We start from the raw sequence: 72089 nt of genomic DNA on the forward strand, positions 1-72089 counted from the left end.
GTAGTCGTCCTCAACCTGAAGACGAGACAAAGTGATTTCATTCAGTTACTTTTGTTGACTTCTGGTTCTGTCATTTCAGTAAAGTGAACTCATTCCTGTGTTTTACATTCATGTCAGTTTATATGTTTATATAATATAATATAATCAGTAAACAGAGCTTTTCACAAATAAGTCAAATGAGAGTGATTAGAAACTCTGCTCCTCACTTTGGTTTTACACTTACAGGTAATGACAAACATACACACAAATAGGAACATACTATATACACACACACATGCACACACACGCACACTTGCATATGTCATAATTACACAATTTCACAAGTTCTCACTCGTATACTGACGCACTCATGCTGACACTTTCTGACTCACTCTCACACTTTCTCTTTTTCCTTGATCTCTCTTTAAAGTGTCGCACGCACACGCACGCACGCACGCACGCACGCACGCACGCACGCACGCACGCACGCACACACACACACACACACACACACAGTGTACATTGTGAGGACATTCATTATCATTCATCACTCCTTATCCTTTACCCAAACCATAGCCATCCCATGTATCATCAGTTTTTTGTTGTTCTTGTATTTTTTTTATTTTTTTTTTTACAAATTAACATCGAGCTCTTTTCTTTAAATGCAGAATTCTCTATAAAATAAAACATTTTTTATGATGTGGGAGAGAATTGCAGTGTAAGAAAACTTTTCCAGGTCTGTCTTTCTTCAAACTGTAAAGATCATCATACAATAATCAAACACTAAAGAGACAGAACTCCAGCAGTGCTTGAAAAATGTCTTGGTTATTGTTTTATTATATCCATCCTGCAAACCTCAAACTTATATCAGCTGTTTCACATCATATACATGTTTGATATAAATGAACTGCACTTTATATATTTATTCAAAAACAGTCAATCATTGACTTTAAAAGGTCAAATCAGCAACTCCCACAACATACCGTGTTCTTTCTCTTTTGTTCTTTCTTTCTTTCTTTCTTTCTTTCTTTCTTTGACAGCTGACAGACTTCTTCTCAACTTGTGTGAGTTACAGTAAAGTGTGTCCATGTGCAGCACATATCAAAAGGTTTCATTCTTGTTTGTTACTGTAATGACAGTAGAACCCAGAAGTGAGAGAAAATGTCTGAAGATGATCTGCTTCATAATTTAAGGAAATCAACAAAAAAAAGCATAAAGACCAAACCACACAGCACACATACATGTGTTGGCTGCTTAGTCACGTTAAAACAGTTCACAATTTGATTTCAATATATAAATTATTCATACAAATGATACCATTTGAATTCAATTATACAAATTGCATTGTACAAATTAAAAGCAGTGTTACTTTTGTGTGATATTCAACAACAGGAATGCAGAAATGCATGAAGCAAAGTGAAAAGAGAAATAAAGGTTCTATAAAACAGATTCAGAATGAGTCAAATGAAATAAATAAAACAGAAGATTTAAGGAAGAAGAAGTAAATAGAATGAGACAGATCAGTGCAAGACATGAATAAAGATTTCTAAGTTTAACTTAGTAGATTCACCAATCACACACACACACACACACACACACACACACACACACACACACACACACACACACACACACACACACACACACACACACACACACACACACACACATGAGAAAAAAAACAGAAGATGCAGCCAAACAAATAGAATGAACAAAATCAAAAGAACATAAAAACAGCTCTGTCTTTATCTGTGCTCATTTACATTCTTGACATTTTGTAGTTAATGTGCATTCATTCTTTATCTTGTCTCGGTTGTTTAGGTTTACCTGCTGTCAGGCTAAAGTCAGTAACACACATCAGTCAGTCCACATCACAACACTCAGACCAAACATCTGACACAACTATCTCTGAAGTCTGTGAAGCACATTCTCACTTCCACTGGTCTGATCTCCTTTCTTTTTCTTTTGGAGAAAGAGTTGAGAAAAAATCACAACTTTTCAGTAATATTACATATAAGAAAACTGTTTAAAGCTGTTCAGTGTCTTGGACAAGGTTTAGATTCTCTAGATAACAATAAGGAAGTCACACAAGTATAGACACAACTATAGAAAGTTGAAAATGTACTTAAAAAAAAATCTCTGCAAACATTCAACACACTGAAGTTGCATGTATCTAAATAGAATCCCCCTCAATCTGTTTATATGTAGTTTATGAAACTTGGATGAGGAGCAGTCGGAGTAAAAAAAACTTCAGAAGCTGTAGGTTTGTGTGACCTGCTCTGTTTCCTCAGCCAACACTAAACAGCTACTGGAGTTAATACATGAGAAACACCACAGCTGGAGTGTGTTCACATGACTATAATGATGTTAATTTAAACCTGTATCATAGCGTGTGTGTGTGTGTGTGTGTGTGTGTGTGTGTGTGTGTGTGTGTGTGTGTGTGTGTGTGTGTGTGTGTGTGTGTGTGTGTGTGTGTGTGTGTGTGTGTGTGTGTGTGTGTGTGTGTGTGTGTGTGTGTGTGTGTGTGTGTGTGTGTATGTTTTACCAAGATTAAATCCACTGAAAGTTTCTCTGGAAAAGAAAATTATCAGCAGTTTTATTTACAATATTTAATGAAATTTATGATCAGAATTGTATTTTCATTAGAAATAATTTGAAGAAAGGAATTTACAAAAAAAGAAGAAGAAGAAGAGTCACATCTCTCTGGAGCTTTGATGACTTTTCATATTTGTGAGCACATGGTGCCCAGAGCTGTTAACTCCTGTTACATATGTGTGTCACACTGATGATGAACAGCATAGGTTTAAGATTATTTTATTTCTATTTATTTTTTTTTATTGTGAAGTTGAACAAGACAAGTGACACTATAGTGGACAAAATTACTACCAAGCAAATGACAACTCAACAAGCAAAAAGAGAAAAGAGACAAAAGTGTGTGTGTGTGTGTGTGTGTGTGTGTGTGTGTGTGTGTGTGTGTGTGTGTGTGTGTGTGTGTGTGTGTGTGTGTGTTGAGGAGTGATGAACAGTAGTGGTAATAGTAATCATACACAATTAATAAAATGCCTATAATCTGGTATATAATATAGCGACAACAGTAACAATGATGAAATAATAGTAATAGTAATAATAATAGTAATAGTTCTAAAGGTGATACTTATAGTAATAGTTATGAGGATAGACATGAGAAGAGTAATTCCACATTTATATAAGCATCACAGAACCAATAACAACATTAACAATAGTAAACTGTTGAAAGTATGAGGTAGAAGGAGTGTGGAAGAGTAGGGCTGTAGGAAGATTAGTTTATTTCTAATACACCTACACACACACACATACACACACACATACATACATATGTCAGCATTAAAACAACACAAACACTGGAGCTTAATTCAGTGTGGTGTGTGACGCTGCTGAAATGAAAGATTTGTTTTAGCTCATTTTTCATAAGTTACTTTAACAGCATGAAGGACATGTAACGCTGCTCCTTCTGCAACATCTGTCTGATTCACACACCTGGCTCCGTTTCTGAACATGTAAACTGTCAGTTCATCAGAAACACTCTCAGGTCATGTAGTAGTAGTAGTATACTGTGTAGTTCACTCAAGTAAAAGCAGAAAACCAGTCCAAGTCCAGATTTACAAACAAACACCCCAAAACCTGAGAGAGAGAAAAGCTTTACATCTGCACATGTGGATACATCTGTTCTTTGTCTGGAGGGACATGATGATAATAACTGTAGGCTAATAGTAATCATAATAACATCCATGTCTTTATGTGGACAATTAAAGTCCATCACACAGATCAATGAGGAAAGAATCCACACACACACACCCTTACACACTCTAACAAAACCTTTGATTTACTGTAATATCAACACAAATTAAAAGACGCAACATAATATATGAATTGTTTGACTAATAATTCCTCATCTAGAGTCTGATCCAGGGTATTTGATTATAGGGGTTGTAGTATAACAGTAAAAATAATATACAGGTAGGCTACTACTAACTTGATATTTAGGTTTCTTGACTGGAGTCAAATCATAATTTCATCATGACATGATGCATGATGGGAAAGTTGAATTCTTATAGCAGGAAGTTTTTAAAATCCTATTTCATTTTTCTTTGTGTGTTTGTTTTTTAAGGCTGATATCAGCGTTATCATGCCACCTTTATCCACATGCAGCATTTAAATATGATCACTGTAAACACAAAACCTCAAACTACAAAAGCTTTTGCATATGAAATGTTTCAGTCTTGGAGATCATGTACATGTGAACATTTTACAAGTGTAAACCCTGTAGGTTTTATACTAACTTATAGGACTGGTAACATTTTTACAGGATTAATTTAAGGGAGGAAATATTAACATTAACATCTTCTATTAATATATTTTAAAGATCGTATTCCACAGCTGTTCTGAGAAAGAGGCAGTTTGACACATCCAGTAACTGACCCTGTTCAACTCTGATGCATGAAAAAAAAAAAAAAAACTCAACTGTGCTTCACTCAAAAAAAAAAAGGAAAATAAATCAGCTTGGACCTGCAACTGTTCATCCTCCATCAGCTTCAGGTGCTGCAGGTGTTAGATGTGAATTTCAACTCTCTGCAGGCTGATCCAGCCCCCAGATGTTTACTGTAGCTGCTTATCCTTGAGGAAGCACGTCAGCCATTTTGTTCAGACCCCACATTGGGTTGGAAGGAATAACTGAATGACAAATACACTATCTTAGTGCGTGTTAGTGTTGTTGTTAACCAGCAGCAACACGTGTTAGTGTGTATGTGCGTCGGCTGGGGGAACCCTGGTCACTAACAGCAGCAGCAGCATGGGTCTGATGAGCAGCAGCATCACTGAAGCTTCCTCATGTCTGACAAGAAAATGGCTGACTGTACAGCTGAAGGCTCAGAGCTGCAGAGAGGCAGAGCAGCTCCTCACAGCTGTTTGATCACACTGTTTCTGCTAAAAGAGGCTAAAGAGGTTCAAAATGTCAGGAATTACAGCTGATGATGTCTCAGACATTCAGTTCCTGATGTAGAAAGTGGACTTAGACTCAGGAAAACTCATCTGGACACACATCCTCCTTCTTTCTTCTGTAAAAAATCAGAATCATAGATATTTTCTCTCTTGGTAATTCAATATCTATATATGACATGTCATTATACAGACATATTAAAATAGTGCCTACATCAGCCGGGTCATATGTTCAGAGCATTATCAATGAAATTAAAAAAATAATAATAATAAGAAATAAGTCTTAGAAAAAAACAAGAAATCATAACAAAACAAAAATAAAAATGAAGAATAAATTAAAAATAATAAACACATCCACAAAATCAGTGATAAACACAGGTATACACAGACTGACACACACACACACACACACACACACACATGCACACACATACACACTCACACGTCTTGCCTAGATAAATCCAGATATTTAAAAACCATGGTTTACATTTAAAACATATAAAAATATGACTTTGATATAATAAATGTGAAACTAGAGTGTTAAAGATTCAAATATCAGAATCAGATTCATTAAGTGCACATGAGCATGGAATTTGTTGCAGTTTATGATTGGATCTTTGAAGAAGCCTGTAGAAAAATGTAATAATATACTCAATCAATCTATATTACACAAAGTGAATATATAAGAATAAATAATATAGGCTATATATACAAGTCAGAGACAGTGTATGATGCTTCATATGTTCATATTGTGCACTGATACAAGTTCAGTTGCCAAATAAGTTGAGTGTAAATACAAAGTGCAGGTATCAACTGTAGTTGGTTAATTAATTTCTTTATTAATTCACTGCAATGTTGTCATGTGTGAACCTTCTCATGTGTTTGAGAGTAATATATAAACACAAGAAGACAGTGTGTGTGTGTGTGTGTGTGTGTGTGTGTGTGTGTGTGTGTGTGTGTGTGTGTGTGTGTGTGTGTGTGTGTATTCTTTCACATGTGACATTCCCTCTGTTCATTTCTGACTGTGTGTATTGTAGTCGTGCTGTGTTGTAGGCTACTGTATATTCACTGCAAAAACTCAAAATCTTTCCAAGAATATGTGTCTCATTTCTAGTCAAAACTAATGTTTTCCACTTAAAATAAGACTCATCACCTAGAAATTAACTTGTTTTTCAATCATTTTTACTTGTTTCAAACTAATTTTCACTTAAAATAAGTAGAAAAATCTGCCAGTGAAAGCAAGTTTTTTGTGCTTGTAATAAGAAAGAAAAACGTGCTCCACTATCAGATTTCTCTACTTATTTCAAGTGAAAATATGCTTGAAATAAGTAAAAAAGTGTCTAAAAACAAGCTGCTTTTTATGTGATAAGTCTTATTTTAAGTATATTGAGATTTGTTTTGACTAGAAATTACATTTTGACTAGAAATAAGACAAATATTCTTGGTAAGATATTTGAGTTTTTGCAGTGTTGTCCAAATGTTCTCATTCATTTCCACAGGTGTGAGTGTGTGTGTGTGTGTGTGTGTCACGCAGCGTGACGTGACAGCAGATGTAGAATCAGTGTTGCTAAAAAAGGGAGAACTGTGAGCAGTCTGTCCTCTGGGCCGGAGGGGACGGAGAAAAAGCAGGACACGCAGGGTTTGTGTGGAGCCGTCCCCTCGTTACCTGCACTCACACAGACTGGATGAGAGTTAATTACAGCCCCAGCTCCATATGTGAGTGTTAAATACTTGGTTCAGGTTATAAAAGGCAAACACAGTCATTGTCTGACAGCAGTGCAGCTTTCCCCGTCCCTTTCTTTACATTGTATTTCATGTATTTTTGTAAAATTGTGTAAAAAGTGTGTTCACTTCTTTCTCTTTTGTGGTTGCAGGACAAAATGTTGATGTCATTGGAAATAAAATGAAACTAATACAACCTGATGAAGCAGAAGAAGGAACAGTGAAAACAATGCAGGCTGTTGGCCCCCCAGCAGAGAGGGAGGAGGCAGCAGCAGAGCTCCAATCAGACGGCTGCACCACCACAAACCCTGGAAGTCAAGCCGGTTTGAGTATAGGACACACCCGAACCCTGTTCACCCAGACCCAGGGACAGTCTTGGAAGGTTAGTAGGTGTAATGTTTGTTTAAGTATGAATTGATGAACTCTCGTCATCATCTCACATGAAAACAAAAGGTAAACATCCCTAAAATCATTCAACTCCTCACACCTGTCTCACTGCAGAATCAATAGACACAGGTGTTCACTCACAAACCTCAAAGGCAAAATTAGAGTCAAATAAACAGACCAAAATCTAAGTTTAATCTTTGCTTAATATGTCAAAATGAATGAATCCACAATATTTAATTTGTGAGCAGCGAATCTGTGGAGAAACCACTGACGAGAGAAGAAAGGAGGACAGGAGGATCTAAGAAAAGAGAAAGGCTGATCATGTTTCAACAAGTGCAGAACAGGAGCTAATGAATTGCGTCAGTTGTCCTGAGATCAACCAATCAGCTTGTGTCGGTGTGAGCAGCCGAAAAACTTTGGCTCAGGTTGATCTTTAAACACACCTGATCTCAGCAGGTGTAGAACCTTTTACGACTTGCACATTTGAATTGTCATTGTTACAACTGCAGCTGGATGTAATACACAGTCACAAATGTATTTAGAGGTAAAACTATACAGGTTGATTTGTTCCCATGTTGGTTGTATGAAGCTCTGGAGGAAGAGTTTAAGGTCCAGAGTCTGTCCTCACCTCGGCTGGATCAGGTGATTTTATACTGTGGTCGTAGCTCAGGCTACAACTACGGCCTTGCAGGCCATATGTGGCCCGTTGGGCTTTTTAATCCTAAATTGTCTAAATTATAGCAAAGACGGCAAACTTTGATGCACTGGCAAAAACAGTGACCAACAACACTGCTCCCCCTGAAACTGAATGGAATTTGAATGTATGTTTTCTTTTACTTTGAGGTAATGGCTTTTACATACAATTTATATTAGTTCAGACACTCTCCATCCATCTGATACTGGCCAGACGTCAAATTTTAAAATGTATTGTGGCCCCTGAGAGAAAATGTTTGCCCACCCCTGTTGTAGATGATAGAATTTGATATATATTATTGATATACAGTATATAGTTCAGTGCTTCTTAAACCAGGGTGCAGATGATCATTGGGGACTTCAGGAGGTTCCTCCTGGCATACGGGATAAATTTTGCTTTGAAAATATTAAATCTGAGTCGTTGTTGGTTTGAAACTTTAAAAAATTTGATTAAAGCTGCTGATTGTTTTCACAGTTGTCAGTTTATTAGGTATAGCCAGCTGACACTGCTAGCGCTACTAGTTTCATAGTTCTGCAATGAACTGCTGCTCATAGACGTTCAAGTTTCCAGGTTATGTGATCATGCTGGAGGATGTAGTCTGTGGCCCTGTGCTGAATCATATGCAGAGGTGTTTGTGGTGTTTAGTTAATAAAGCACCTGTCATCATAATGCAAAACAAACAGCACAATGATCGCACAGTCTCAACAAAAACCGACATAATAACCACAATTAGGCAGGACTGTTATATGGGTGACTCAGTTTTAGCCAGGTATACCTAATAAACTGAATATTGAATACCTTGAAATATCATTAATAATCAAATATGTAGAACCCCCCCACATCCTCCCCCATTAGATGTAGAGCTCAAATGTAAAACATCTGACATGCACAGGCCCACATCAGATGAGCAGCAAAAATATATAAAATCCTAATGCGTATGGTATAGCCTATGTATCAGCTCCATCCAGGTGAGAACCCCTAGAGCAGAGGTGTCAAACTCATTTTTAGTTCAGGGGCCAAATTAAGTGCAATGTGATCTCAAGTGGGCCAGACTGTTAAAATAATAGCATAATAGCCTATAAATAATAAGAACGCTAAACTTTTCTTTTTGTTTCAGTGCAAAGAAGTGCATTATTAAGATGTTTACATTTAAGAACTATCCTATTACAAAATATATTATGACCAAGCTGAAATTTCTTGAGATGTCATTTATTTTACATCTGGTAAATTCATCCCGCGGGCCAGATTGGACCCTCTGGCCGGCCGGTTTTGGCCCACGGGCCACATGTTTGACACCCCTGCCCTAGAGAGTGTGTGCGTATGTGTGTGTTTATTTGTTAGTGTTTTAGAAGCCTGAGTTGGTAAGTAAAGTAAAGTAAGTAAGTGTAAGTAAGTAAGTAAGTAAGTAAAAATTTATTTATATTTATATCTCACAGAGAAAACTCACAAAGTGCTTCACAGATACATAAAAAATACAAACATCATACCATTATTATACAAAGTAAATAACAACAAAAGCAGCAGCACAGTTGAAAGAGAAGTACAGCAACACAATACAAATACCCCCAGGCTTATTGAAATGCCTGCCTGAACAGATACGTCTCTTAGAAGCGGCTCTTACAGTAACTCAAAAGGGAGAGACTTCCACCATTTTGGAGCAAGTTGGTGACTTGGAAGTGAGGCGTCGTCACAGTAACTAGTGTGTGAGGTGATTTAAAAGCTGCTGTACATGAAATATCAAACACTTCATTTATTGGGTTATATGCAGTTTGTTACACGTTTGATGGAGTGTTGAACATATATATTCTTTCATTTGTAATTTACCAACTTTAAGTGTGAGGGGCAGTTCACGTGTGTGTGTGTGTGTGTGTGTGTGTGTGTGTGTGTGTGTGTGTGTGTGTGTGTGTGTGTGTGTGTGTGTGTGTGTGTGTGTGTGTGTGTGTGTGTGTGTGTGTGTGTGTGTGAGAGAGAGAGAGAGAGAGAGAGAGAGAGTGTGTGTGTGTGTGTGTGTGTGTGTGTGTGTATATTTGAGCGGTGACAGTGAAGAGAACAGGTGATATTATATGTGTTAATAGCACGTGTGTGTGTGTGTGTGTATGGTATTGTATTAAGGGTCTGTATCATGTTGGTACATTTTAAGACACACAGGGTAAATACTGAGGCTGACACATTAACAGGCCCACACACACACACACACACACACACACACTCACACACGTTCTGAGTGAGTTACATTTGGATTAATTGTATTTTGAATTGATTTGAAATTAAATGTTACAGTAACATAGACCAGCGGTTCCCAACCGTTTCTGGCTCGTGACCCCATTTTGACATCACAAATTTCTGGCGACCCCGTCAATCAAGATGCGCCAACTCAGATATTTTTATATGCTGCATTTTATTTGATTCGATTCAATTTGTATTAGAGAAAGTGAAAGTATAGAATACAGTTGTTTAAGATTGTGTGGTGTTTTTAATCATAATTTAAAAAAGAATAATAATTCTATAAAAAATAAATATAATATATTTTTTTTATCAATTACTAGACATTTCAGGTGACCCCATTTGAATATCAGGCGACCCAACATGGGGTCCCGACCCCAAGGTTAAAAAACACTGACTTAGAGGAAAACATCCACGTCTGCCTAGAGTCGTGTGTGTGTGTGTGTGTGTGTGTGTGTGTGTGTGTGTGTGTGTGTGTGTGTGTGTGTGTGTGTGTGCGCGCGCACGTCTTCATCACGCTCAATAGATGTAACCAAGAGACACAATTGTTCAAAAATACAATTGTACTGAAAACATACAAAACAGACATTCAGAGTTGAATCCTGATCATCTTTCTTCATGTTACAGAACGTATGAAGCAGTAATTTGAACATTATTTGAAAGTGTGTGTGCTGTTAATTACAGCAACCTCACTCTCAAATGTAAAACGTCTTCTTCTCCTGTTTGACCCTGATGATGATGATGATGATGATGAAGACTTCAGCATGCTGAGCTAAATGTCCAGTTGTGTTCCTGTCAGCGTGGCCCAAACCAATAAAGCTGTTTGACTGAAATTTACTGGAGATTGTTTTTGATTCATTTACAGTTTAATATTCTGGGATGCCTCCAGGTATTTATATTAAAGCTATGTTGCAGGAAGGGCAGTGTTACATGTATTGCTGAGTGTGTGAGAGAGTGTGTGAGGGGGTGTACATGTACTGTGTGTAGTCATGCGTCAACATTTATGTCATCTTCATTTCTTTTCATTTTTAGACTGTGATGTGAGACTTTAAATGTGGAAATATTTCAGTCTTCTTTTCTTCATTTTTTTGCGTGCTCCTAGTGTGTGTGTGTGTGTGTGTGTGCGCACATGTGGGTTTCCTCTTCTCTTTCCTAATCAGCTTGTGACGTAGTGTGTGTTTCTTCATTTGTTCCCACGCAGGGCGAACAGATGATGAGGAAGATGTGACAGCAGCTGTAGACGTTCACCACTGTCTGCTCAGCTGGATAGAAAACACATACAGGTGATTATATCTTATATGTTTCATTTGATACAAAAACTAACCCCAGTACACAACTTCTACTGTGCCCGAGTCACTGATTCTACTTACACACCTAAACCAGTAATCAAACAAACTGTAAAATCTAATATAATGAGAGACCAGATAAAATTCATCAGGTCATTATTTTTTAAAGATTATTATACATATAAGATATTATACTATTATTTTAAAAATGTATACACACAGTACAAATAACGTCAGGTAATTTCTACATTTGTTAAAATGTAATTTGAAGCTACATGTGTGTGAAAATAAAAAGCTGACATTTTAAGAACATGTGTTTGCTGGAATCACGGCTGAAAAAAAAAACCTGCTGATTTATTTCTGTTATTTTTTTTGTATATTTGTTATTCATTTCTAAAAAGGTACAAAAATGAAAATGAAAGGTTCACATATGTTAAGACCAAACTCTTAAGTAAAGAATATAATATATACATAAAGCATAACTGTAAAGGTCTGCTGTCTTTACTGTGAGGGTGCTCTGCTCTTCACATGTGTTGGTTGTCAGGTAGTTGTAATGTCACTGGGCTCACTTAGAGCTGTCATTTTGTGGGTGTAGGGGAGGAAGGTGTGACTTTATTGGGGGGTCTGAACATTTTTTTCACTCCTGAACATCACGACTGTCACGGCAGTGTGTGTTTGCAGCGTTGAAGTTTATCCTAGTGTAAAGATGTTATCATTAAAGCTGATAGGAGCACGTTACCGGTGGATATGATCAGGTCGGAGTGGTCAGTGCGCGCCAGGTGTGTGTGTGGTGTGTGTAGTAGGACGGGGGCTCTCTGTCACACGTGTGTCCCGATACTCGTACAGATGTGGAAACAGCTGTGGAGGCCACAAGTCGATCATTTACAGTATGATAGGTTGTTTGAAGGGTTAGGGGTGGGGTGGGGGGCTCTGTCTGTGCGTCGCTGTCCACGTGTGTGGTGCTGAAACACAGGGTTCAGCACCACGGAGCTGGACAGCGACACACAAATGACACAGAATTGAAAGGAGAAGAAAACAGTTGTGTGTGATCGGAGCTGTGGCAGACTCTCTGTGTTCACTACTAAATTACCCACACATGTTCATCTGATTTGAACGTCCGCTCTGTTCACAGAACGGCTGAAATCACTGAAGACAGTCGGCATGATTATTTTTATTATTACATACGAGCTGAAAAAAATGACATCCACACAGCAGACACACACACACACACACACACACACACACACCATGTTCTCCTGTTGAAGTCTGGTTGTTACTGCTCAGCTTTAAAAACTAAAGTTTCATCAGGATTTATATCAATAAAACCCCAAATACAATGTGGGACAGAGAGGAGGACACCTGTAACACAGTGGGCGGGAGGAGTTGTTACGTTGCAGAGTCAAAGTGGACGGTCGGATCAGTGTGTGTGTGTGTGTGTGTGTGTGTGTGCGTGTGTGTGTGTGTGTGTGTGTGTGTGTGTTGAGAGAGGGGGGCAGAAACTTAAATGTGATATAAGCTGTGTGTTGTGTGCTTATAGGGCTATCGAAACCAGGAGGGGTAATTCTTACTTACCATGCTTACAAAAGCCAAAACAGTAGAAGGTGTAGTGTTGTGCTGTTGTGACAGAAGGTGGTAAATATAATATATAAAGACATAAAGCTACGTGTGAATGACAGAACTATTGAGAACTTTTAAAACATTTAAATTAAAATATCCCACACACATAAATCAAAATCGTGTGTGATATATTTTTGTGTTTTCTCTGCAGATCATACAAACACCTAGAGATTTTTTCTCTCTCTTTTTTTTCTTATGCACAACTAAATCCGCATTTTCTCTCTTGTTTCCAGCTGTTGGGCTGCAGGGACTCCGGTACCGATACGTGAACGAGGACTCACACAAACGTGCCAAAGTGTGTGTCTCTGTGTCTGTCATATGTAGGCTACAATTATTTTTCATTTTAATATTATTAATTCAAAGATACTTTAAGGCCCCCTTTTTGTCATTGTGCTGGCTGTGTTACTACATTTAAATGCTATGTATTTTGCTCTTTTAATGTTAAAATTACTGGGAAAATATCCACGTGGATCCTGTAAATTGATAAATGTTTATTTATTTGCAGATGAATGTGTAATATAGTCTGTGCAATTATGCCTCAATTCAGTCTGAGGATTGTTGTGTGATTCTGGATGTGACATTTTCTTAAATATACTGTATAGGCCTTTATGTTTGTTTGTTTGTTTGTTTAGTTTTTTTTTTTTTTTAGGTTTTTTTTGTATACCTATGTGACTGAGAAACATTTGGTCAGTGATACATTTCATTCCATCCAGTTTGAAACTGTTCCCGAGTCTGCTGCTCCTGCTGCCTTCCTCGCGGTGCCACGCTGACTCGGATCCCTCCACTTGTGTCAAAGAATGCGAGCGGCTGCGTGACGACTGTCAACGTGCACACACTGTTTCCTACTCCTGCTAATCTGCAGAGTACATGACAGGCTTTACTTTGTGCCACACAGCCTCGGTTTGTCAGGATTTCATGTTTAGTTAGGTGTGTGTGTTTGTGTATGTGTGACAGAGAGTGAGGAAAGGGAGAGGGGAGAGAGGGAGAGAGCGCATGGTGGTGGTTGGGAACTGATGCCAGCAGCCTTTCTGGGTCGCAGTGAGAGCTCACACTGCTCGGGAGGATCGTGACAGTTGTGTTGTGTTGCAGCATGGAGCCAGGACTGTTTTATCCATGTGGGGATTGTATGGGAAAAGGACACAATGAAATAAAACGACAAAAAACAACACATGTCTGTGTCAGTGTTTATGTAACACACATCACATCTCATCGCTGCTTCCTTAGTGTTTTGGAAGGGGGAACTTACTACTATGTGGGGTAATCTCGCGAGAGTCTGAAAGGCGAGCTGTTGGGGTTGGGAATTGTAGTTTTTTCTCCTTTCTATCGGCGAAGCATGTACCATGAGTGTTGCAGCATGCGTGGAAGCGTGTATATGGTGCAACACGGGTGGATGTATGCGCCAGGATGCCCCGCTACATTTTTCAGCGGTTACCAGCAGGATGATGCAGACTGAATACCTAAAATAGACGAATGAGTCACATCTAGGTGGGAGGGGGCTGACCTCACAGACTGGCATCACTTTAACCAACAAACTGGCTGCAAACGGAGGGGGCGGGAGGACGCGCACAGTTCCTCACCAATGAGAGCGTCCTTTCATTCATAAAGTGGTATGGGCAGTTTTTTTTCGAAAGCGTGGGTTTGGAGGGTTTCATAATCCTGACTGAAACTGACAAACCTGTTCTTGCGAGAGCCAATGACAGAGCCCGGATGGGAGCTGCCGTAATGTTTGCCCAATCGCCGCTCATCCCGGTCTCCCTTTTGACCCAACCTGCTTCATACATAAAATCGAATGAATGGGGGGGCATAGCCGTGCGCTTGATTGAGATGCAAATGCACCAACCGGTGGGACGGATCAGCCGAGAGACAGCCACCGCAGCCAATAAGGAGCAAGAGGTGGGCGGTGCGCTTTAAATCAGGCTAGACAAGTGTTGGGGGAGTTGGGGGAGTGTGTGTGTGATGCTACAACCTCCTTATAAAGGGACTCTCTCTCACGTTGTGGCTTGGAAATTAGAGCACATTGCCTAAAAAATTGAGGTCTCCACATACACACTCTCACACACACGCCGCCGAGTCACCGAGAGCCGCTGCCATGAAGTGGATGAACGCTGAGGAGATGTTCCGCAGGGCCGAGACGCCTCTCTTCTGGGTCGGCGCATTAACTGTGGCCTCCCTGGCGCTGTGGCTGCTCTACAGGCTGCTCTCAGGCTTCAGGATCTGGGTCTTGGGAAATGGGCAGCTACTCTCTCCGAAGCTGGGCAAATGGGCAGGTAAGTTGGTTCAGATCAGTTTTCACGCCATCACGGTCATGAAGGGGGCAGCTCAGGGGGGGTAGGTAGGGCAGGTGGAGTCGACGAGCCCCAGAGTGTGGGGGCTTATTTGAGCTCAAACTTCACTTTGGCACAAAGAAGGGGCTGCATTCTGGTGCGTTTTATTATTTTTTCCCTCTCTCTCTCTCTGTGGTTTAATTCTGGTGTTGCGTAACAGTCACAGGTAAGCAGCTGTTTGACTGACAATATAATGGTCCTTATTAGCTCAATTGGTTTCTTTCTGGCGTCAAACACAGCACCGTCTGCTTGCCAGGGGCTCCAATCAGCGTTTTGAAGCCACACTTGGAGCGGTAGGGGGTGGGGGGTGGTGAGGGGGGATGCCCCACATTGGTGAGCCAGGAGCCAAATTGCGCAGGCTATGCGCACTTTTCACAGAGCTGTTTTATGTGGGTGAGCTCTCAGCCAGCGCACTACTGAACCACTTTAGCCCATCCGCATGATGTAGGACAAACCCATATGCTCAATCAAAACGTGACCTACATCCAGATAATATTCAAAGCTTTTAGACTTTAAAAAATGTCTCATTGTTGTAGTTCCAACAGTTCGCCCCGCGTCTTAATTAGTTTGTATATGAATCCACTCAGGCGGTGTTTTTGTCCTGCTTTTGGTGCTGTCGACGGTTCCTGGCTCACCGTTCTCTCATGTCACATTGCCCTACCTGTCCCACTCCGTTTGCCCTATATACTGCTAGACGACATTAAAATGCCATTAATTGGAATCAGACTCTCTGAATTGCACTTTTTAAACGTGCTTGTCTGAGCAGGAGCGAGTTACCGGTCAGATCGAAGTGTATTTTGGTTTTGTAGCGACTAGTCTCATAGGAATCGCCCTGCCATGGCTTGACCCACTTCTCCAGTCTCCTATTTGACGAAGACTGCTGCGTCTGGAGCCTCTTGCTGCGCAATTTGCCGAGCGCTCACAGTTGCATCGGGATGGGTTGATAACCCCACCCCCTTGCTTTCTCTTCACCCCCCAAAAAAGGAAGAAAGAAAAAAAAAACAGGCGATCCACATAGATCAAATTCTTGTCGTTTTTATATATCAATATATTGAACCTATTTGTTTATCTCTGCACTGTGACGCACTTTGCCTCGAAATCGTCATTTTCCCCCCTTCATCTTTCATAAATGGGGTGTTTAATTGATGCCCTGTACGTCAGGAAACCAAAGGCATGACGCAAAGGTGGGGTGCCTTTAGGAATGACTAATGTACATGTTTATTTTAGTGATACTCCAGAAATATGCGGAGGAATACCGGTGCACACCGATGAGTCATGCGCTTGTTCCTCGCTTCGTCATCCATTGGTCATATAGAAATTGTGATCCCCCCCACCCCATACCACCACCCCCACACAGCCCTCCCCACCTTCACCAGCCCAGCTCTAAGAGGTTCCCTTCTTTCACTCCTAGTGACCAGAAATGCTTCCTCGGTGCAGTTTTCTGTTATACAATAGCCAAAGTCGTGTGATATTTTGTCTTTTCAGTCGGATTTTAAAGTGTGGGAGATGCTTAGGCAGCAGTTTTTCTTTTTTCTTTCTTTTTTTTTTTTTTTTATTTTTTTTTTTAGAAAAGATTCGTATTGCTCATTAAATGCAGATCTCTCGATTATTCTTTAAAATCGTTATTAATCTCACGCCGCTCCCTCGAGCTGGTTTCTGTCACGAGTTCAGTCATGTCAAGACTCTGAAGCTCATTTTCAATCACAGCAAAGGGACAGGAGGACAGGAGGCGAACGGCGTGGTGGGGGAGGGAGGGGTGGCGGGGGCTCGTGAGGTGCACTCGGGATGAGGTGTCCTCCTCGGCTGGTTTTACCAGATGTGCAGGTCCGGCCAGGTTGGGAGGTGGCGTGATTTGATGCACATGCACTTGCGTCAAGTGCTGCTGCTCCCTCCTTTCACCAAGAACAGGGTCCACCTGTTGCAACAAGTATAGCACACAACTTCCTCCAACTATTGACTGTAGGCTTTGTATTGCTTTTTATATTAATGGACACTAAACAACAGGAGTGTGATACTGTATGTTAAGTTCTGTTGTGTTGTAGTGTTGCTGCTTTGGAGACTGGGTTCTCTTAAATCCACTATTTATATGTGCAGTTATAATATGCCAGGCTAGAGCACAAAACTTACAGTAGGCTATTCTTAAATGCCAAATACTGTCATGTAAACTTGTAAAGTGAGAGGTTGAAATGTTCTAACTTTTTTTTTTTTTTTTTTTTAAAGAAAGTAGCTGTGCATGAAGATTGTTTCATTTGAAATGCGTAGTAGAAATAGTAGTTGGATTAGGTCATTGAACTTACCTGTTACAGACTTTGTGTGATAAAGCATACCATTTTATGACATGCATGGGAAAACATCCCTAGACTCCCATGCTCTCTAGAGACAGACTCTGCAGAGACGGCTGGTATTTCCTGGTCAGACAGGTTTGTGTAAGTTTAGTAACCTCTAGAATTTACTGGATCAGATAAGACTTCTCTTGCAGCATTGGGACATTTTGCTTGTATGTAGTGTTAGTTTTGGTTTCTTTGCTTTGGGGACGCGTTTCAGTGCTTCCACATCATCTCTGGGCGCCTTCGTGTCTGTGCCGGAGCTCTGCAGCTTTTGTATGCAGAGCAAGAGCAGGGATTTCTCTGGAGTTTCTCTGCCAGTGACTGGTGTTCCCCTTAGTGGATGGGACTCCTTGTGGCAGAACAGGGGCACTGCAGCATGAGACAAAGTGGCTTCCCCAGCCTGTGCTGCACTGTGCATATACACATACACTCTCACAGCCTCCCTTCCTCCTGCCAGCCTGGTGCATGTCTGCAGCTCAGTTTTTCTCCTCTTCTTTTTCTTAATATCACGACTAAAAGAAAAGGTTTTTATCTTTTCAAAAAAATACTCAGACTAAAGGATGCACCTGAAGAAATGGAGATTCCAAAGATACAGTTTTAGCAGTGTGCAGGAATTCAGCTTTTGATTACATATTCAGTCTTTTAGACTGAAAAAGACCCTTCAAGTGTTTCATGGTATTGTAGCAGATTTATGTTGCAGTGTTCAGTATTCGTGCTTTCATTTCCAGCGGAGCAGCTTTTCACTCTAATGTGTAGTAGTGCTCAGTTTTCTCCTCTGTGCTCCCTCCTCCACTCCTAGCCCCCAGCATCCCGTATTATATAAGGGAGCTTGTGTGTCTGTCTGTGTGTGCATGTGTGTATGGTGTGTAAAATTGTATTATAGTGAAATAAATTAGACCAAAAGGATCTTCCTTTTCTTTTTTTTAAAGTGTGTGTTGGGGTGGGGGTGATGTGACAAGCTCCTCCCAACATCATCATGACCATGCCCCCCCTCCCAACCTCTGACGTTAGAGTTTATTGAGAAAATGGTCCTATTATATAAGAAAGATGCAGCCATTCATCATTACAGCACAAGAGTGACAAAGACTTGGGTCAGCACTTATGCAAGAAATGTTGAGTTTGATTTGGCTGTGGAGAACGCCGGTCTATCAGTGAGGGCTGGAAGCAGCTAAGAGATACAGGGCAGCGTTAATTATTATCCCAGAATAACTTTCAGCGTGTGTTTTTTATGAATAGGCAATAGGTTCCATTCATGGTAAGGAAAATGCACATATGTGAATGAAATTTATTCAACTGAGGCAGGGTCTCCACTTGTTCATCCTTGTGAATGTGCTTCCCCCTAGTGCTTTGTGTGTGTGCGCATGTGTATTTATGTGTGTGTGTGGGCGGGGAGAGGGAGAAAGAGAGGGAACACTGCTGTTCATGTGATGAACACGCTCTGTGACACGTGCCAGAGCCAGGGATGCTGGGAAAAGAGAGAGAGAGGAAAAATCCTCTGCATCTCCCTCATTTCAAGCTCTTCTCAATCCCCCCTCCCTCCCTCCTTCCCTCTCTACATTGCACTCAGCTCTCCAGCCTGTGTGTGCATGTGTGTGTTTGTTTCTCTATATCTGGCACTCTTTGTACAGTACCATCTTCATCAGAGCATGTTGTTCTTTCCCCCAGTTTTACTTCTCTCACAGTCTCCATCAGTGTCCCTCTCTCATGTCCATTTGTTTGCCCACTAACCCCAATAATGACCAGTGCTGACATGATTTTGTCAATGAGCAAAGCAGTCATCAATTTAAATTTTGTACTTCAGCATCTACAGTAGTACCTTTTGCAATTTTCCATTTCTATTTTTTTATGCAATATAAAATAGTAAAAGGATGCTGCTTATAGTTTTGGTTTTTTTTTTTAATGATTTGTTGAAGGAATATCAGAATTCCTCAAAACCTAAAGTGTTCTTCATTTTGTTTGTGTCCAACCAATGATGGTTTAAAGACACACCAACTAATGATGGTTGTGATGGTTATTTGCATGTTGTGTATTTTTCTTTTCTTTTTTTTTTTACCATGCACTTGTTCAACTTAAGTTTAACCAGTTTTTCGGCTTGGCTATGTCTTCAATCAAGTGCAGTTATGTCCCTTTTTAAAAAAACACTGGACAGCCAGCATTTTTTAGTTATTGGTTTATTAGCTTTTTGTCACACCTTTTACGTTGGTTGCGGTCTAACATGCCAGAGCAGTGTGAGTATCTGTTGAAACAGACTTTGAAGTTTTGGCTCGGTGTGAGTGCTTCGAGGACAAAGAATGTGTTAAGTAATGTTCTAACACATTGGCTAACCTTTGTAAAAAGCAACATCCCTCACCTGAGCGGCATGTGTTGGATGAGCACAGGTGATGTAAGATGGTTGGTGCGTCAGGGTTCATGTATAGTCCTACATACTTGATAAGAAGACGCATCAGAGTTTTCATTAGAATGATAATAAACAATAGGGAAATGTTTCAGTTTGGGTTAAAGCAAAGTAGCAGAAACGCACGCACATCCATAAACAACACTGTGTGCAGGTGCAGAGCTAAAAAATAAGACTGAAAAAATTAAGAAAAGCTTGCACACTGCAAGGGCTCCTATAAGTATAATTTAATAGTGACAACGTTTCGAGCTATACTTATAGGAGCCCTCGCAGTGTGCAAGCTTTTCTTCATTCTTTTGAGTTTGGGTTAAACTCTGGCTGGCCTGGGGGTTCATGTGATTTGATTGTAGACAAAGCTCCTGCTGAATGAAATGTTCAGAAACATTAGAGACATAATCATGGTACATTGTGTTTTTGTATTTTTGGTGATGGCATGTTTTAGAACATCATCCACTGTTTAAAGTAATCTGTAAATACATTGATGGGACATCTGCCAATTTTTTGTCATATCAACAAGTATTTCCCGTCTTGCAACTCACAGGTTTTTAAAGTTGCAGCACCAGAGTCCAGCAGGTGATTCCACTAATGAAATGAAATCACCTGCTGCAGGCTTTGTCTGATATGAAACCTCCACACCAGGGGCGGATCTTCCATGGTGGCACAGGGGGGCACCTGCCCCCCCTGCAATCTGATTGGCCACCCTGTTTGCCCCCCAATGGTCATTGACTTGTGCCAATGTCAGTCACTGTGTAAAGCTGAGCTACAAGCACTAACTTCTGACTAAGGCTCTTAATCAACTCTGTCTAGAGTTGTAAAGTAAATAAAGAAAAGTTGAGCTGTCTAACTACTGGCTAAGAGTACAAGATATTTCTGTTCACTGTGAGATTTTTTTGTGTTCTGCTAAGACTTCCCATTTGCAAGATAGAGTTGATTATTGATTGACCAGAATTTTAATATTGACAAGTGGAAAATGAAAATGTCATAGGCATCTTCCTTACAATGTGAAAGATTCAGTGTGGCCAATAAAAGCAAAATGAAGACGTAGACAAGACAAGACTGTAAACAGTGTGTAACTGTACATTATAAATAATCAAGACGCGATCAGTGGCAGCCTTAATTTTTGTTACTTTTGGGTGGTCCCCCCAAATTCACTCTTGTTGCCCCCTGTGTCCCCCACCAGAAAATACTCTGGACCCGCCCCTGCTCCACACAGTACACTCTGTTCTCAGCAGCACACGGACAAACAGTGAAGTTTGTTTCCTGCGCAAAAAATAAATAAATAAATAAATAAATAAATAAATAAATGAATTAAAAATCACCTCGTCTCAGTCCAAATAGTTGTGGGGAAGGAGGGAGGGGGCGCGAGACTATTTTTTGCTCCGTACCCAAATATAGATGCCGCTTCTATCTTGGGCCGCACTGAAGTAGCTACATGTTCTCTTTTTCTGTCTCTCACTCCCCCCTTCTCCTCTCTCCCTCCTCCCTCCCTCTCTCCCTCCCCTCCGGCCCGATCAAGCTTTATTTTCGTCGACTATATTACCCATGTGACTTCTCTCCCCTGCTATTTAAAGCATCGCGCGCGTGTGTATGTGTGTTTGAATGCAGAAGGTAGGCGGGTTGTGTGTGTGTGTTGGGTGGGGGGGTGTTGGATCTTCTGCTGCAATCCTCCCTCCTATCTTTTTTTTTCTCTCTCCCTCTCCCTCTGAGGTGGGAGGGGCTGCTCGTTGATAGGCGAGTTTGGGGTGCGACAGATTACATAACAGTACGTAACAAGAGCGGGGCATACAAGGACCGCAGTCTCTCCTCACTGAGAATCTTAATTGGGGATTTGGTGGTGGTGGGGGAGGTGTGTGGGTGGGGTGGGGGCATTTTAGTCCTGTCGCGCTCTCTTTGCATGCATAGGAAGTTTTTATTTTATTTTATTTAAAAAAAAAATAAAAAAAAACACCTCACCCCTGTGGCTAACTAGTAGCCTAGTTAAGACCACCCCTACACCAGATGTGCTTATTTTACCACACACTTCACCTCAAGAGGGGATAACCAGCCAATAAACAGAAATCTGAACCTACATATTCATAAAGATTTCCTTTTTTTTTATTAGGCGCTGCTCATCCTCACACACGCGCCCTCTCATGCAGTCCACCATAGTGTAAATCTAAGATTCTCCATCAGTGTCAGGAGATGGGGCTTCTTTTTCCTCTGCTCATCACATCTCCTGTGGTGTTTAGGTGGAGGGCTGAGGATGCAGCAGCAGCAGCAGCAGCTTGGTCGTCGTGGTGATTGTGATGGTGGTGGGGTATCTTGTTGGTATTCAGGTGCTGCGGCAGGCAGGCAGCTCCCAGACGAGGCAGTGCTGGCGCGCTGCTATTTTTACTCCTCCTGCTGCTTTTTTTAGACCCTCGGAATAGTGAGCAGGCAGCGGCAGGGGCTGCTCCACTGCTGAGGATGGAGAGGGAGAGGGAGAGAGAGGGAGAGGGAGGGAGGGAGACAGAAAAGGCTGGGGGATGTCAGTACCTCTGGACGTGATGTGCAGCACTAAGCGCGGCCGAGATGGCGGTGCAAACGCGCCCCCGTCAGGCCGGCACGGTGGTGCACCAGATTCTGTGGCGCTTTATCTGAATGAGATGCAGCGGTGCACACATCCCCACCTCCTCCCCTCCCTCTTCCTCCTCCTCTTCTTCCTCCAACACACATGCACACATACATGCATGGATTCACACATGACATGTGTCTCTCAAATCTCCGTGTTTCCTCCGCTGAGCGCATCACGGCTCTTACGCGGTTGCCCCATCAACACACATTCATCCTCTGATGTTCCCGCGAGCCTGCGTCTTCTCTGAGCGTCACAAGCGCTGCTGTCGTTCACGTGCTTGCTTGCGTAGAATCTTTTTGTTACATGGCATGCGCCGCGCGTGTGTGTGTGCCACAGATACATGCACACGCGCACACACAGTAATGCATTACTTACGTGAATGGAATTAAGTCCTGCTGGGAGCACTGGGCTGTGAGTCTGGATTGAACTGGGGAGTTTTAAACAATGTTGAGTGGCAGAGATGAACAGGTGACTTCTGTCTGTGACACTGCACTCTGAATATTGTCTGCTCTTATGGTTTGGGTATTTGCTGCACTAATGATGGGTATAGTGGCAACTGAAAAGAAAATGTCTCAAGACTGGAGAAGAACTCCGTGTCCTCATCCCACTATACCCCTCCACCCCCCATCCCCACCACCCTCCCTCCATTACACATATAAACAGACTTCACTTTGGCTCACTCCCTAGACAACATTTATTGAGAAAATGGTACTATTATATAATGGGTGGGAGGAGTGTAGTCATTCATAAGTGCAGCACAAGGATTGGGGAGGGGTGTGTGTATGGGGGGCTGGGTGAGGGGTTTGCTGCTGAATGCACAGTGGAAAATTACAATTTGATGTTGAGTGTCCTGATAGAAGTGATCATGTCGGACCTTATCTGGGTAAAAAGAAAAGGGAATTAAACATGTTTGCCTTTAAAGCGGATGCATGGGAGGGATTATTTGTTTATTCTGTACCCCCCCCACTTTCCATCCACCAAACATTCTCCCTTTTCCATAGTTCAGTTTTACACCTTTTCATTTGAATTCTGTTGCACCGTTTCAGTAATGTAGTCTACTTTTCTTTGTTAAATTATTTCTTCTGTCTAAACAACTCAAACATTTTTTATTATTATTTAACCTTTATTTAACCAGGCAGATCATTAAGAATACATTCTTATTTATGGCCTTTCATTCATACTGAAGGATCTGAGGAGGCAGAGTTTGGAATTTGCACACAAAATAAGATTATTTTTAATGATGTTTTTACTAAATAGAGTACAGTATGTCCGCTAACAGCACAAATAGGGAAAAGGTGACCTGTCACAGTCTGTGACTTTCGGACGGGGACTGATGCTTCTTGCTCAGTATTCTGAGAATGCCCGGCACATGTAAGCCTGAAAACATGTGCAGTCTGTCACGTAGCACGCAGTCAAGTGCATGTTCTCGACTGTCATGTTCAAGTTCAAGAGGTGATGCTGTACATGCAGTCTGAGTACATAATGCATAATTGGTTTCTCTCATCTCGGAGGTCAAAGGCCAGCGATGCTCTACGTGTGTTTAGGTACATAACTCCTTCTCACATGCAGGTGCAGCTGTCTGCACCTGAAACTCAGTCACGCAGGGGAACGGCATGCGTCCCGGCGGCCTTTCTGTGCTGTGCAGTCATTATCCATTTTGACTGGAATGTTGTCAGAGCAGTGAAGCTCCACTTTGTTTTTTATTAAGGACATGTTCAAATTCTTTGTTTTAGCTGACGTGACCTGTCAGTTGTTCCTCAAAGGTGCCGTGGGCCCCCCTTCCAGGAACAAAATGCTCTTCTTCTCGTTAGTCAGGACTTGTAGCACTTGTTGGTGTGAGGATGTCTCCGAAAGCTTCCCACCCTGCAACCTTGTAATGCCCCTCCATGTTTTCAAGTTCTCCCTCTGCATTGAGTTCAATACACTCGGATAAACTCCAAAACCTGCACAATAGTTGTCTGAAAACAGGTTTCAGGAAAAATGGACGTACAGGGAAATGTAACGGCGGTAATGTAATATTTCCAGCATATATATAATCTCACAAAATGCTGATTTGATGTCAAGGTGGTTGCTGCCCCCCCCCCCCTCTCGCCCCCCTCAGCCATTTTACTTTGCAGTGAATGTAACCTCCTAGTGCCTCTGTTCGTCCCCACCTGCATCTGCAACCAGAGCCTGATTTGGTACGGCCCGCTCCCATTGAGGCTTTTCTGCCACGGAGCGTTTGATTCGTAACGCGGGGGGTTTAAATATAACCGGGGATTCTGCTCTCTTTTCACTTTTGACTTTGTGCTTCTCTCTCTCACGCTTTCTCTCTCCTCTTCTCTCATTCACTCCCTTGTCCCCACCACCCCCCTCCTCTCCCCTCCTCTCCCCTGCTCTGCCATCTCTATTCTGTCTCTTTCTCCTTCACTCATTCGTTCTCTTGCTTTGCTCCAGTTCTATTTTTAGCCACCTCCAGGATCCCTCCTCACCACCCCCCCTCTTCTCCCCCTACCACCACCACCGCCGCCTCCTCCCTCCCTACCCCACTTCACCCTCCTTTCTCCTGCTCCATGTTCGTCATCGCTCCCTCCTCTCTGCATCCCCTCTCTCTCATCTTGTCTTTTTCCTGCTCTCCAGCTCTTTGCTAGAGAATGTCCTCTACCTCCATTAATCTTTCATCCAGCCTTGCCAACAATATGCACAACTGTGTGTGTCCATGTGTGCAGCCAATTCCCCATCACCACCACTTCTTTGTGTCTTTTTTTTCTACATAGTACCTTTTTTTTTTCTCCCTCCCTCTTTCCATCCATCCAACCCCCCCATCCTCTGTCAGTCAAGCAGGGGCAGGGGTTGATGGGCAGTGAGGGTTTAAAAATAGCCCTGCTGGCTTGACAAGGTGAGGAGAACTCTGAACACAAGAAGAACATCAGCTCCTCTCTCGGCCCTCCTCACGCCGTCCTTTGTTGTGCTCCCTCGTTCCTCTGCCGTCACCAAACTGCCTTCGCTACCATCGCCCCCCTTCCATCCTTTGTCTAAACTACAGATACACTTGAATTAACTATTATCAGTCAGATTTGTGAGTATACAAAACTGATAAGTGATTCAATGCTGTGTTTTGTGTGCAAGAAACCCTAATCATGATCTTGACAATCAGCTGAGGTGTCAGTGGGTGTTGGAGGCTTTGTGAATCCTATACTGTTTCCAATCTCTGCTCTGCTTTCATCTAAATCATATCTCCACCTCTGCACAATCTCCATCCCCTTTTGTTGTCTTTGCAACTCAGCCTTTGTGATTTAACCGCTATCTATACCGTCTCGGCTGGTATTATATGCATCTCTGCTCCAGAGCTATATGCAGCCCCCACTATGTGCACTCGGACACCCAGCAGGCATTTCATACAATAGAAAACATTGTCGTGGAGCTCAGAGAAAGGCTTTCCTGAATAGCAGGGTGTGTCCACCAAGTGATTTGCTTCGTATGAACTGTTCTGTCTTGTCACCAATAAAGTCGAAAGGGCTTGGCTTCATATTTTTACTTAGTTATTATTTACTATGAGAACTGGTAGCAGTCAAACCTGAAGTTTAGGTGTGTCGACTCGTAGGCCACTGAGAAAAGAATATCACATTGTGTGCGTGTTGTTAGTTTAGTTCTATCTGTAACTGTCAGTTGATGTAAAGATAAGAGAAACTCTGAGTGAAGTATTGTGCCACAGTGTGTTGTGGATATTAAGTTGGGTCAGAGTAATCCCATGGTTTCAATCAGATCATCATTTCTCAGGGAAGATGAACCAGTTTGTCGTTTTTTCCCCCCTCTTTCTTTTACTTTTAGGCACTTTAAAAAAAAAGAAAAAAAGGCATCTGCTCCCTTACTAGGTGAACTAGAAGTTGACTTGACCCCAACTCTGCTGACCTATTTCTCTACTTTCTGTCTCCCCAGTTGTGACAGGAGCCACGGATGGAATCGGGAAATCCTATGCGGAGGAGGTGAGGCTTCTGGACCCTTATTTATTTCATTTCTTTAACAGGAAAGTTGTGACTCATGCATACACAGACAGACGTGCACACAGTTTTCATTCATAGGCCATGGTAGGGGAGAGCCCTTACAGGCCTATTAACATGGAAGAGAGTCCCCACCCCCCACACACACACACACTTCAACCAGAGCTCATAGGAAGGTAACAAGCACACGTTGAATAGGGGCTACCCTGCCACGTGTTGGGCCTATACTAGTGTGGGTGTGCTGGCTGTATAATGTAGTGATGCTGGGCCTTTGACTCATACTGTTGCTGCTACAGTGGGGCTAGCCGCTGGTCACGCAACGACAGGCCACCGCTTTACCAAGACAGACTTTGTCTAGTTAGGTAGATAAAAGCTGTTTCACATGTATCAGTCCTGCAACGTGCGGTAGATTTGGTCAGTTTCCCTGTAGCGTGCCCACAAGATCAAACCTGCTCAGTTTAGGATTTAATATACACATTAGGACGGTTGAATATTTAAACGATTAATCAATTAGTAGTTTGGTCAATAAAATGCTGAAAAATGTTTCTCAAACCACAAGATGACGTCCTTATACGTCTTGTTTTGTCCACAAACCAAATAGAGAATCAGTCTATTGTCATAAAGGAACAAAGAAACCAGAAATATTCACATTTAAGAAGCTGAAATCAGAGAATTTTGACTTGTTTTCTAAAAAAAACTACTCAAATGGATTATTCGATTATCAGAATAGTTGACGATTAATTTAATAATCCATTATTGTTCGATTAATCAATTAATTGTTGCGGCTCTAGTACACATAACAAGGGAAAAGCATGACTGACCACATTCACAAGACAGGTGCGAGATACTCAAGTCTCTCTCGAGCATGTTTCAATTAAAGTGAGCGCAAGTGTGTTTACACATGCAAAAAAACAAGTCCACTCTCAGTCATGTGATCCAGTGCCGAAGCACAATGACTTTAAGTCTTAACTTCATGGAGTGGCTGCTCTGGACAGAGAAGCTGGATCTTGGATACTGTCATCAGCCTTTCTTATATGATGGAGATTGGCTAAGCCTTTGTTTTTCTCTTTCCAGCTGGCCCGTCGTGGATTTGCCATGATGTTGATCAGTCGTTCACAGGACAAGCTGGACGATGTGGCCAGGTCACTTGGTAAGTGTCTATAAAAGTGTGTTTATCTCCACAGCATTATGGAAGTATGTTAGGGGTTAAGAGCACAGTGCATGAGCTGATGAGAACGTGGCTACAGGGTTTCCCAGTCCTTGATAACAGGGCCTCAGTGTAAGCAGTTAAAAAATATTGTCAATAAAGATGGAAAATATGTTGTGGACTGAAGTAAGATGAGGGTAGACGTCCATTTTCAAAGACGTTTGAGTTCTGGTGCTCTTGGACTGGCTTCTTCATCTTTGATACATTTGTTAGACACAAATCAGGCTCCTCATTCAAGTAAACAAGCGACCGTATGAAAGCAAACTTTTTTTTTTTATCCTCCCCTCCTCTTCCCTGGCCTGTCTCCAGATCTGAACAGAGACTGAATGGTGAATGCCCCCCCCCTCCTCCTTCCTGCCCCCCTTGTTCAAATAGTGCCCTCTCCCCCGACTCACTCTCTTTCCATCTGTCTCTGACGTCTCCCACAGCGCAATTTCCCCTGTCATGCTTCAAGTCCACAGAGGGGGCTGATGGGTAGTCACGAGCGGGGTGCGGCGTGCCAAATTCTGGCACTCCTCTCTCACGATTAGTCTGACAAAAACCACCCTGGTACTCCATGTGTAGCCGGGCAACCCACCCTGACCCACCTATGATTTTATTGTTGTAAACGTTTCTCCTCCCTCTCCTATACGCAGCCATCTCATTTCTCATTGACTCTTGAACGCACCTACTTGGCAACCCTAAATTACTGCTCCAATTTGGCAACTCCAGTCTTCGTGTATCTGCGTCTTTGCCACCACATCTTATTTTGTCTTTGACGCTCACTCGGAGGTTGTGATGACTTTGAAATCTATATCCAGTTCAGATTCTTTTAGAGAGGCTCCAATTCATAATCCCCTCTTTAATTTTTCGTGTTTGTTTTTTAAATTCAATTTACTCACCTCACCTCATCCCCCCCCCCCCCCCCCCCTTTTCCCCTCATCTCACCTCATCTCACTCTCTGACACACTGCTGGTCTGTACCGAGGCACATCCCAGGAATTTTTCCTCTTATAACTCCCTCTCCCTCCGCCACCTATCAGCTAAACGAGTCTTTGGACAATAAATTCTAATTGCAGCAGGCGCGTCAAACATGACGAGGGAGTGGAGGGAGGAGTGTGGGGGGCCAGGGGGAGGGGGAGACGGTTGCGTGGCTGGTTTGCTGGTATGCAGTGCCCTCTTCAGTTGGATCCTGACAGTGACTGGTTCCATGCTGCTTTGATTTGAATGGGTCCAGGGCTCTGAAACAGGGGATTGCTCTGTTGTAATGAGGTTTTTCACAACGCATTGGCCCACTTGTGACACAATGAATGCCCTCCCTGATATTCTTCTTGTGCAAGCTGTGCAGTGTCACTTTGTTTCCCACAGTTTAAAACACATCTCTTGTTTATCACCCTGCACCAATATGATTGTGGACTTAGACTTAATGGGCACTTGTTTCTCTTTTTTTTTCCTCAGAGGAGCAGTTTAAAGTAGAGACCAGGACCATTGCGGTAGACTTTGGCAGGTCGGACATCTACTCCAAGATCGAGGCGGGTCTGGCCAGTCTAGAGATCGGTGTTCTTGGTAAGAGCTGTTTTTTTTTCTTCTTCTAACCCTTCAAAACCAGGACAGTGAGGACATTCAGCCCTCCTGTTCGTCTAGTGATGACTTAAAGGAGTCGTCTACACACTGATGCTTTGAATGGATGCTGCAGTGTAGTAAACCGAGAGGAATGAAGTCCTGTGGAGAGTTTAGCAGCAGTACAAGATGCACTCTTCACTTTATTAGTGAAGAATGCATGTTTTGATATGTCATGTCTGTTCAGTTAGTTTGAGATACATTGTGTTTGCTTCACTCGTCTTGTCTAAGTGATTAAATGTATGACTTAAAGATGGATCAAATGACTTTTAGACATTTTAACTGCCATTTTTCACCATTAGGAAAAATGTTTCTTTTGGTTTTTAAATTTGCATTACAGTTTTGCATTCAACAAGCTTATACAACTTGATGTCATTTCAGCTGTTTGTGTAATGTGTAGTCTTTGAGTTCATATTGTACTTTCTATTGGAACATTTAAGGAGCTGCTTGTCCTTTTTTTTTTTTTTTTTTACCAGTTGTGCTCTACTGGTTGTAAGGTGTGGCTGTGTGTAGTGTGCACTAAATGCCTGTCTCTATCTTGTTTGCTTTTGCTGCCACTTTGTGGTAGAACATTCAGCTAGTCTGAGTTATTCAGAAGCAGGTTTTTTGTTTTGTTTTTTGGAAAGAAAACAATAGAATAATGTCTGTCTTTTTTCTTTTGTCTTTTAGTCAACAATGTTGGTGTGTCTTACCCCTACCCTGAGTACTACCTCCACATTCCTGATCTGGACAATGTGAGTTTGACTTCTTGTTACTCTTTATCTGCTGATGGAAGTCCTCTTTTGCAAATGAAATGGTCATTTTCGAAAAAAGCTTCTTTGTCTTATGTCCCACATCTGCAGCCTTCTGTGTTTTAACACATCATCTTCTATGTGAGTGTTTGGCTGACTGGTGCTTTCTCTGTTTCAGTTCATCACAAACATGATCAACGTCAACATTACCTCAGTGTGTCAGGTGAGTCCTGCTCTGTATAGACTTCTCCTCAGATGTGATTGGACATTTACATATTTCCATCACGTACCAAGTGTTTGTTTAAAGTTGATCCATGTGTTTTTTTTTTGTTTTTTTTACTTTTCCTCCTTACTTCCCTCCCTTTTTATTTTGTTCTTTTCCTCTTCTGCTGTTTCTACCATGGTACCTGCAGTGTCTCAGTTGTTCCCAAAGCAACGGTGGACTACACCAACGCTGTCTGTACTCGCCACCCACGCAACTCTCTCTCTCCGTCGGTCTCTGCCCGTTTCTCTCTCCCTCCCTCCTACTTTTAGTCTTTTTATTTATTTTATAAAACTATTTCCCAGTCTCCCTCTGTTCTCCTCCAAGAGTTTTGTCCTCGTATTTGTGATGGTTGGTGCTAACTGAGCTTGTGGTGGTGTTGTTCTTTCAGATGACCCGCCTGGTGCTGCCCAGAATGGCTGAGAGGTGAGTTAAATGATAGGCTTCCATGTTTTGCGACATGACTGCAGTCAAACATCAGTGTCGTGAATGAGGGATTGTGGCTCAGCTGCACCACCCATCTCGAAATTAAACAAATCTTCTTGTATTTTGAAGAGGGATGTTTTGGAAACGAATGTTCATAAACAACTCTTTTTTTTAATTTATTTATTAAGAAGGGGCAGAAGAAATCCTCCCCAAGCCCTCTCCATCACTGCATCTCTGTTTCCCTCTCCTCCTTTGTTCGCAAGGCTGACAAGCTTTCAATTCACACAAAGTGCTCTTCCCACCCCATTGGCTGCTCTGTTCCCATGTGACTCCTGTGGGCCAATAGCAGCGCAGGCACATTTAGTGCCGTGTGAGGCTATAGCGTCGCTCCACTACATCACTGCAGCAACAGGCTGCCATGGCAACCCACACGACCACTACCACACGTTTTTTGTGTGTGTGTATGTGGAGTGGGGGGGGGGGGATCATGACTTTGTCAGTGTGCTTAATGTGTATGGACACAAGATTCCCACAGTGGAAGTTAGTGGATGTGGAGGGTGAATGAGGCTCTGAGGAGAGCTGAGAGGAAACATGTGCAGTCGGTGCTTCACATCTTGAGGAAAACCCTGTGGTTATTGATCAGTGTTATGGCAGCTGCACTGAAACTGAGCCTGTCTTGATTTAACGAAACTTCAGCTGATCAATGAAGCTTTTCTGTGGTGATTTTTTTACCACTTCCACTTCAAAACATCTGACATAAAATGGATGAGTTTAATTTTTTCGTTGTGAAAGCAGTAGTCACTGATCCAGCTGTGGGTATCGCCTCAGTATCAGACAATGAGGCAAAACTCTTGTCATAACTCTTCCTTGTCTTTTTCTCAGATCCAAAGGTGTTATCCTGAACATCTCCTCTGCCAGTGGCATGTACCCTGTCCCTCTGCTCACAGTCTACTCTTCCACAAAGGTGTGTGTCTGTCACATCTGGACATTTGTCATTCTGTCAAACATTTCTCCCTGGAAATAGAGTTTTATTATAATATTGGTGTTTATCTGTTTATTTCCTCTGGCTGTTGATAACAGACCCAATGTTTTACACAATGACATGTTAAATCTCACTCTTGCCTCCTTCTGTGTGTGTGTGTGTGTAGGCCTTTGTGGATTTCTTCTCTCGTGGCCTTCAGGAGGAGTACAGGCGCCAGGGCATCATCATTCAGGTGAGTTTGGGGCTTGTCTGGTTGAAGCATTGAAGGTTTTTGGTTGCAACACTTTTTGGCATGGAGGTGGTCTGACCTGTGAGCCTTGAGAACCTTCTTTCTCTGACAAAAACTGTGCACTACACTTCAAGAGGAAATGAGTGGAAGACATGATGATGATGGTGATGAACATGAACATTTGTTGTTGATATGAAATGTGTTCAGTTGATGCTTTTGAATTCTACACAGTATAATTTAACTTTTTGTTCTCAATCAATGTGATCAATACATATTCACAAATGATGCCATTTTTACCTGTTTTACCAGCATAGGCATTTTTCAAAAAACAAGTTGTTCCACATCAGGCCTGCTTATTCTGTTTTTAGCGCCCTCTGTTGTATTCACTCATGTGCCACCTTGTGGTTGGACTGTGTACTACAGTTTCACCTCAGCAAACCTTGTTTTCACCTGATAACCCCAGTCAGCAGAGCAGTTCACAGCAAACTCTTTGCGCATTTTAACCTACACGTTTCACCATGCACTTTAACAGTGGTCAGTCTCTCAGCAGGACACATCGCCTGATGTCATTTAAATGCTCTTACAACTTTACTTTTTGTCCTGTGAGTCTGCAGTCTTTAAACTAACCCGAGAGCTCACTTCATACGTTTTTTTTGTTTTCTGCAGAGTGTGCTGCCCTTCTTTGTGGCCACTAAGATGACTCGTATCAGGAAGCCCACCCTGGACAAGCCCACCCCAGAGCGCTATGTGGCAGCTGAGCTCAACACTGTGGGTCTGCAGAGCCAGACCAACGGATACTTCCCCCACGCTGTTATGGTAAGAAGTGGAAAAAATTCAAACTCTGCATGGGAAAACAACACGTGAAGTTAAATGTTATCAGTTATGGTGAATCAGACTTGACACTGAGCCATGTGAAATCAGTTGCAATACAATATCCTGGATTCATTTTTGTCTGTTGCTTTTGCATAAACCTGTGGTTGTGATTCTTTTAAAGTATGGATTGTATCTTTTATCCCTGGTTAGTGTTTTAGGAGCTATGCAGCTATAAAATAGCCTACATATATAGCCTATACATATATTTCAACATTTTGGCAAATTGGCCTATTGCCGTAATCCCTATAGTTTTAGGAGTAGGTTCATTACCTTTAATTATCGGTGCAAGCTGTTTTTAGATCGGTGTGGCAGAGACGCTAGCTGCTTAACTAACGCAACGGAGCTGCACGGTATTTCCACGTTGCCCTCATCAAACTAAATACACAATCCAACAACTCCAAAACACAAGTTGTGACCTGCACATTCACCACGCTATGAAATAATGTATAATTATGTAACATTATGACACATGAAGCAAACACTCAGAACTACTTGTGCTTTTGAAATCACGCTGCCAAGAAGCCGTGTCTGGAATGTAGTTCCAGTTAAGAATTTGGCTCGAAAACAACTCCGTCTCGTAACGTTCCATTGTTATTTCATAGCGTGGTGAACGTGCAGGTCACAACTTGTCTACGAGAGCGTTTTGGATTTTGTATTTGATGAGGGAAATCCGAGTCGCGAATTCGCCAAAATGTTAAAATATCCCTTTTAATTGATATGGAAGATGCCTTGAGAAAGCGTCATCTTGCAGCCAAACCTTTTATTTCCTACCTAAAGGATATAAGCCTGAACAGTATACCCACACACCTTTTTGTCCTGTTTATCTCACAGGGCTGGGTGACCACCAAGCTTGTGCCTAGCAACCTCGTTATCTTCTTTGGAGCCCGGATGAACCGTCTGCAGCGTACTGGGTACCTGCACAGGAGGAAGCTGCGGGAGCAGAAGAACGGAACCAGTTTGAAGAGCGACTAGGAAGACGGCCGACCATTCAGCAGGCAGCCACACACTGTCCTGCTCAGCGTTTGGAGATGGTGTTTTGAGCCCGTATGATCGATCCTCCAGGGTTACCTGAGATTTCACCCTCTGTGCTTTTTCAGTAAAGTTGCACATCGTAGCATTTGTATGACTTTGGGTTTAACATGGCAGTCTGGCCTGATGTGAGTTGTCTGGGGAGAAACAGCCAAAGAAGGCAGGAGCTGAAAAGATAGTAAAATGCTGCTCTTGGCAAAGGACATATTTATTGTCACTGACACTGATGGTGGAATTTACACAGCTAAAAGATGAGTGATTTGTTACCCTGCTGTTGTAAGCAGTGGACAATGGTGGTGGGCAATTTTTTTTATACGATATACAAACATGTAAAATTATTTATTATATGTGTGTTTGAACACCAAAGGACCCTTTAACACTAGCTTTCAAACTTGTCCTGTTTACAAATCATTGAGGTATTTGAAGATGGCAACTTCTGCTTTCTTTCATGTCACTTTATTTGCATCATTGACTGTAAGGAACGAGTGCCTCTTTTTTTCTATTGTGTATAGTAGACTATATTTAATTATTCGGGTGGGTTTGTTACATTTATTTATCTAAACCAAAGCATAGCTGTCGTTTCATTAAAAGCAAAGTGCCTTTCTACTGACAAAAGTGCAAATGGTCAAATTCAATGAGCAGGTATTAAGATAAGGAATGGAGTTAATGTTTATGTAAACTACAGTCCACAGCGGCTTATTTTTCTGCTTGATTAAAATGTAAAGCCACCAAAGAGCGAACAAGTAGTGAACCCATTTGAAGTATCTGTATTTAGAGAATTGTAGAGTTTTAGAGATCTTACACTGGCTTACAATGTGGTGTCAAATACTCATCAGTCCACAGTTAAATGTGTCAACAAATGGAGATGATTTAGTTTTGTGCCTACTCTCCATAGAAGTGTGTCCAGCCAAGATGATTCCAAAGACACAGTGCAGACTACTCGGTGAGGCAGAGAGCAAGCCAGCTCTCAGCTGAAGGATTAAAGGAATCACTGGAGCTGCATCTGTAACATCTGTATTCATGAAACTACCATACAGAAATCATCATGTATGGCTGCACCTGTCCAAGAGGCTCCGTCAGAGCTCAGACATTAACCCAGCTGAATATTGAATACCCTATATGACTTGACGCGACCTGTGCCAACTTGAGAATTTTTCAATGTAAAGAGTCTTCTATGTTTGGAAATTTAAAATTGAATTTCTACATGTAAAATGCACTGTTTACCTTTCTGGTGGCAGTTTTAAATTTTATACGGTTTGTTAATAAAAGCTTTGGTCATACCACAGTGTTTTGTCTTCTATTTATTCTTTACAGATATATTACAGCTTTGTGCACAAGCGTGAAAATAATGTATCCAAAATAATAATAATAAAAAGGTCACTGTTATCCATCCATGTAAACATGCTATTTTACTATCACAACTTTGTTACTATCATCAGTTAAATAAAAGTTTCAAAGTCATGAGTAGGAGAGACCAGATTATTTTATCACTTTCACATCTCATCTCAGAACGTCACAGTCACTCAATTTCCATATTAAATTGAACTAGCCGTTCTTGTGCTCAAATGCATTATCTTTGGTTTTTGACTGCCTTTAACTTGAAACAAACAAAAAGAACAACAGTCTTCCCTGTAACTTATATTTATTCTTCATTTTATTCCCTCTGTTGGACAGGTCCAACAATGATATATTTTATGAATTAAAAAGGTCCTGTGGACCGAAACGTTGTTTGTTTTATTAAAGTCTTTTGCAAGTGACTTGACAGTGTGCGGGAGACCCTTTTTTCCTTTGTTCACTCCTAACCTATGCTCCAACGCACCTGTTTTTCAAGATTTTTTAGGTGTGCATCAGCCTCACCTTGAATGAATTAGAAAGGCTACTTTTTTTCCCTTCTAATAGGCTAACCGTATAATTTTCATCAGCGATTGTGTTTCAGCCATTTTAGCCACATAATTCACAACTCTTGGGCAAAATGCCTTACCCAAGAGTGATGTTTTTGATATTGCTAATTCTAAAAGTTATCTTAAGTAGGCTACAGGACTCAATACTAGTAGGCTATGTATTTTCCTAGATTGGGCCTATGTTCAGAGTAATATCATTGAACATGCATGTCAATTTATCAAAGTGTTATATGAATAGTGCAGTTTGGATTTTTTTTTATTTTTTAGGTAGGCCTACTTTTAGGGTTGAAGATGTGAAAATTGTTCTCACCATTGTTTTCACCACATGTGAAGAGTTAACTAGCCAGTGAGTGACACTGTTTCTCCCTCTGGTGTGAGAGATTGGACCAGTGTGACAATATAACGATCCTAGTTTCCACTACCTAGCACTGGTGTATGTTGTAGCTATTGTAACAGAGTAAAGTAGATAAAGAGACAAATTCCCACGCCCACGAGTCTTAAAGTGTAATTTACAATAAATAATATTATGGTTTACAGTGAAACGAGGCGGAACCATAGTTCAGTTTCTAGTTTCCGGACAGGGTTTATTTTGGTGGAACACAGTAAGTATGGCCGCCAGTCAGCAGCGTCGCAGGGTGAGTGTCATGTTTCTGCTGTCTGTTTGGAGAGGAATTTAAACAGCTGGTTCAACATTAGCTCACCGGGTCATTCCTCTAATCTCTGACCTCTACAAAGTGTTTTTTAAGTAATTTAAGGAGGCTCGGCTCGGCTCGGCTCGGCTAACCTAGCACAGTGACCAACTAGCTTCTGAACCACAGTTAGTTTTAGTCAGATTTCCTGAGAGCTCCAGTACAAAGGACAGGCTGCTATTAACATTATTAGTTCGATGTTACGTATTATTTCATTGATGGAAACAAGCACGTTTATTTAAATTTTGTAGCACTAACGTACAAACTACACGACTTAAATCTAACAGTATTAAAAGCACGTCTCACGTCAGTATCCCATTTACTTGACCTGACCTGTGCCTCAACTCGGCAGATAAAATATAGCATTACAAGCAATATTAAAGGATAGCTATACTAAAGGTACATTTCATTCAGAAGAATAAAGGAAGTATCGTAGCAAAAACCAGCATTGTCCTTTTTAGCAACAGCAACTCAAAGGTGGATTAGAATTTGTGGGTTATAAAGAGAAAATTCCACATGTATTTCTATTGGAAATGTTGGTGGCTTTATTATGAAGTCTGTTTGTGTTGGTTTCCTAGGAAAAATCTAGTCCAGGTTGTCTGTGTTCTGTGTCTGTTGGCTGATGAAAACTAACCTTGTGTTTTGCACTACAGCAAATTAAGATATGATGTCGGATAAACGTCAACGTGCCAGAGTCCAGGGCTCCTGGGCCAAACAGCCGTCAAAACACACAGGACAAACAGGTAATTTATATACAGCCGGGAAAATAAGTATTGAACGCATCAACATTTCTCTCAGTAAATATCTCTAATGGGGCTATTGACATGAAATGTTCACCAGATGTTGGTAACAACCCAAGTACTAGACATATAAAGAAACCTAAACATACATGTCCAATTGAATAAGTAGTGAACACATGAAGAAAAGGAGGAGGTGCAGAAAGCAGCAGGAATGTGTCAGTGTTCAGAAAGTCTCCTGTCTCCTATCAGAGCTCATTAACATCAGCTGCTTTAGTCCTAACTGATGCCTAGAAAAAGGTTTGTCATCACCAAGGTGTCACACAAGAAACCTCTCATGACGGGTCATCACCTTCACAACCTCATGTTGAAAAACACACTGACGCCGTTGGTTACAGACGTGTTTCTAATCCCCTGAATGCACCGTCGGGGCTGGAAGTGAAAATCATTTGACCATAAAGAGTAAAAGGAAAACTCAGAAGAGTTGTCCAAGAGCCAAGGAGCACTCGGAGAGCTTTAGACTGACCTGGAATCAGCAGGTGAACAATGAGTAATGTACTCAACCACCATGGCCTCTATGCAGGCTCACCATGAAGGACTGTGGATGCGTTCAATACTGTGCACTGTTCTGTTGGTAGTATGTGATTCATAGTATGTGATAGAACATTAAAGCCATGACCTCATCCAGTCTGATATGGAGTAAGCAGCTTCTTATTTGTGTTTTCCAGTTCCAAATAACATTCAACCCAGAAACACCAACCCTGCCCCTGGTAGCTGGGGAAATGGTTCACAGAACACATCCAAGACAAATTTTGTGTTTCATCAGCCCGCTCAGGTAAACAGTTGAAAACAACAACTGTATTCAACAAAGTCCTCATTTTCGAGTGATATATGTAATGTTGTTGCTATCAATGTTGATGGTGATTTTCTGTATTTTGGAGGAATGTACAGTTTGGGCTCCCTGACCTGAAGAAAAACAAGGAAAAAGCCAACATAACTTTTATTTTCAATCTTATTATTTTAATGGCAAAATGTCATATTCACAAACAGTTCATTAAAAAAAAAACCTTCCTTTATTGCTTTTAGTGGTGAGCTCGGGCAATACATAATCTCCATCAAATTTTAAAGCAACCAGAAAGCTATTAAGACTTAAACTTTTTTGTAAACTGTGTAAATTCCCCCTGGTGTATATTGTTGAAGTGCTATGTATATTGCATACTATTTTGACTGTTTTAGACTGTTTTGTAATGTGAAACAAAGTTTGGAAGACAGCAAAAAAAAGGCCTCATTTTCATCTTCCTGTCTTTTCTTCATTACAGCAAATTCGAGAGGCTCCACCAGAGAAGACTATAGAGTAAGTTTTCCGTCTGCATTGGATTATGTTTGCATCTCAGCTCGTCACTGGGCTGAACACTGACATGTCATTTTCCTCTGGACAGACATGCAGGTGATCATGAGATAAGCCATGGACCGTCAGGAGTGTCCAGGTGAGTCCAGCCTCAAAGAGAGGGAGTCAGTCTCAGAGAGAGGTATGGATGGAATAATATTAACCAAATGGAAAAAAGAAAGATGAAAAGTGATGGAAAAGAACCAAAAAGGTTTATTTATAGTTGATGAGAAATCTGTAATGGAGTTTAGAATCCCCTAGATGGCAGTAATCCAACAAGCAAAAACCTTACATGGTTCAATTGAATAAGATCCCTTCATGAACGGTATGAGCCATGTTTTAATATGTTAATGTTATATACTGTACATACAGCAAAATGAGAACCATAGTTTCAATTTCCTTTTGAACATTTCAGTGATTCTCCTGTCAAGGCTGCGTCACTGAGTCCAAGCTGCACAAATCCTTCAGTCAGTATCGAGTGACTGTGACCCTGGATTTATCCTGTTTAAGAGAAGTGCTGCACAACAAAGTGAAATAAGAGAGAGAAAAAGAACAGAAAAAGACTTCACTCCATCTGCTGTAGCCACCTTCTGTGCCAAAGTGTCCTTGAACAAGGAGAAAATCCCCATTTCTAGCTACATTGATTTTTTTTAGCTGTACAGTAATGAAACTGATCATTCTGGACTATACCTGATTTGAGGCTTATTTGTAACGTTACTATTCTGAGTTTGTGACACAAAATGAGAATAACAACAGCCATCAGTTAAGTTCTAGTTAATTTTAGCATTTAATTGTTATTATTTATTTTATTTTTATTTTTCAGTTTAATCAAACACCACAGGGATAAAGAACAAGCATTTATGCTGCTGATAGTGAAAGATGGTGATGATGTAGAAGTTTGGAATCTAGTAATACTGGTTACTGACTGGTCAAAAAAAGATAGTTGTGATTGGTGCACTAAGCTAGAAAAAAGAAAAGGTATGCCTGCACACTTACTAGTTGCCACAAAAGATTTTTTTTTTTTGCCTAACGTTTCGACCACAGGTCCAATGGGACATAAGCCACTAATAGGCTTGCAGGTATATTATGGTGTGGTCCAATAAAACAAACGGGGCAAACCTGAAGACAAGGGACACAGGTTAAGGATTGCATCCTTATGTGTAAAAATTAGCTGAAATTTACAAGAAAAATAACTACGGTATACTTAATTACATTACTCATAATTTCATAACCCACAAATATCAATAATCCCATTAATATCATAGGAGTTACAAAAATTCAAAATGACAAGAGATGCAGTATTATATGGGAAAAGATAAAAGCAAATATATTGAAAAATGGTGCACTAAGCTACCAATAAGCCACCAGGCTGTCCCAATTATGATCTAATCTTGACAGCTATCATTAAACCATAAGCCAGTATGACCAAATAAAATATAATCTTTTCACATCTCAGAGTGTGAGTTAAGAAACAAACAAAAGCTGTAAAACATCAAACATGAAGGAGGAAGAAAACAAACAGGAGAAAACTATGTTTATGACAAAAAGAATGCAGAAAAAGCCGTAAATGTTATTTGTGTGTGTGTGTGTGTGTGTGTGTGTGTGTGTGTGTGTGTGTGTGTGTGTGTGTGTGTGTGTGTGTGTGTGTGTGTGTGTGTGTGTGTGTGTGTGTGTGTGTGTGTGTGTGTGTGTGTGTGTGTGTGTGTGTGTGTGTGTGTGTGTGTGTGTGTGTGTGTGTGTGTGTGTGTGTGTGTGTGTGTGTGTGTGTGTTATTTTTCCTAGTGCTCAGTATGTGTGTGTTTTGTCTTCCATTTGTCCAGGCTGCGGCTGCTTCCTGGGTTCCTTCCCCCAGAGGAGGCTGACTGGATGTTCAGTAAGCTGTTAGCTGAGCTTCCCTGGTCTCAGAAGACCAACTACAGACAAGGTATGTACCAGAGGCTTAAGAACAAATGGTATAAATGTGGGGGGGGGTTCTTGTTTGGTGCACATGCCAGATTCTACTGCCTCAGTCTTTATGAATATACTTAAGATACTGGTAACTACATTGTTTGGGACATCTGGAGAAGAAAAGGCGAGTGGTACCATCAGTCCTGTGTCAGGCCAACAGTAAAGCATCCTGAGACCATTCATGTGTGGGGAGTGTGCTCATGAATAAAGGATGGTACCAAAAAATCCTCTGAGAGCAATTTCTCCCAACCATCCAACAAACTGGATAAACTTGATGAAATTGTCAATAAAAGCCTTTGATAATTATGATTTTGTTGGTAATATACCATAGTAACATGTGACCAAAGATCTAAAAACACTGAAGCAGAAAACCAATACTTCATTTTTTCACACAACTTTTGGCTCCAGAGAAGACTAGACAAATGTAACCAAAAGCTAAATCTGCAGCTCCACGCTCTCTCCACGCACGTGTGTCACCAAGCAAAGTTCTGCAAAAGTATCTGGCACGGAACAGAACAGCTCACACGTTTTACCCAGACAGACTAAATAGAGTGAGGCTGTTGAGATGAGGCCTCTCCTCTCTGCTGGCCTTCGTCCATCTGGGAGTTGTGTGTGTGTGATATCTCTGTCTACAGCACACAAACAATGTGACAACGACTGGCTGATTTCTAAACACTGACTCCACAGACAAGTTGTGTAATCCCCTCTCCATCGCTTCTCCGCTTTTGTCAACAAAATCCATGTGGCGTTTGTGTTAAAGAGGAAGTAGAGGAAAACAGACGTGTACCACTCCTCCTCCGTCATCTTCCTTTTAAATACTTGCTTGACTCAGTTTTTCCAACCATTCCTCAGGACTTTTATCTGGACTCTGTGAGTGGGTTTTGATTGTATCTTTACCCCTGATAATATCTTTTTATGGAACTTTTGAGAGTTGATAAATGACCACACATGTTTATAAGTACTGCCTCAAGAGGCCCCGAGTAATCCAGTGCCATAAAAAATGATGGCCGCCCGAGCTGTTTGTTTTGGTTCCACCATGTTCTTGTTCCAGCAGGCTGGTCAAATACACTAATGCCCCATAATTGATTCTTGGAACAATCTGGTTGTTTCCAGCCGAAGAGAGAGAGACACCAAGACTAACAACAAGAGAGACAGACAGAGAGACATCAGCTTCAGATGTTTACCGTACGTTTGGCCAGAAATAGAATCTGCAGATGAAGCAGATGATTATTTTACATGTATGTTGTTATCACCTGAGAGGAATACATGAAGAACCAAAGTGTGTCAGCTTTTTGCCTTACTTATTGTTGTCATTCAGTATAAAAGTGGGAGCTATGAGCACAGACTCTCCTTTGAAGTTCAAATTGCCTTGACCCAGTTACAAATACAATATACAGATGGATCCATGCACTTTCATCCTTCCATGAAAACTATCACAGCCACTGTTCTCTCTGTGCAAGACAAAAAAATGAACGGTGCATTCGAGGTCTATAAGAGCTGAGTGTTTTGATACTTCAATTACTGATCCTGGGTGGGGTATCTCTTCAAAAGGCTGCAACATGCAGAACCACTCTTTTTTTTTTTTTTTTTTTTTAACTCATCAGTCATTTAATCACATCCATATTCATTTGAAGTGTCAGTGCTGGGGATGAACATTACAGACTTCAACATATAACTGAAATGTGTCAGTGGCATCGGGTATGTGAAAGTGTCAGCTATTGAAAGCTGCTTACTTCTACTAAATCAGTAGAAGTTGTTCACTGGATGGCACTGAATACTTTTATCATTTGTTTATTTTCCCCAAACCAAGGTGTTGTATCTGTGCTGCTACTCTGATATTATCTTGGTAATAATATAACGGGATTTATAACCAGCTGATTTTACAGTTGCAGGCTCCAACTTGTGTTCACCATAAACTCCTGTGTTTTTCTTAGAGTAAACGTTTAATGTGTGATGTCTTGTGTTTGGTCCAGGAGATGCCTACGAGGAGCCAAGGCTGACCTGCTGGTATGGAGAGTTGCCCTACACGTACGCTCGCTCCACCATGGCTGCCAACTCGCAGGTTAGATAAACTCATGATGACCTCAGCAAGAATAAATTTCTTTGTTCCTTCAGTCTTGTGATGATATTTCTTTTGATAAATGTATGTTCTCTTGACATTAATTAAACAAAGGAGAATAAACAGTGAGTGTAGCAATCTGAATTTGTTGTTACATCCCTCCATCTCATTTCCTTTCTTTCTTTGTAGTGGCATCCATTGCTGTTAACCCTTCGCGAGGCAGTGGACCAGGCGACTGGGCGCAGATTCAACTCCCTGCTGTGTAACTTGTACAGAGATGGCCACGACAGCATCGGCTGGCATAGTGACGATGAGGCCTCTTTAGGTGACAATCCCATCATCGCTTCCCTCAGTCTGGGGGACACCAGAGTGTTCAGCCTCCGCAAGCAGCCTCCACCGGTGAGATACTGTTAGAACATGGACACTGATTTTCCCTGCTCTTTATATAAAATACTGTATGTCCATTTGTACATTACGTGTATCATGGCTCTGAAATTTTAAGGTCTTGGTTAATTTTCTACTATACTACTACACTTAAAGGGATAGTTCAACATGGCAAATTGGCCCATTGCCATAATCCCTATAGTCATAGCAGTAGGTTCGTTACCTTTATTTGTTGGTGCAAGCTATTTTTAGAACGGCGGAGCAGAGCCGCGAGCTGCTCAGAGCTACACTGCGGAGGCTAATGGGATTTCTTGATTTCCCTCATCAAACTCATCAAATACACGATCCAACAACTCCAAAACGCTCTGGTGGACAAGTTGTGACCTGCACATTCACCACGCTATGAGATAATAACGGAACGTTACGAGACAGAGTTGTGTTAGAGGTAAATTCAAGCAAAACCGCTGATGCACGTTGCCTTCAGGGACAGTTTTTCAGCAAGCAGTCTCTGTATTTACCTCGAAAACAACTCTGTCTGGTAACGTTCTGTTATTATCTCAGCGTGGTGAATGTGCAGGTCACAACTTTTCCACCACAGTGTTTTGGACATACGTAGATATAGAAACGTTTCTATATCTATGGTTTTGGAGTTGTTGGATTGTGTATTTTATGAGTTTGAGGGAAACCAAGAAATCCCATTAGCCTCCGTAGCGTAGCTCTGAGCAGCTCGCTGCTCCGCTCAGCCATCCTAAAAACAGCTTGCACCGACAAACAAAGGCAACGAACCTACTGCTATGACTATAGGGATTATGGCAATGGGCCAAATTATCGGTGCATGTTGTTTTGAGATCCGCGGGGCAGAGACACAAGCTGCTCAGAACACAATGGAGGTGAATGGTACAGGTCCCCTGTCCCTCAAAACTCATCAAATACACAATCCAACAACTCCAAAACGCTCTGGTAGAAAAGTTGTGACCTGCACATTCACCACGTTATGAGATAATAACGGAATGTTACGAGACAGAGTTGTTTTCGAGGCAAATCCATAGCTGGATCTACATTCCAGACACGGCTGCTGGTCGGAGTGATTTCAAAAGCGCAAGTAGTTCTGAGTATTTGCTTCATGTGTCGTAATGTTACATAATTATACATGATTATTTCATAGCGTGGTGATCTCAAAACAACATGCACCGATAATTAAAGGTAATGAATTTACCCCTATAACTTTAGGGATTATGGCAATAGGCGAATTTGCCAAAATGTTCAACTATCCCTTTAAAGAACCTGTGTTAACTCTATGTATTATTTTATTATCTTTACCTCACTTATCCTTAAATCCAGCCTGAGAGCTCAGTGTTGAAGGAGCCAGAGCTTAAGTTTTGCTTCTGCTACACTGAGTCAGTGACAGTGTAGAAGACATTTCCTGTCACCACAGGGGGGCACTGTGATGAAGAGTGAATATTAGCACATGGATGCCTTCAGGGCAGAACTGAATAGAAAATACATAAAGTTTGAATTTGTTTGGACAGTGTGCGCTGCAGTGAGAGGGATATGCCCTCTGACAAAACTCCTGACAAAAGTTTTCATTACTTTGAATGACAAATTTCTGAAGATGAGGATAAACAATTGGATGAAATCTCTAGGAGGGGTTTGTTAAGGACCAGCTCCCCAAATTGCAAAGATGGTGCCAAGATTGCACAAAAATAGTTTATCTCAAAATGGCCATCTTCCTGTTTGTTTCAGACTGTGGTTGCCGAGGCTTTCTGATGCATCTTTGACATATTCAATATGCCTACTGCATATAGGTAAAACCACAATGGTTCTTCACCCCATCTTGAAATTTTCTAGGTGGTGCCATAGAGTTTTTTTACCCCGCCCATCTGTGCAACACCTTAAAGCCCCAGTGTGTAACTTATTTGGGTTTTTATTAGCAAAAATCAAATATTGCTTTCATAAATACGTATTTCACTGAAGTCAAATCACACCCGCGTACAAATGAAAGCTTTCTCGTACCTTAGAATGAGTTGTTACAAGTCGTTACAAATACATAAGTGGGCGACGCACCGAACCGAGGCGGCCATGTTGCATCACCATTTTTTTATGTTCAGTGGCAGCGTGACCGTAGGTAACCATAGAAACTGACCGGAGCTGTCGGCTCGGGGAGAAAGTTTTCCAGGTAGCGCCTGTTAAAACTGTCACCACTGTGTAGTGTGAGGAAGGACGGAGGCACTGATGTTGCATTCAGGTGCAGTCAGGCAGATGGCCGTCGGCAAACCAACCGGATGTCATTTTACTCGACGAGAGAAAGACGGTAAAACGTGGGTCAGGTAAACAATACGACATCACCATGACAACATATTGTCAGGCCTGTATTGTTTTGCCTCGTATTGGCGGACCACTTGTTTACATAGACGCTTGTTTATCCTGTTACATGCAGTGTCTGTTGTCTGTCTGACGTCTGCCCGATTTCATGTGAATGCATCAAGAATACGTTCAGATATGCAACCGCACCGCTAGATGGGGGGAATTCCTACACATTATACCTTTAAACATCAAATAATTGAACCAGGTCTGACTCGTGTGCAAAGTTTTGTGAGTTTTACTACTAAGAATAACAATAAGCATTCAGGATCTACATTTGAGTCTTTGCTCTTTGTCTTTGAACGTAGCATTTGGCTCATTTCATTTGTTCTTAACGCACAATACTGTAAAACAGAACTGCTGTACAAATCCTAATAAAAGGAGGTGAGTGAAGTGGAGTGTAGAACAACAGAAGAGCAGCCAAGGTGAGGGAAGTGTGTTTAGACTCAGCAGAGTGTTTGACATTATAAAGTATACACTTCTTTGGAGGCAGGCTTCATCAGTCACAGTATGGATGAGTTGTATGGACATTGAGTAGAGATTTGCAGGTACCAGCATGTGCCCTCACCATGGTACAGGTGTGTGTGTGTGTGTGGGGAGCTTGTCTGCTACCTGATGTATTGTACTTGATGCCCTGTGTGTTTATGTGTTAGGAGGAGAACGGTGACTACACCTACGTAGAGCGCATTCGGGTTCCTCTCAGTCACGGGACACTCTTGATGATGGAAGGAGCCACACAGGATGATTGGCAGGTAGGCTCCACCAATTAAATACAAGAGCCAGTGAAGCCAAGATGGCCATTTATACAAACATGAGCTACTGGACACACACACAGACAGATCAGATTCAGGGAAATACTACAGAATGATTAACTTGACCGCCTTTTCTTTTTCATTTTGGAAACGTCTTTATTTCCTTGTTTCACTCTGGTCACGTCACATTTTTCAGAAATGTGCTTTATGTCCAATTTCTTGTATTTTTTTAAATTTTTATTCCACCCATACATACAAAACAACACAGAATATTATTATTATATTCACATGTACCAAGACAAAACAAAAAATTAAGAGTGCAGGGCGGTGACCAAGTTGCAATTCTATATTGATTTACATTACAGACTGGAATATCTCATACTCAAAATAAGAATTCAATCATAAAACACATAACATTTCTATATTATTCCTAATTAGAATTTCACATGTATCTGTAAAATATGTGATGTGCTGAGAAGTGACCTGACTGATGTCCAGGGACCTTCACGTCTACTGCCCAGTTTTTTCAACTACTGTTGCCGCTTCTACAAGCCTCTTGGGGATTCTTCTGTTTTTTTTGTTTTTTTTTTAAGTATATTTTTTGGCTTTTTTTTTGCCTTTATTTGATAGTACATAGTGAGATAGACAGGAAAGGGGGAGGCAGAGAGAGGGGGAATGACATGCAGGAAAGGTCTGCCCGACGCAGGATTCGAACCAGGGACGCCTCTACATGGGGCGGCCGCTTTAACCACTGCGCCACGCACCGCCCTGCACACCTGAAGTTTCCCAAAGAGCACCTTGACACTCCACAACTCCACTGGGAAAATGTTTTGTGGGCTGATGAAACTAAGATTGAATTGTTTGGGAAGGAAAACTAATTACAAAGGGTTCACATACTTTTCTTGCCACTGTATCATGGAACATTTTGGCTTCAGTACCTTCTCCAAACAAGCTTTGAAATGCTGATGTTATTTGGATGACCTGCTCCACCCCCACAGTGTGTGGGTGTGCAAGTGTCCACGTGAGAGAGTGTACCTGTGTTTGAGGGACTCAACAGCAACAGGCAGTGAGGATGGAGGGAGAGTCCTGGACAGCATGATGAGAGCCATTTGTTTTACAGTGAGGGACAGAGACAGAGTTTATATGAGAGGATCAAACAGGATGGAGTGTCTTTGTGCACAGCTGGTTTCTATAGCGAGAATTCTCACACACAGTGAGAATATGTTAGATTACAAGAGGTTGATTTTCATGATGACTAAATGTTTTCAGACTTTGCATCAGATAATTACTGTACCTCACCTCTGTCTAGAACATGTGGTGTTTAGTTGTACCAGTTTTAGATGTAAAATGGTAAGAAAAGAAATAAACAAAGATGCAGAACCACTGTAGACAAGGACTGAGACCCAATGAGCAATTAAAGTCAAATGAAGGCAAAAACTACCAATAGCAACAACACAAAACAAAACAAAAACGTAAGTGCTGAGGCTGAGAGACGGATGGTGACAAAGAGACACCTCAGAAACTTTTGTGTAGATGAAGAAAACCGGTAATATAGTGGAACCTTATTTCATTCATAAACACCTTGATGCCAATTGTGACCAGGAGGAGTTGTAAAATTGTTGTCTGACATTTTCAGGAGACACGTAAATGCTGAGGAAGTGATATTTTGTAAAGATATGCTTGGGTAATGTAGCATTTGAATTTTTCCACAACATAAGCGCTTACAGTATACTAAATGGTCATACTGTACATATAAACCTATATTTGGCTTTATCATTTTAATTTGTCATTTGTCCCACAGAACATCTGTGCAGAGCAATGACACATACAGGTAGTCATGTAAATATAGCAGACATAGTTCACTGTATAAACCCGCTCTATGAATGATACCAAATGATTGAATGTGATTCTCATTCTGATTCAGCCTCTTATCATTTATCACAGTTTAAGTGACTTCATCTGAGAAATCATTAACAGTGAACTATTAAATGATGATGTCATCAACACAGTGCATACAGTGCATACAGGTGCTCAGTCCAAAAACGATGCAGTGATTTCTAGCTCCTACAGACCTGCAACAAGGGCAAATTCTAAAGTAAAGAAAAGTAACAATGGCCCTCAAATGGAGCCTTGAGGGACTTTACTTAGTGTTCTTAGTGTCCATCAGGCAGTGAACATCAATGAATAGATCAATGGAATTACTGAACATAAATATGCATGAACTTCATTTCACCCACATCAGGGTCCTGGAAAACCTGGAAAATCTGGAAAATGGTTGACCAATTTTCCAGTCATGGAAAAAACATGAAAAACGAGAGAAAAAAAGCCAAATGTCCTGGAAAAGCTTGAGTTGTCCTGGAATCTAGAAAACTAGAGACTTTGAGTTGATGAGTATTACCAGTATTATGGTTTAAAAACAAAAACAACATTGTTCTATGATACATTTTTCAGCAGCAAAAAATATCCTGGAAAAGTCCTGGAAAATGATTTCACCCACATAGTTCCTGCTGATTTTCCAGCTTCACATTCAGACTAATCTCCTGTTCTGAACTCACATGTTCATGAGACACCTGCTGCTTTCTGACATGGACCATTATCCTGCTGGTGGTTACCATTGGAGAATGAGCTGTGGCCATTGAGGGAAGTACATGGTCAGCAACAATACTCAAATGATGAGGGGTTGGGGTATATATTCATGTGCACTGGCAATATGTTTTGTTTTACACATCCAGCTGGTCACAGACAAGTCGAGTCTTACAAGAATAAGAGGAGAAGGTCACAGGTGTTTTATGGCGACACCTCCTTGAGTATCTTAACAAAGGTTCCATCTCTCCTTTAAAGATGTTGCCAGAGAGAGAAGATCACACCACCGTTAATTCTCTCCCTGTCACCACAGTCAAAGTCTGCTGAACAAAGCCGCCCTGGCCCAGGCTGTAGGGTTTGGAAGTGAGTGCTAAATATTTAACTAAACCTGTCAATCCTGCTAAAGTAGTGCACTTGTTTGAAAAGGGATGCAAGGTTATTTCAGCCTGTTCCGGCCTCTCTCTTTTCACACCGTGGTGGATCAGCGCACCCTTTCACCTCCTTTTGAGAAGAAGGTGTAAAGGTGAAGGAGAAGTGTGTATGTTTGTGTGACAAATATACAAAGAAATACGAATTCAGGAAGGGGATACTTTTTTTTTTCTTTTTTTTTTTTACAGCACTGTATGTATTATGTGTATTATGTCTTTTAGAGCACAAGATGCACCAATATAAAAACCAAACTCCTGCAGTAGGTCCTGACAGAGAAGAGTTAATCTCTCAGTTATATTCCACAAAACATTTTGCTGCTGTTTTTGCGAATGGGGAAACATTTCACTTTGAGCCCAGATGTCAAAGGGTAAGAAAGTGGTGTTTGTTGTCTGTTGTCACACTTTAAGGCTGAACTCTGTATGTGGTGCAGAGGTCAGCTGCAAAACAGAAATGCTGTTGTGTTTTGGAAACTCTAGACAGTGGTGATTATCTTTCCATGTGACCTCATTTTTTTGTTTTCTAGTCTAATGATGTCTATGTCAGTCCAACACGTGGATGCACCTGGACTAAAATATATTATAATCATGCTTCTTGGTACATAGATTGGAATATGTTTGGTGTCTTAAACCTATATATTCTGAAATGTATTGTAAATAATTGTCATTGCAATGTGAATACAGTATCCTCAGACAGTAGCATTTTGTTTTGATTATGATTTGGTGAAGGTTGTTTTTTTTGATAATATTAGCTTCCCTTTTTCCTCTTTTTGGTCTGGAACGCCACTGACTAAAGATTTGGTTTGGTTTATTTTATTATATTCGTCGCCAAGAAATGACAAATTAAAACAGTTTAAAGGTGTACAGAAATGGCCGTTTGTCCTGTTTGTCGCGCCGAGTTGTCACGAGCTGCAACACGAGTTTACCCGAGTGAGGAAAACAAATTTGATTGGTCGTTATCGAGCGGGCGGGATATTCAAAGCTTGGGGCGAGCCCGAGCTCCGTGTGTGTGTGCGTGTCTCAGACGTTTGAATGACGGATGACGGATCCAATATCAGTGGCTGATGAATCGTGTACAGGCTGACGTATAATCCGTGCGCCTGCATTATCCAATGCGAAAAAAAGAAAATACACTTTCATCCCGGATTTACTCAAAAATAGAATTTTGCACAAAGTTTGGCCTACATCGTCTGATAGATGAGTTATCACATTAATTTTATGATCCAGAGTGGGCTCAAATTCAGTTTTCTTTTCTGTACACCTTTAATGCAAAAAGCAAAATACAACTCCTGAGTCCTGAATGATTGGGAGCAGAAAGAAGCAAACTCATGCGTGATTTTTAGCTAACTATGCTACATTTTTTACCTTAATTAAACAGCTTTGGAGTAATAGTGCTGGTTAAATCAATGACTTGAGTGAGAATGAAGGCTCTCTGTCTTCCACCTAGCGTCTCTTGGCTGAAAACCAACCTTATAAGACCGTCTGGTCTTTTTGGCACCGTGACACATAACGCGCCCCGTAACCCGTAATCTCTTGTTTATGACAGATAAGACTACACGTTGTAACATCGTATACGATAAATAACTTTATGTACCAATCTATTGATTGATTTTTCGCTGGCATCATTGTAAACAAATGCACATGGTCAGGAGGAGGGTTAGCAAAACAGCGGAAAAGCGACCAGACTTGCATAGTTCCCCTTTAATCTGCCCCATTTTTTCCAAAACAAGCCAAATGTCTGCAGACCAGCCAACAGCTCACAACCCTGGTTAATTCATAAGTCACAACCAAATGTTGCCATACAAAGTTGTGTTGTGTTGTGTGATATTCAATGTCAAACAACAAATCCTGACACTTGAGAAGGTGGAACTAGTAAATTTAGATGTCAGTTACTTAATGAATCATTCTGACACTGGAGAAGATGAAAGCATCATCTTTGTCCACTTGAACTTGCAGAACTGTTTTTGAGCAAAACAATGAGCCATTACATGAATACTATGGATAGAAACTTCACAAAAACACTGGAAAGGTAACAACATAAGGTTTTAAATTCATTAATAGAATAGTGATTGACTGTATCTGTTTCTGTGTTTCCACCAGCATCAGGTGGCTAAAGAGTACCACGACCGAGGCCCTCGCATCAACTTGACCTTCAGGACAATCTACCCAGAGCCGGAGGGCCACAGGCCGGGGACCAAGCTGCGTTTCACTGCCAACCAGCAATAAACCCCCCCCCCCCCCCCCCCTCTGAGTGAGGTACTTGAGGCTGTGTCCACATTTCAAACACCGTCCAGTCCTCGCCAGTTCTGTCGGCCGGAGTGTGAACTGGATTTTGCTGAACAAGGCAAAGGCCATCGTCGTTCTCTGTGAGCCTGCAAGAAATTTCAGCTCTATCAGACAAGTTCCAGAGCGCAGTGAGAACAACCTCCTCTAACTCAAACAGGGACGTCCACACCTCTGTCTGAATTCACCTGTTGCAGAAGTGAACCGTGATAACACCTCAGTGGTGATGATCAGATGTGGTTGTTCTCAGAGAAGCTGAGCAGAGGAATGGGTGTTATATTCATGGCTTGATCAAAAGGCAACTATGGCTTTGTTTATTCATTCAGCACAGTTAGCTGTTTGATTTCAGACAGTGGTTCGGTTGGTATTCAGGAACCAGCAGTGGCGCCACTGAGCATGGCACTAAAAGCCAAAGTTTGATTTTCACAGAGAAAGACTCAGGTGGATGCACTTTGGTTGAAGTTTCTGGTTTTGTTTGGTTTAGGTTTTTCGTGACCGTACATTTGAAAAACATTTTGTCTTGTGTTTTGAGAAATATGTGGAAATCAATATTCTCATAAGTGCTAACTGTGCAGCAAGTCACTGCTGATGTGACTGTTGGTGAAAATGTAAAGAATCTCCTGCCCTGTTTACTCAGTGGGGCGTTTTGTACAGAGCATGCTCTAAAAAGAGAAGGAACAACTTAAGTGGCCACTCAGACTAATTACAGCTCCATCAAGACTAGAAAGAGTTAACTGTCCTGTTGGACAAGGTGTGACCAGTCCCTCGAAGGAAGGTTTGTAAAGCCTCTGAGGGTCGTTTATGTCCGTCTACCTTACACACGTGTTTTCTGAGAGAGCAGTTTCAGAGTTGTTAAAGGGATAGTTCACCCAAAATTGAAATTTCACTCATTATCTACTCACCCTCATGTGGACTGAGGGCTGGGAGAAGTTTCAGAGTCCTCTGTGGCTTCTCTGAGTTACAGGGGGTCTCGGCGTAGCAGTGCATGTCCATATAACGGTTGCAAATGGATACCAACATCCAAATACCTCCATGCTGCTCGTATGTAATGTCCCTTTTGTATTGAAGCCCCGAAATGCGAAATTGTCCTGAAAAAAATGAAATAAGTCTATATTTCAAGCTTGTTTTGTAGCGGAAGTTTCTCGAAGCTCCTCTTCCCGGTTTGTCAAATTTGGATGAACTGGGAAGAGGACAGACCCTGGTTCGTCCAAATTTGACGAACTGGAAAGAGAAGCTTCCGCTACAAACAAGCTTGAAAAATAGACTTATTTAATTTTTTTCGGGACAATTTCGCATTTTGGGGCTTCAATACAAGACGGACATTACATACGAGCTTCAGAGAAGCCACAGAGGACTCTGAAACTTCTCCCAGCCCTCAGTCGACATGAGGGTGAGTAGATAATGAGTGAAATTTCAATTTTGGGTGAACTATCCCTTTAACAAGAGTGAAATTCCTAACTGGAGGTAGAGACAGTGCTGCAGGGAGGACTAGCCTACTTATATACCCACTGGAATTTGCATGTTGCGTTTTGTGATTGAAAGACTTGTGATTGGCTTCACTCAGCACTGTTACTGATTGTTTGGAAAACAATTTTGTCTTTGTTTAATTAGACACATGATTTATGATTTCTCTTTCAGTCCAGATTACAGTAAATGTGGTCACATATGATTTAAATGTTCAAAAGAGATCATTCAGTCCAAGCTGAATCCAGAGCGGATATATTACCAACAACCAGGGAGACATCAGACAAAAACTAATTAAGATGATTAAGGTTGCCATGGTGACTCGTGAACTGTGGTATACAGTGGAAAAGCCACTCACAGCTATAAAATGGAGACACTATAATAAATAATCCAGCAGACAAACAGAAAGCAGCTGCTCATGATACTTTTAGGAGCTAGTTTTCAAAGTCATCAGCCCAACGAGCCTAAAACGTGTGTGTGTGTGAAGACACTGAGTCTCTTGTAGATTTAAGGTAATAAACTTACATCTGCTTCAATGTTCCAGGTTGGTTTTGTTCAGACATGACAGAGGGGGGAACACAATATTAGCAGACCAACTCTCTATGGAAATACACTTATCTGTGAAATTGAAATTTCTGGAAACACACGTGTCAGGGGAGTTGAGACGACTTAACCCAGACACTTGTGTTTATTTTGTAACACTAAAGAGATGCACATGTCCTTGGTTGCTGTGGTTCTAAAATAAAAAAAAGTTCTGTGTTGAAATGTGGTGTCATGTTCCAAAAACTGCTTATTGTCATGTCATAAAATCATGGCTTTTCACTACACTTCATCAAAAAAAATATCTGCGCAAGTTCACATAAACTACCAGTACAGGCTGTGGCAGAAAGTTTGTCACGATACTACCCTGAAATCTGAACGTACTGTTTGCTAAATATAACGAAGGGTTCACTTCAGGTTCCCTGAGAGCCGAGAGATTATGTAATCGTTGTTGTATTTAAACCTCATGGATGTGATAACGTTGTTTTATGGAAAACACATCTTGATCGTTCCATGTTGTGGTTTTATTGAAGTCATGTGCTACAGCGTAGTCAGAACATTACAGCGGCAGTCGTCTCTGCCCAAGGCAAAAAAAAAAAAAAAAGACTCAAAATCAGTGCATCACCAGGGAAGACATAATGTCTGCTGATGTCTACAGGTCTTAGATTTTGGTTATTAATGCAAATGATTTTCAAATAATGACTTTATTAAGGGTTGTGGTCATTGGCCTCATTAGTTTACATGTAACTTCACATAACAGTGACTAGTCTTCAAAATCAGCTGATGAACACCTGAGTGTGAATCTAAATGTAGAGTTATCACAACCATGATTGTGACATTGTGTTTATACTAATACATTCTTGAGGGATTGATTGAGGGCAAATAATTTTACAGTTTTAATACTCATACACTTTACACAAGGGTGGGGGGGCTGAAGAGAGGGGCGGGTACACCCTGACAGTTTATCACAGTGTTGACACAGAGACAAACAACCTCACACACTCACATCCACATCTGTGGGCAATTTAGAGCTGCCATTTAATCTAATGTGTGTGTCTGACTGTGGGAGGAAGCTGGAGCACCCACGCAGGCACACGGAGAACATGCAACACCACGCAGAGAGACTAACTACTGCACCACCGCAACGCCCACAAGTGCTTGATGTACAGACTAAATACATACATAGATTTTATTTTATCACTCATTTTACAATTTTTATCACTCGCATCCCAAATTTAGACCTTTCTCTCTTCCCTGTCTTCCTAAAGTCCTATGCATGATCTTAAAGGGATAGTTCAACATTTTGGTGAATTCTCCTATTGCCATAATCTCTATAGTCATAGACATAGGTTCATTACCTTTAATTATCGGTGCATGTTGTTTTGAGATCCACAGGGCAGAGACGTGAGCTGCTCAGTGAACGCAATGGAGGTGAATAGTACAGGTCCCCTGTCCCTCATTGAACCCATCAAATACACAATCCAACAACTCCAAAACACTGTCCTGGAGAAGTTGTGACCTGAACATTCACCACTCTATGAAATAACCATGTATAATTATGTAACATTACAAAACATGAAGCAAATATTCGGAACTACTTGCGCTTTTGAAATCACTACGCATTTGCCTTGAAAACAACTCCTTCTTGTAACGGTCCATGATTATTTCATAGCGTGGTGAATGTGCAGGTCACAACTTGTCCACCAGAGTGTTTTGGAGTTGTTGGATTGTGTATTTGATGAGTTTTGAGGGACAAGGGACCTGTACCATTCACCTCCATTGCGATCACTGAGCAGCTCACATTTCTGCCCCACTGATCCCAAAACAACATGCACCAATAATTAAAGGTAATGAACCTACTGCTATGACTATAGGGATTATGGCAACAAAGGGGGTGGATCGGACTACACGCAGGCGTAGCTCACAGTCGGCCATATTTGAACGGGCAACTTGCTCTGACTCTGGCTGCAGTTACAGTGCAGTAGATGGTGATCCAGTCATCTTCACAAAAAAAACGATTCATAACTCTGTGAAAAATAAATCAGTATGTAGCTATTACTTTAACTATTTGCATAATGTCACTATAATGTTACTTTTACAAAAAAAGTACATGATTAAAATGATCCGTGATTTTAAGTTTGCTGCATCATAACTGCATAGACGTTCATAAAAAATGAAATCGGACAAAAACTGAGCAAGTTCTGGTCATTATAGCAGAATATGCACCATAGGCTTAATGCTCTGAGGGAGAGAGTTGCCCGTCCCGCGATGGCCGCCGTGTGGCTACGCTGTGTCATTGGGCAGCAGCGGCAGGTGAGTCATCTAGTCTTCTTATATATATCTATGATGGCAACAGGCAAATTTGCCAAAATGTTGAACTATCCCTTTAAGGGGGGCTGCCCATGTTGCTGGTGTGTGGAACAAAATTGTGCTGCTGCGACAACTCCCAACAAACAGTCACTACTTTTCACCCTAACTCTACCGATGTGATTTTCTCTTGTTGTTTGTGTGAGCTGTGAGATCTTCCAGTTTATATAAAATCACGTGTCAACACACTGATGTTGTGTAATATGTTAGTATTTTTAGACACTAGGTCACTGGGAATGTAATATCATCTTGCTGGTTCAAGTCCAGTCATACCAGTCACCTTCCATGTAGTTTAACAAATATTTTTTGAGTGGTATGGATTTCTCCAATCTGAGGCTTCATCACCGTGAAACGATCCTGTGGTAAACTCTTGGATGAAGCTGACTTGAGTGTTTGTTTCCAGCTGCTAAGATATGGGAAGACTGTTCTGATATTGAAACTTCATATCTATTCCTCAGAGGGAGAGATGAGAACAAATTGTCCAGCAGTTGCAATAGATAGGCCTACTGTAACAGCCAAGAAGCTCCATGAGAAGCAAGAAACAGATATAGATAGATAACTCCAATATTAACTTGTCTCTGTGACCTAATTTCTTCTACTGAGGTTAGCAACTTTCCAATAGCGATTCATTGTAGCCTCCAGGACAATGGGCCTCATTCACCAATATCTTCTTAAGAATCTTCTTAGATTCTTTCTTAAGTTGTTCTTAAGAAGTTCCTTAAGAAAACCCTGCGTCAGATTCATCAACGCGTTCGTAAGCCTCAGAATTGTTCGCAGCTGTGTTCTTATGCCATCTCCTCGTAAGTTGAGGGCGTGTGCCAGGTGAGTCTAATTAACATAGGATTAGCATAGGTAACCGCCCCATCAATGCCCGTAAAAGGGCATGAGACTGCAGGGCCGTGTGCAAACAGACCCCACAGGCCCTGAGCAGAGAAGGTGAAGTGAGAAAGAAAGTTGAAATGCTCAAATGAAAATCTGGGAGGGAGCACCAGACTCCAAACGTAAAAAGAACTTAAAGCAGAAGTGAGTGGTCCGGTCGTTTTCGCTAATGCTGCGTTCCAGGCAGGCTTTTGAAATCGTAAATTACAGCTTCAAGTCACAACTTACGACTTTGTAGCGTTTCAGGCAACCCACTCGTGTTTTTCCGACCTGTTTTACCGGTGAAAGTCACTATAACGGCCACTCGTAACTTCCGACCGGTGAACTCGTACCAGATCGAACTGGTACCACTTCACGGTCGGAAAAATACGAGTTTCCTTGAACACACCATAACAGTCCTCGTCGCTACGTCACCACATTCACGGCGTTCCTTGGCTGCACACACAGCCCTGCATGCCGTTCTCTCTCCTCATTGGATAAAAACTGTAGGATACGATAAATGTTTTCTCTTCGGCTCAGAGCAGAGCAGAGGGACTGAGAGACCCGTGTTTCAGTCCAAACACTCTATTTAAGTGATTGCTGTCGGAAGATATAACTATTTAAGACTTATATTAACACAAATATATCACTCACTTCTGCTTTAAGTAGTGAAGTGGCGCTACTGCGGCAGGAATGAAACAAAGAAACAAACAAAAGGCTTATATTTAGTTTATATTTTTGTATTTATATTTAGGCTATATTTAGTAGCGTCAGCAGCAGTGGATGCAGCTCTTTGGGTTGTTATCAGAGAGACCACACTCTCACGTGTGCCATCAAAATATCATCATATTATCACATATTTAAAAAAAAAACAGCCCCCCCCCCCAAAAAAAAAAAAACTGATATGCGTCTATTATGTTTTTTTAAGAAACTGCAATGATTTGTCAATTATTATTATTAATATATGATTATTAAAAACATCATAAAAGATAAGAAATTCTTATTCAAATCATATAATATCATACAACTGCAGAACAAAAGAAAACGCTGTAATCGGTTATTTTTGCAGAAGTCTCAGCATCTAAAAGTGCGTAAGTATACTCCTGACTGTTCGTAGATTTTGTTCTTAGTCAACAAGAACAAATTTGTTCTTAAGAACGGTTCGTGAATGAGGCCCAATGTTTTTTTTTAGTTTAAAGTATATATATATATATATATATATATATATATATATATATATATATATATATATATATATATATATATATATATATATATATATATATATATATATATATATATATATATAAATAAGATATACTATATATGTTGGGGGCTTTTTTTTAATTGACAGGGTAGTTGAGTGAGACAGGAAATGGGGAGGCAGAGAGAGGGGGAACGACATGCAGCAAAGGACCACCTGATTCGGGATTCAAACCAGCGCCAGCTGCAATGAGGACTGTAGCCTCTGCATATGAGGCACCTGCTCAACCCACTGAGCTATATGGCACCCCCATAAATCTTTGCTATAGTCACTGATTGTCACTGTAAACCAGTGAATGACAAGTCACGGTACTGCTACACACCGGCAGCATTAATTGATTTTCTTTGTAAAAGCAGTTTATTAAGTATTACACAGTAAAAACTATGTGCTGGGACCAGGTTGAGCTGAATAGTATATTAGAGGGGACATATTATGGAAATATCAGTTTTTAAAGGCTCTTTAACATAGGCTATATTTGGGTGTTTGTCTTGCCTTCCGGCCCCCAAAATGTGAGAATTGACAAAAAATCTGCCATTTTCAGGCCCCTCATAGGTTGAAATCCATTTGGTTTTACAAGCTGTTCCCTCGGTTGTCTGACAATCATGTAATTAGTTTTCCAATTTGCATAATACCACCCCTTCCTGGCACCTGTAGAAGGGGCAGGGCGGGGCAAGCAGTGGTTCATTTGCATTTAAAGGGACAGGCACTGAAACCAGCTGTTCTGAACAGGGCTGTTTAGAGAGGATGAAAAGAGCTGTGATGTTTGATCCTTGGGGTATTTTGACCAAAGCATGTCACAGACATGTCTTAAGACACCTGGGAACTATTGTAATTTGTGGGAAAGGGGCAGAATATGTCTCCTTTAAAGCATCAGCACATACAGTTATGTTTTACAAACCAAAAAAGGTGGACTGAGTTTTGGATTGAACCACAGAGGTACACTATTCAAACTGAATCCCACTTGATACTGACAAAACATCGTAAACTCATTGCGGCCTGTGTTTTACTCAATCTTCCATGTACCTTTCCATAAGTACGTCACTGTAACCATGACAACTTCTATGTTTGCCCTAAGTGGCTCTCTCGCCTTATTCACCACTGATCCGCAGATGTTTCTGAGTCTTGCATGAAAGTCACAGTCTTTTCACAATCTCCCCGCTGACAATAAGAATCCTGAACCCGACACACTGCTCCATCAGCGCTGAACAAACAAGCTGTGTTGACACTGACTGGTCCACTGCAGGAAGTATTTTTTGCGCATACAGTGGGGATCATGGGACTGATACTGTGTAACGGGTGGAGCAGACACAGTCTCTCTACATGGATGTGTTTAAAGGGAGAGACCTAATGAGGGAGACCCACAGTGAGTGCAGCAGGTTGTGTAATGAGTCCTAAGCCCTTTGCCGGTGCAGTGCAGATGAGACAAGTTGCACCAAGCTGTGCCCAACCTGTACCGGCTCCTTGATGTTGAGCCTCTAGACACACACACTGGGACAATTTGTACCAGACAAGAACATCACATCGTGAACGTGAACGTGGGCTGAACATTTGATTAGTTTTTGTCACTGTGCCTCGTGTGTTTTGGAAAAGGCCCTGTGTTGAAAATCCCTTGCTACAGTTCACTGACTGCAGGTTATAATGTTGTGTGGCATTATCACAATAATCATATATATAAAGTAATCCTTAAAAAAGCCTTAAAATACGGGAGTTAAATGTCCTAAAATGCACCTGCTGCCTCCAGTGTTCCTGTATGCACAGTGATTTAATGCACCTTTTGTTGTGCTTTTCAGAGATCTTAAAAGCTCACTAATCAGAGATCAAATACAATTTGTGATATAATAAGGTGCTGAGTTATGTTACGTTCACATGGAGTCCGGCAGATGGTATACGGCAAATGCCGCCGGACGGAACGGTGAAAAACGGTCGGACGGCACGCCACAACGGCAAGACGCGTCACCATGTTGCTATGGCAACGTCAACATACTCATACTCGTACGTCCCGTTCTATTGAGGATACTGTCGCGGCAGACGGCAAAAGTTACAATATTTGAACGGTGGAGCAGAGCCGTGAGCTGTTCAGAGCTATACGCTACGGAGGCTTATGGAATTTCTTGGTTTCTCTCATCAAACTCATCAAATACACAATCCAACAACTCCAAAACGCTGTCAGGGACAAGTTGTGACCTGAAATGGAGTTGTTTATAAGGTAAATTCATGCAAAACAGCTGATGCTCGTTCCTGTCAGAGGCAGTTTTGCGGCAAGCAGTTTCTGCATTTACCTCGAAAACAACTCAGTCTCGTAACGTTCTGTTATTATCTCATAGTGTGGTGAATGTGCAGGTCACAACTTGTCCACAAGAGTGTTTTGGAATTGTTGGATTGTGTATTTGATGAGTTTGATGAGGGAAACCAAGAAATCCCATTAGCCTCCGTAGTGTAGCTCTGAGCAGCTCACGGCTCTGCTCCGCCGTTCGTACCGACAAAGGCAACAAACCTACTTATATGACTATAGCGATTATGGCAGTGGGCCAATTTGCCAAAATGTTGAATTATCCCTTTAATTTCCCCACTACATATTTAAAATGACATAGTCTTCCTGTAAGTGCAGCACTTCCCCACGAGGTCAGCCTTGTTGTTGTTGACATTTTACAGTCTTCCTGGAAAGGAACTCAGCCTGTGATGCCACAGCCAACTAATAAGCTGCCTCTTGTTCCCGTGCAAGCCCCTGTTTACTTTTTCCAGATCCAGACACCTGTTGTGCAGAGCTGGAAACATTTGGGGTTTACAGGAGCTGGGTCGGGGCTGCGGTTGTTGCTGACTCCTTTTAGCCACTGGAGCCACTGCCTGGATCACACACAATTAGGCCTAAGTCCAGCAGAGTTCCGGTCCCGGCTGCGGTGGCCACATTTCCAGCCACCAGACCCTGCAGGCTCACATTAGCACACAATGAAACTGATCCACACACATACTGAAATTAATCCAGCGGGGAATGTACAGCCATGTATGTTAAGGACAAATGCAGGGCATGTTACACAATCGTATTATCAAGTAACAAGCAATCTTGTGGAATCAGTGTGTCGGCTATGAGCACATTGAGTCTATTCAGGTGCCTGGAAGCCTAAGCTGCCGGGACCCTATTATGTTCACTATTCTTCTTCTTCTTCTTCTTCTTCTTGTACACATGCACATGTAAATATTCCTCAATAAGCATCTAAATTTAAAAACATTGAATAATTCCTACCAAACCAACCGTAGGCCTACCTGCTATAGTTTTGTGATTTTCACCAAAATGTAGCCCCAATACTTGAGAAGCTTTTTTTTTTTGTCTACGGTTGAATCCTGTACAAATTAAGTCCATCACTCTATTTTGTTTTTTTCTTAACTGTAAAAAATTTTTGAACCTATCTCCTCCCATAATTTTTGCTCAACTGACACCAAACTTGCTTCACTGCATCTTCAGACGGTCCTCCACAAAATTAACACCTTGAAAAATTGAGCCTACGGTGCATGAAAACGTTTGACTGTAAACAGTACTGTAAACATGAACCAGCCAATTCTTGCTTTGTACATTTTCAATCTTCCTGAAAAAAATGACAATATTTTGGAGTGGTGGTGGTTGATGGAGTTTGGCAAATATCAGTTTTTTTAATCTCAAAAACTGAATTTTTGAAAACATTTTGAATTCCGCCACACACCAGGTCTCACCTGGTGTGTGGCTTCACAAATGAGTTTGGAGCTGGTTCTTTGCCTCAACTAAGGCTAAGGCAGAACAGGCATTATAATACTGATGTTCTTGTTGTCTTCCTTTTTTGTCTCTTGTTGCTCAGAATTGTCCTGCCCAGACCATTGCCACAAAGCAGCTTTAATTTTTCATTTTTATTTATTTTGATATGGTCCAATATGAACTCGGATTTGAATGATTTGAATGTTGATATACAATATTAACTTCTAATGCATTGAAAAAAATATTTAGAATGATAAGTGGTACCCAAGTGCTGTGATGTACGTAGCCATAACTAAAAACATTTCAAGTCTTATATTGTTACAATCACATTTCTACCCCAAGTAAGAACTCTCATTTTGTGTATTTACAAAATGTGTGCACACATTTCTCATTAAGACTTCCAACGATTTGCAAACCTTTTCCACTGAAGTCTTGTTTTTGTTTATCTGGAAAAGCTGCAGTAACCTAAACATTGGTAAATTCTAGTTGTAACTCGTGTCTTTCCTGGTAGAACTCAATCTCAAATAAACAGACTGACTCAACAGCACTGTGACCATTTTGAAGAGAGCACTCCAAGAGCTTCTGCAAGCTCAGGCAGGATGTTTGCAGGTCAGTAACATCCCAACAGCTGTGTTTCTGTTGTGTTGTGTTGTGTTGTGTTGTGACATGCATCCTCCATGCACTGAAGTTCATTAGTGTGTTGAGATATTTTTTTTCCTATTTGTCTATATGTATAATGTACAAAATAGAATATATGTGCTATTTCTTTTTTTTGCTTGTGTGTGTGTCCGTGTGTGCGTGCGTGCGTGCGTCTCTTTAATATAGTCCAGTCTGAAGTCATGCTGTGTTTTGCTGGGAAGCTGCTCTGGGAACGAGCTGACCGATTCACTTCACCCTCTCAGCTTCTGTCCCCTCCCCTTGTCTGAGTCTCGTGGCTTCACTCCACTCTCCTTTACTGCGCCGCCTCCTCCTCCTCCTCACTTTCCTCATCCACCTCTGTCTTCTGTCACCTTCTCTACTCTCTTTTTTCCAGTTACATATCAGCGGCCTCTCTCTTGACCTATGAGAGAGATGAATAGGTTTGTGTCATTCTGTCCTTCTCCACTTAAATCTTTCTCTGTCTTTGGAAGTAAACATGTCCTATTTTTGTCCTGTTTAACAAAAATAGTGAATGTTTCTATTCAATCTTCATTATAGCCTATTTTGTAACTGTGCTTTTTCACACAACCCTGTCAGTGGAAAATGCTATTGTTGCAACAGTGAGATAAATATCTTTTCTCGTATTTATGTGATTTGTCTGCCAACAGCAGGATGAGAGGTGGGGATGGATAAAAGACAATGATGAGTTGATAACACTTATTTGAACTAACACTGCATTGGCCCGGGGGGGGGGGGGGGGGGGGGGCTCGCTGGTCGAGTGGTTAAGAGCAAGTCCCATGTTGGCGGCAGTGCCCAGTGCAGGTGATCGCAGAATTGTTTCCTAACTGTGCCACTCTGTACTGCGTGTCCTTCCCCCAGTCTCTCTCGCCACTATCCTGTCAATTAAATGCCCCCAAAATATCTTTAAAAAATTATGTATTGGCTCATCAGAAAAGTAAGTGGGCAGATGAGTTAAAATTCATAAATTCCGAATGTAACTTGGCAGAGAAGTATCCTCAGGATCTCATCATCCATTGCCAGCGGCTTGATGTTGTGTAACACCAGCTACACTGTGCTTCGTGTGTTGGACCACGGCCTACGCATCTGAACAATTACTAGTGTGACATTTTGGCCCTGTGCACTTGTTGCCTGGGCATTTCACGTGGCTCAGGTGGTAAGAGAAAGTATTCTCATTGGATCAAAGAGGTTATGTAATAAGCTATGCTCTGAAATTCTGTGTAATTTGGCAGATATTCTTAACATTTGTAGAGAAAAATAAAGCCAAGAGTGTAACCCTGTAATATTTACATTTGTCCTCTTGTGTGGTGGGCAGATATTCGTATTATATTGTAAAACAAACAATAATCATCCAAATCTTTCCTCTTTTTGGTTAACAGTTGAGGCATTCTGCTTGTCAATCTTCCATATTTTCATTTCAGTAGCTTGTTCTACTTTTGGAGTCATGGAAAACATGACCTCAGTGGGTCTTAATGCTTCTCTCCCACAGTTTTCGATGTCCTCCCTCTGCCCTGTGAAGTCACGTCTTTCCTGTGTGAGTTTTAGCAGCCGGCTCTAATCTCATGGTAACAGTCGCATCATTAATGGCTTCTTGAGAACGCTACAGTACAAATGACTGTAATGCATCACCAGTGTGGTAACACACAAGCTGATTCAGGGCCCATGTTGTATAAAGGTGCACATCCATGTCCTCTGATTATATAACAAGTCTAGGCTCTACATGTATACTGTGAAAGTATCATAGCCTCAGTCCACAGAGAAATGCACACTATTCAGAAATTGAGCCTTAAAACCATCTGTTAGGTCCAGTGGTGGACAGTAACGGAGTAAATTTACTGTACTTAAGAACATATCCAGAGGATTTGTACTTTACTTGAGTATTAGATTTCTTTGGTACTTATTACTCTTACTTGAATACATTTCCAAGAATATTTTTACTTTTACTCAAGTTAATTTCTAGGAAGGCTGAAAAGTACTTTTTCTTTTTTTTTTTCTAAAATACTATTGAACACAAGCTGTGTTTGTCAAAGAAGGAAACCCTAACCCCTAAAAGCAGCACATCAGTGCAGGTGGTTTCAAAGAGTTAATTCTCAGAAACAAGAGTTAAAAGGTCCTTAAATTCATCTAGAAAAAAATGATAGTAATTCATTGATAAAATAAGACATTTACTCTTACTCTTACTTTTACTTTGGGGTGGCAGTGGCTCAGGTGGTTGGCGGTTCGAATCCCGCTCTGTCCCGGTTGCTGCCGTAGTGTCCTTGGGCAAGACACCTTACCCACCTTGCTCCTGATGGGTCGTGGTTCGCGCCTTGCATGGCAGCTTCCGCCATCAGTGTGTGAATGTGTGTGTGAATGGGTGAATGTGATGTACTGTAAAGTGCTTTGGGTATCGTTCAGATGGAAAAGCGCTATATAAATACAGACCATTTACTTAAAGTAAATTTAAAAGCATGTACCATTTACTTAAAGTAAATTTAAAAGCATGTACTTTTGGATACTTAAGTACCTTTAAAAGCAAGTACTTTTTTACTCTTACTCGAGTAACATGTCGACTGAGCTACTTTTACTTGTAACGGAGTAAATTTTGACCAGTAGTATTTGTACTCTTACTCAAGTACTGGGGTTGAGTACTCTGTCCATCTCTGGTTAGGTCTTCTGTAACATTGTGATGTCACAACAGAGCAGTCCCCACTCTCAGCCATGTCCCAAAGACTGCCCACTGCCCAGTGTCAAACCTTTTGGGATTTGGTTTCTCTGAGTGTTTTACCTGAAATCTTCTGCATTTTATTTAACAAATCAGAAAACAGTCAGCCAATCAGACATGGGGCACAGAACCTCCTCTGCTCTCTTCTCTTCTCTTCCTCCTCCCTTGATTGGTTCACTGTTGTTACTAGAGCTCCAGAGAGAAGCCTGTAGGACCTTTAACAAAGACATGATAGTTATGTTATCAATCTAACAGAAGCTGCAAGCCTTCATGAATTTAATGTAATAAACATGATTTCAGATGTACTTTATTTCTACATTAGAAGATGAACAAAAAACAAATTACTTTAAAGTTTAGACTTAAATGATGAATTGTCTCAGTGTGCATGTGGCTTTGGAGCATAAACAGACACAGTGTTCCTGGATGGGAATACTTTCCAGTCTCCAAGTCTCAGTCTATAAATAAACGTGCTGTCCCTATGGTGTCTTACTGCCTCAGTGAGACCAGGGGACCAGAAAGATGACATGTTTATCGATGTATAATACCGGAATTGCCTGCACCATCATCTTATGTGTTTTCAACAGAATAATCTGAAAGTTATTTCTCTTTATCAATCCACATATATACTATTTAATGTAGCTGTAGCAAGATAAAGTAGGCTACCATAAAGAAAAGCCAGAATGCTAATGCTAACAAATTTAGCAATGTAGCAGTAAATAGCAGTATGTGTTCCCTGTCGGCCTAGTTTCCCAAATGCCACACTGAAGTATTTTTTTTTTTACGATTATAGTGCTGATACAGTGTTGTTGTTAAAGCAGAAGTAAGCGATCCGGTGGTTTTGGCTAACTTCTTGTCAGCCGATGGAGTTAGCAGTCCCCGCCCTCGTCCCTACGTCACCACATTCACGCGCATCCCTTAATTGGCTGCACACACAGAGAGGACCGCCCCTTTATGCCGTTCTCTCTCCTCATTGGATAAAGGTTGTAGGATACAAGGAAAGTTTTCTCCTCGGCTTACAGCAGAGCAGAGTGACTGACAGACCCGTGTTTCAGACCAAACACTCTATGTAAGTGATTGCTGTCGGAAGATATAACTATTTAAAGCAGAAGTGAGTGGTCCGGTCTTTTTCGCTAATGCTGCGTTCCAGGCAGGCTTTTGAAATCGTAAATTACAGCTTCAAGTCACAACTTACGACTTTGTAGCGTTTCAGGCAACCCACTCGTGTTTTTCCGACCTGTTTTACCGGTGAAAGTCACTATAACGGCCACTCGTAACTTCAGACCGGTGAACTCGTACCAGATCGAACTGGTACCACTTCATGGTCGGAAAAATACGAGTTTCCTTGAACGCACCATAACAGTCCTCGTCCCTACGTCACCACATTCACGGCGTCCCTTGGCTGCACACACAGCCCTGCATGCCGTTCTCTCTCCTCATTGGATAAAAACTGTAGGATACGATAAATGTTTTCTCTTCGGCTCAGAGCAGAGCAGAGGGACTGAGAGACCCGTGTTTCGGTCCAAACACTCTATGTAAGTGATTGCTGTCGGAAGATATAACTATTTAAGACTTATATTAACACAAATATATCACTCACTTCTGCTTTAAGACTTATTAACACAAAAATTCTGCTTACTTCTGCTTTAAAGAAACATTACAAACATAGGACAAACACGATAATCTGTAAAAGATCTACTGTAAACCAATCAACGTTTTACAGGTAAACTTTCAATTCAGTTCATTTTCATCATGAATGTCATGCAATAATACAAACTGGTCTACAGGTCAATTAATAAATTGGTCTCAATTTAAAAAAAAGATTTACTTGGCTCATTTAACTTGTTGTGATGTTGCCCTTTAACTAACCATGGACAGTGGTCTGTGAAACACCTTAGTGTGAGCTATTGAAGCCTTTTTTGTTGACAGTTCATCCAGTCTGCAGGTGTGCAGCGTCTTCATTGCACAGTTTTTCAGGCAGTATGCACAAGCTTTGGTTTTGGGCTCTGCAGTGGGTTGTTCACCTCAAACCTGGCAACCTCACTGTGACTACAAGTCTGTCTGTAATCACCTGTGGCAAGATATTATAAATGTGTGTGTAGGAAGACAAGCAGCACCTGAACTGTTATGTGACTGACCAATACTGGTTTCCCCTCTTCTCTGCGCTCCCCTGACATTTGGGTTTCTATGGTAACGAGGGCGGCCCATCACAGTGGGTACAGGGTGATTTGCCAGTCCGGGAATGTGGCCTGTGGTGTGTACCTCACCTTTTGACCCCCTGGACCTAGGTAATGGGTTTTCCTGTCCTTCCTTCTTTCTTTCTTTCTTTCTTTCTTTCTTTCTTTCTTTCTTTCTTTCTTTCTTTCTTTTTTCTCAGTATCAACTTACTTGTTGGAACACATTTTTTCAAACATGCTTACAGTTAATGTCAGTGTATAAGCTGGCTGAAGTTTGAAGTTTGATCTCACGTAGGCAGCACAGGCTGCATAGTAAAGTGTGTGTGGTAGAACAAGAATAGATCAAGATACACCTGAGACTAGCTAACCCTATTCAGGTGTGTTTCAAACACTGTTTATGCCACATTTACAGGAAACAGTTCTTTTCATGGTCATTCCCTGGTGAAAAATTAATGTACTAAGTGTACTAAAATTTAGCATACTTTTGTGTACTTCAAGCCGCACTAATCATCATTATATTTCAAGTGTGTTTAAGATTAGTTAACTTGAAGAGTGCTAAATTGGAACAACTAATTTTGTGTTAAGTATATTTAAATTGTAATTAAGTTGTAGAAAAGCTCAACTTAAAGTGTATTTAGTGTACTTTTGTGTACTAAAGTGGAACAACTTAAAGTATATTTAGTGCACTTTAAGTACATGACATTTCATGTACTAATATATGCCTAATTACTTAAATTAAAGTGTACTTTGTTTGTATTATAAGTACATTAAAAATTAGATGTTAGTGTATTAAAATATATACTTAATTTTACTTTTGGTATACTACTTTCTACCTTCATGCAAATGTGTTACAAGTATACTAAAGGCTGAAAGACTTGTGGGACTACTTCCAGGTAAAAAAACATACTTTAATGTATTTAAACCACATCCAAATTATAATAATACATTGCAAATAATACAGAAACTTGTACTATCTCTAAATGTATAAACATTTACATATGGCTTTTAAACATTTTCAAAGGAAAACTTTAATAACACATTTTCAAATATTGCTTCTTTCGTACATAGGAAATAGAAAATAGAAATCGGTTTATTTCAGGCAGCAGACCTAAACATTACAAATAAACCTTTAAAGGGCAACTTCGGTTTTTTTCAACCTGGGTCCTGTTTTCATATGTTTTTCTGTATATGTGAGTGATGGATAATACTTTTATTGAGGTGGCTCCAGTATTGAGCCCGGCAGGCAGCCTGCAGCCCAGCTAACGCTCTTACATGGGGCAAGTGGCTCCCGTCAAAGTTCGCGGTATAAACAGGCATTTTTTTCAAACTGACAGGCCCAGATAGTTACAATGAATGTCCGACAACATACCAGACCCTGTGGTCGGCACGGCCTCGCTGAAATTGTCAGCCCCCGCGCTGGAATCTTGATTGAAACTCAATGTAGGCTACGGTATGGAAGCTCAGCGGCGCTGTTTTCAACTGGTTCAACTCGACCGCAGCAGGAGGGGTGTGTTTGATTTCAGCTCCGGGCCAGACCGTTGCGCGGCTTGCTTGTGTGCCTGCGGGGGCGGGGCTCATTGGGGCTCATAGACTCCGCTCCGGTCAAACCTGGTGCTGAGTGTAAACACACCCCACCGGCACAGAGCGTAGAGAGAGAAGGAGACGGAGACGGAGAGCTGCAGCTACTGTAGCGAGCCGGGCTCTCCTGTAGCCTACTACAAAGGTGGCTGTTTAACCCGGCTAGATCTCCATGGTAATTTATGTTTACGTTATGTTCAGAGTTTCATCCTAAAATCGGCTGTAAAAGCGTGGATGTTACACTATTACAGCTGGCGGCACCTTTACTTTGCAGTGGATGTGGATCAGGACGGGGCGTTTGACCGGAGGGAGAGATACGTATCCCCGCGGCCGCCTCAACCCAAATTTTGGCCAGAAAAAACCCTGAATACATTAATTTCTCCTTTCTAGTATGTTGTCGGACATTCATTGTAACTATCTGAGCCTGTCAGTTTGAAAAAAATGCTCGTTTACGGCGAACATTGACGGGAGCCACTTGCCCCATGCAAGAGCGTCAGCTGGGCTGCAGGCTGCCTGCCGGGCTCAATACTGGAGCCACCTCGAAAAAAATATTATCCATCACTCACATCTACAGAAAAACATATGAAAACAGGGCCCAGGTTGAAAAAAACCGAAGTTGCCCTTTAAGGACAATTCCAGGTGAATTCAACTTGGGGGTGTATGTTCCTATCATTTTGGGTCTAAAAGAAGGAATGTGAAGATTTTCAGTTTAATCGCTCCTGTTTTGCGGTAGCTGCGTCTGTCCCCGCATCGCTACGGCAGCAATGAATGGGAGTGGATGCAAGTTCCGCTGGTTAGCCTGTTTACATCCCTCAAAGCCGCATTTTTTTCCACAGACAGCGTCAGATGGCGACTCAAACATGTACCGAGAAGTTTATTTACTTCAAGCAAGCCGACATGCTTGTAAAACTAGATCTAATTCAAAGTCTTGTGCGAGACCCTGCTGCCGTGCTCGGTGCATTCAGGTGCAGTAGGAGCTACCTTTTGTGTCATAAACACAGGAATATCGACTCTTTACTTGCTTGAAGTGTACATTTTTTTCAACAGACAGCGTCAGGTGGCGACTCAAACATGCGCCGATACGTTTTTTTTACTTGAAGCAAGTCAAGAGTTGATATTCCTGTGTTTATGACACAAACGGTAGCTTTCTGACTACCCCTGAATGCACCGAGCACGGCAACAGGGTCTCGCGTGAGACTTTGAATTTAGATCTAGTTTTACAAGCATGTCGGCTTGCTTGAAGTAAAGAAACTTCTCAGTGCATGTTTGAGTAACCATCTGACGCTGTCTGTGGAAAAAAATTGCGGCTTTGAGGGATGTAAACAGCCTAACCAGCGGAACTTGCATCCACTCCCATTCATTGCTGCCGTGGCGATGCGGGGACAGACGCAGCTACCGCAAAACAGGAGACGTTAAACTGAAAATCTTCACATTCCTTCTTTTAGACTTAAAATGATAAGAACATACACCCTCAAGTTGAATTTGCCTGGAATTGTCCTTTAAAGAAGGATAAGCAAAACACATGTACATACACAGTGTAACACAATTCTTACCCAGGTAAGTAGGAACATAAAAAAAAAAAAAAATTGCAGCTATGTTTGAAAGTTCAAGTCACCTCTTTTTTCAGTCACTCCCAGTATGAAATGTTCAGTCCACTGAGGAAGTGAAGAGGATCTATCCTACCGCATGGTTGAATGTGTTGGATATGTGTATGTGTGTGTGTGTGTGTGTAATGAAGTGATGAAAGGATCCAGGTTCTTGATTCTTTGCGGGCACCATAAATCTAGTTGTCCTCCAGGCTGTGGTTCGCCATCAAACGTCTCGATCCAGGCTCCAACATCCGGGTAGGTCCAAGGTTCAAAGGATCCAACAGGAAAACCTGACCTATGATGAGTAATGTCAGAACATTCTCTTAATTCTCTCAACTCTCAATCATGAAATACAATATATAAATCATGTTAAATCCACTCAATTCACAGAGAATATTTCTAACTGAATAAACATTGTAATATGACACCACACCCAATAATATCATAGCAACATTCTCAAAATATCAGAGATTAAGTTATTAAAATAACTTCTCCACATCAATAATATAAAAATAACGTCTTCACATAGTAATAAGCATGCAAATATAACATTAATACCAGTAAGAAGACGTACAGTGTGCACCTTCTGCCATGTCTTAGCATAAAATAGTGACTCGGCGTGCTAAAAACGCAGATACTGTGCTAAATAATCAGATTTTACAGTTCAGTGTGCAACAAATTCTCAAAACGTCTCATATTGCACCTTCAAAATGAAGCTAGTGCTAGCTTTAACGCTAGTGATTCACACGAGTGGGTAAGGTCTCTGGTATTAGCACTGATTAGCACTGGCGGTTAGCATTTAGCATGGAAAAAACGATTTCTCACCGATGCGTTTTCTTCTTGTTGGAGATGTCGGGTCCCTCTAGCTTCACTCTCACAGGTCCAGGGCGTCACCGGAGTTATCCCGTAGTTTTTAATCACTTTTATCAACTTTTACTAGTGTCTCCTCTTCACAAGCTAAGTGTCGTGCTCGATGCGGGGCTGCTCTGCTCGCTCTCCTGACAACGGCTCCGGAGGAAGTGAACCTTGTTCTGAGCAGGTCAAGGGGCGGGAGCTTCTTCCCGATTGGCTGACAGCTCATCTCCAGCCAATCTCTTTCAAAAAAATATTTTATCACTGTTCAATTTCTTTTTATAGGTAAGTATCTGTTTTTAATTATTAACATAACTTAGTATTTATTAATTAACTTTTTTAAATATGAATTCAGCTGTTTTAATATGCAATCAACTAATTTTTAATACAGACTTTTAACCTTGGTTACAACAGACATTATAACATTAAAACAATGTGCTTAAAGGGATATTTCAACATTTTGGCAGATTTGCCAGGGATAGGGTTCGTTACTTTTACTGTAATTGACGGTAACCTACAAGCTGTTTTTAGATCGGCGGGGCAGAGACATGAGCTGCTCAGCTACCGCTACGGAGACTATCAAACACACAATCCAACAACTCTACAACGCTCTTGTGGATGATTGTTAAGTGTTAATTAAGTGTATTGTTTCATGTGATTTCATGCGTGTAAGGTTGTAGCCTATCTTTTTTTTTTTTTGCCAAACACACAGCACAAAATTTAATAAACGGGTTTAGGTGCATAGGCTAATACCACTTTCCAAAATGTCCTGAAGTAGGCTACAAGCATAAATAACTTCACTTTATAATTAAACTCAAATGTAACTTAAAATACACTCAAACTTAATATTACAGTGTTGATATTAAAATGTATACTTTCAAAATATGTTATCATTGTATTTTACAATGACAATTTTAGCATACATTTTAAAATATATCAAAAGTATGTGTGAAAACAAATTTCAAATAAGTA

The 72089-nt window shown here is 41.2% G+C and overlaps 2 protein-coding genes across 3 annotated transcripts; both read left to right on the forward strand.

Moving 5' to 3' along the window:
• Positions 1-14971: 14971 nt before the first annotated feature.
• On the forward strand, positions 14972-33781 carry hsd17b12a (hydroxysteroid (17-beta) dehydrogenase 12a; the record flags this gene model as incomplete). The annotated part of the gene is made up of 11 exons (XM_083973320.1): positions 14972-15149; positions 26440-26486; positions 27576-27651; positions 29145-29252; positions 29976-30040; positions 30216-30260; positions 30691-30725; positions 31608-31689; positions 31874-31939; positions 32603-32752; positions 33641-33781. The coding sequence occupies 11 exons, from the start codon at positions 14972-14974 to the stop codon at positions 33779-33781; spliced, it is 993 nt and encodes a 330-aa protein (XP_083829446.1).
• A 2554-nt stretch (positions 33782-36335) lies between these two features.
• On the forward strand, positions 36336-52405 carry alkbh3 (alkB homolog 3, alpha-ketoglutarate dependent dioxygenase). 2 transcript variants are annotated; one of them, XM_083973164.1, is made up of 10 exons: positions 36336-36370; positions 37079-37171; positions 37894-38000; positions 38485-38519; positions 38605-38652; positions 40373-40476; positions 42473-42561; positions 42748-42957; positions 45957-46055; positions 51164-52405. In XM_083973164.1, exons 2-10 carry the CDS (start codon positions 37093-37095, stop codon positions 51287-51289), a joined length of 897 nt encoding a protein of 298 aa, XP_083829290.1. In that variant the 5' UTR covers positions 36336-36370; positions 37079-37092; the 3' UTR covers positions 51290-52405. The 2 variants fall into 2 exon arrangements, with proteins under 2 accessions (XP_083829290.1, XP_083829291.1); XM_083973165.1 differs by having other exon boundaries at positions 36352-36374; positions 37082-37171.
• The last annotated feature ends 19684 nt before the right edge of the window (positions 52406-72089 follow it).

The sequence above is a fragment of the Trachurus trachurus genome (genome assembly GCF_905171665.1).
Source record: "Trachurus trachurus genome assembly, chromosome: 6".
NCBI classification, from domain to species: domain Eukaryota; kingdom Metazoa; phylum Chordata; class Actinopteri; order Carangiformes; family Carangidae; genus Trachurus; species Trachurus trachurus.

Excerpts from the sequence above, each read along its gene's own strand:
- alkbh3 (XM_083973164.1), top strand. The coding sequence starts at position 37,093 with ATGATGTCGGATAAACGTCAACGTGCCAGAGTCCAGGGCTCCTGGGCC. Across the intron at positions 37,172-37,893 it reads AAAACACACAGGACAAACAG|TTCCAAATAACATTCAACCC; the intron begins GTAATTTATATA and ends TGTGTTTTCCAG. Across the intron at positions 38,001-38,484 it reads TGTTTCATCAGCCCGCTCAG|CAAATTCGAGAGGCTCCACC; the intron begins GTAAACAGTTGA and ends TCTTCATTACAG.